This window comes from Panicum hallii, chromosome 3, assembly GCF_002211085.1.
Source record: "Panicum hallii strain FIL2 chromosome 3, PHallii_v3.1, whole genome shotgun sequence".
Lineage (NCBI taxonomy): Eukaryota > Viridiplantae > Streptophyta > Magnoliopsida > Poales > Poaceae > Panicum > Panicum hallii.
The window spans coordinates 57,236,318-57,306,895 of record NC_038044.1 but is presented as its reverse complement, the minus strand read 5'-3'; the positions used below and the strand labels follow the sequence as shown (position 1 = coordinate 57,306,895).

Genomic DNA, 70,578 nt, shown 5'->3' with positions numbered 1-70,578 from the left:
ACTCCTAAGCATGTTTTTGTGCGAAAGAACATGTACCAATAATGGTCACAACAATATTTTTTTCATGAACGTGTACTTCTGTTCAATAGATCAAACAAGGTCAGAATAGTATGGAGCACCAAAAAAACTTTGGGAGATCAAATTAAAGTTTCCCACCCTCAAGAGCAAAATCATTTTATAGATATTAAAGAGTGTATTTACAATAAAAGGTAAAACAAAAGCAGCAGAAGGAAGAGGATACAATTAGGTGTAACATTCGAAAACTAGGATTATTCTCGCTTTTTATTTGCTCAAATCAAAGTGATTCTGCAGAACATCAGTTCTAAATTTCTAATTCACCTCCTCCTGATGAGGCTCTAAAGTCTAAATACTGTCATTCCTGGGTGCCCTATTTTGTAGCAAGTTGCAACTCTGGCCAAGCAGCAAAACACACAGGACCAGGCTCAAACAGGCCCATTTACACTTCATGGCAGGCCATATTGAGCTGCTAACTGGCGGTTGCAGTCGAGCCCATAAACTGTATATCGTGAGCCGTGACGCGGTAGAAGCTCGGGTTTAGATTTAAATCCATAGAGGAGGAGAGTGGAAAACAAGATGCAAAAAAACAGAGCATGCAATTTACAAGTGTCCCCTTTTTTCTTGTCTTTTCATTCACTCAACTGTTTAGAATCAGTGCGTACAAAATATTTCAAACTTTGAAACATAACATATTAACATGTTTGAAAATTGAAATATAAAAGTTGGATTTTGAATTAGAAGAGTACATTTTTCAGTTTAAAAAAAAAAGAAAGAGAAGAGTCCATCACTTGCACCGGCCCATATATCTCTCGCGGCCTCGTCTCGGCTCCTCCCCTTCTTCCTCTCCACGACAGCGCGCGGTCGGCTCGGCCATCCCCCCCTCGCCTCGCCTCGACAAGCTCGAGATCCCCTCGCGCCAGCCATGACGGTCGGCCTCGCGCTCCTCCTCGACCTCACCTCCCGCCTGCCCCGCGCCAGTGCCTCCTCCTCCTCCGCCCACTCCCACGCCGGCCTCTCCGCCGCCGCCTTCGCCGCGACCGCCGCCGCCGCCTTCTCCTCGACCGGGGTGCCCCTCTCCGCGCGCCACCTCTTCGAGTTCGCCTCCCCCACCCCCACTCCCGCCCCCTCCTCGGTCTACTCGTGCTAGGGCTTATCGCGCGGCTACGCCCGGCGCGTGCTTGGTTGCCCGCGCCTGGCCGCCCGTGTCGGCGTACCGCGGTCGAGGTGTTCAACGCGTTGTGTAGCAAGCTGTATCTAGGGATTTGGTCGACTCTTCGAGATGCAGGCAGCGAGCTAGGCTCCGGTGGTGCGGGGTTTGGTCGGCGCAGGTTGATTGGCGTCTCTTGCCTGATCGAGGAGGAGCAGGAAGTAGAAAGATTAGATTTTTATTAGATTATTGCGGGCAGGAAGATTGATTATAGTTTAGTAAGGTTGAATTTTGATTATATGCGAAAGTTACTCAGTAAAAAATTGCTACACAGTCTTGATGATATCGATACATTTAGTTTTGCTTATAGTTTTCTTAGTCTTCTTTTGCTTACCTGCATTCGATTTTATTGTCCTGACACTGGTTAATTTGCATTCTTGCTTCAGCTTTCCTGGGTTTACTGTTGCTCATTGCGATGCTGGCACAACTGCTGGATGGAACGGTACTCCTGAACTTATTAATGACCTGAATACCAAGATCCTCAACTCCATCCAACAAGCAAGAACAGACTACATCCAATACCCAACAAAGGAATACCCTTCAGAGCTGAAGCCACTCTTTTCGGCGTTTGGGTTGAAGAATTTTACCATCACAACCCTGAGGTCCTTCCTGTTGTATTACTTGCCACTCATACAACCTAAACCTCACACTGATACTGATGATGAGGACGAAGATCTGCTTCAAGATGCTCCTCCTGAAGAGAAGCATGTGGATCTGGTTACTCCCTTCCACAATTCAGTGAAGCAAATCATGCGTGAGGTAAGTTCTTTTATTTTTCTTATTTACTTATACACGCTTTCTATGAAGTTGCCCGCAATCAGCTCTCTAGCTTCAACAGACTGCCTAGTATGCACCTCCAGTAGCAAGCACTTAATTTTACATGTTTTGTGCAAACACTCTATCGTCAAACTGTTGATCAGATACCCACACAGTTGACCGATTGATTAGTTAGTATGTTCTAATTTTTAACACTTCACTACCTTGATATTGAATGTTTCTAATGTGTAATTTAACACTACACCTGAATAAAAGGTTGCTTTATTTCTTTTTTCTTGCTGCGCTTTTTAAGAATATTACCGTGATGTTAGCATTCCATCTTGACTACCTTCAAAATAAGTAATAATACTTTCCTCTGTATATATGAACTATAACTTCGTTCCTAGTAATCTCATGTGGCTTGGAATCTGAATCGAGGCCAGGTAGGTTGGGCTTCCTGGGATTATCATGAAAAAATTCGTTTGGATTGTACTAAAAGACCAAATAATCTAACCCGTGAGGAGGGAGGTTTATGGCATGTATAGCATGAAGCCTAAGTTGTATTGAAGAAGCTTAAGATTGGCCAAAAGGCCATTTTATTTTTCCTATTCAAAGTATAAAGTTATTTATATATATACTCTTGTCCTTTTACATTTCAGACTTCTATTGTCACAACCAGACGAGTATTGGAAAGGATTGTAATTCGTCATGTTTCACAAAGAACAGCATGGAAACTTCTCAAAGGTAATAAGGCTTCTTTAATCTTTCTCAGTTGTTCCAACTTGTGGCATCTGATGAGTTTTCTTGATATTTCAAAGTACTTTGCTATGCATCGGGTTATTGTGTTTCAATGGATCCTCTGTTTGATGACACCAGCATTGGCATTGTATTAATATCATGTAGGGAACTTTAACATATGTTACTCCAGAAATTCATAACTATGAATCTGTAGAACAACAACCCAACAGGCTTGAAGAAAAACTTGTGGATCACATGCACACTTACTTTTTAGTACCTTTTGTCCAGGTTTTTAGTTAAGTTTCTTAACCATCAGTCACTCATAACCAATTTCCAATTGGCATGATTTATTATCTTTGTTCTGGTGATAATGTGCTATAGAGGTGCCTGCTGTCTCAATTGTTTAACTTAGTGAACTTAACTCACAGCCATGTGAACATTCCAGCTGAATCGATTCTTACAAAGCTGTTAATGGTGTGATACGGACATTTATAATTTGGATGACAAAAAAGACTGCTCCCCTATATCACATTATTTGTGAATCATCATGTTCACAGAACAAAGGTGCACAAAGTTTAAGAAAATAGTATTTTAAAAACCACACATGCCTCTGTAAATTTTATTAACCAGATCTTAACCACATTATATCATTGAAGTAGGTGCAAGGAGTGGCTTTTATTCTCAATGGTGAGATACTTTGACAGCAAAAATATTGCGAAACAGACTGTTATTGTTACAAATTTGAAAATTCCTTCAGTTCCCAGCTAATGTATATTGGTGGAATCTGATGACTTAGCCATGTACAAGAAGAAATATCATAATCCAGATTAAAATGAGATGCACATGTATCCAGTAGAAAATGAAATGCAACCCTCATTAGCAGCCGATCTTAGCTGGAGTGTAAATCCAACCCTACCACATTTCAATTAAGACTCACCCGAGCTTGTGTTTTTGCAAGCTTACATATCTCCACATGTAGGATAGATATGCTAGCTACATTTTCTTTTCATGATCATATGACAATCTTACAGATATAATATATGATGATGCTAAAATGTATTTTGCTATGACTCAACAATATCTTGCAGTTCATTTGTTTCAGTTTATAAGACTATTATTGTTATCACTTTATTATCTACCACTCCTTTTTTATGCATTATCATGTAATTTTCTTTCAATAGACGCTTCGAAATCAGCAAAGAGGAAAGCTGCAAGGGGAATGTCAACTCCACAGTACACATTCTGTGTTGCCAGAACAACATTCCGAGGTCAGATTTGTTAGCGGTGTCATTTTTCTTTTGTAGGGATCATTCTCACAATTTTCTTGTTCTCACAAATTTCTTCTTTGAACAGCACATGCACTGGGAGTAGCTGCTGCTTGGGTCGTGCAATCCATAATTGAGGTATACAGATGTTTCATCCGTAAGCCTAGCGACGAAACACTACCAAGTGACGACGATGAACAGTTTGACGATATGGATAAATTCAGATTGTTTGGGAGGAAGGTTTATGGCATTACCGTCAAAAGTTGTTTCTCTTTGGTTTTGGCCTCAGTTGGAGCAGGCATTGGTGCCCTCCTGCATCCAGTGCATGGACAATGGTTTGGTGAGTAATAATTTCCTAGCTCTCTTGAGTGCAAGTAATTTTTTCTATTTTGACTTACTCCCCCACCGCGATCGAACGGGAATGGATAATCCTAAGGTTTTGGGCGGAATGGGAATTGCTATTCTTTCTACCTCTCGAGGTATAATGACAGATCGAGAGGCTCGACTGCATGCACTTGTTTTCTCAAAAAAAAAAATTCTGTTCATAGTTCATGTAGAACTAGCAGAATAAGGTCAGTGCATTAGCATAAGTATGAAGCGACATCAGCTAACGGTATCCTTGTATGTCTTGCAGGTTGTGCATTGGGAGATGTGGCAGGTCCCGTTATTGCTATAATTGTTTTCGAGAAGATGCAACTACCGCTGTAACACTCTGGATCTTCGAGCACATTAGTGTTCACTCCATGCACAAGTCTTTGCCATGAGTCTGCTCTGTTTGAACATCTCTGATCTAACCTGAAAGCTCACAGTTGATGAATAATATCTATCACCTCTATGCTCATAGTTTAGTAACTTCTTCCAGAGATTGCCTCCGGGCCTTGTGAGATCTGAACATGTACTACCTAAATTTTGTACTGTATCAGATTTTGGAACGAATATTAAACTTCGTTCAACATTTTTGTTGATTAACTTGGCATAAGCTCATCGCTGTTATTGCTATGTGCTGAATGTCCTTGTAAACATTGCCTTGGTTTTTCATGCTAGATTGCTGGTACATTCAAGTTATACACTACATTTCGCAAATTCCCATCCTGTGAATCAGCTTACAGATCAGTAAAAGGTAGCTAAAGCCGAACATATATAGTTGTCAATCCCTAGACCAAAACCTTCACAAAAGGGTAGCCAAACTTGAATAAGGTTAGTTTGCACCTCAAGCCAATGAAGCAGCCACATCAAGAATTACAAAAACCTGTTCCAACAAGTAGAACGAATAATACATTGGCTGATATATTGTATATATAAAGAAAATGTCAGCCAAGCAAGTTCCATACAAGTGAGTCAACATATATATCTGCTGAACCTGGAGAGTGCCTACCTATGGAAACCTTAAGCTCCAACTAGTTGAGTTAATCCACCCGAGGCCACTGTTGCGCAGTTCACTGTTGGATATTGCAACGCCACGGTTCTTATGTGAAGGGGTAGAAGTTGGAGAACAGTAGACTACCTAGAAGAATGTACGCAATGAAATAAACACATATCAAGTAGCCCCATCTTTTGGAGCAGCAGTTTGGGGAAGCCAAAATGTGAGCAGCAGCCCAGTAAATCGGGGGACTAGCAGACAAAAACCGTGTTGATACCTTCATCAAAGGAACAGAAGTTGGTATGTAAGCAATGGAATCAGTAGGGCCTCCATACAAGCTTTTATTAATGCGGAAAAGCATGTACTGACCTGGACGTGCATTACAAAGAAAGCTGTGAATGTCATGAATGCCAGATGCAAAACAAATGGAACAAGTAATATGGAGCCCTCATCTTGATTCTCTTTGATATTTTGGTTAGTGTACAGTGTGTCATGGAACGGGGCAGAAGCTGTCTCGGTGGCAACTGACTTTCTCTGTTTAACCTTAGAGTTTCCTGTCATGGAAATTTGTAAGGTTGGGTATGAAAGCTTTATGCCTATCTATTGTTCCAAATATATATATAGATCCACAGGTCACTCCAACATTGTGTGGTTATCCTCATTAACAAAATTCTTTTCATATGTAATTTCAAGAAAAATATTTGTTAGGTCAGTTCAAAGAGACTTGACATCAAGATAACCCAAGAAAAAATTGTTAATGAGCAATAATTTTTCAAAACAAAGTAAAACGTAAATCATTGAGATTGTAATAGTACCATGAGCTTTATTAGTGAGTCCAGCAGGAAGTTCACTCCTCAACACTGGCATATCATCTGTTCTTTTATATAACTCAAGTGACCTTCCCTCAAGAGCAGTGATAATCTGCCTGTGAATGCTAGTTGTTTGCAAAAGTTGGTGAAGAATTTTTGTGTAATGAATGATTGAATAAATTGCAAGCGACAATACTGGTGAGGCCAAAAGAAAGTTTGGCAGCTGCTTCACTTGGAAGTATCTCAAGAAACCAACTCCCCTAAAAAGAAACCAAAAGTAACTTATAAGGAGCAGTTAAGTATGCTAGAGAGGTAAAATATGCTGACTTAAGAAAATGCACACTGCAGCTGCATCCTAGAAAAATGGTGAAAAGCACAATATTCCAATAAAATTCAAAGGAACACAAATGAGGTCGTCTTATAACCATGTTCATCTTAGCACGTTTCCTATCATGTGGTTCAGCAGAAGCAAGGGACTGACAACCAAGAGATCACAGGATGAACAGCAAAGGAACAAGCAAGTCAAATCCATGAAAGACGGGCATGTAGTTCTTATGGTTGTAAAAAACAAATCATCAATCAAAATATGCATGGAGCCCTGTATAGGCATATAATCATACATACAGTGATGCAATACTCCCCTAGTAGAATTCCAGAGGAAAGCAAGAAGGACAAAGAGGATGCTAGCTTTGACTAATACTAGTACGCTACTTTAAGATAGAAATAATTACCAGTAGTGGCTTTGAATGTAGCCATACAAAAGCGGAACTTTTGCTTTGCACCATGGCCTCAATTCCTCAGAGCTCCCATGAACGCATATGCTCAAATATCCATATGCTTGGAAAGCAAAGAATGGTAGAAATATGAAAATGGAGCGCAAAGCTGCAGCTACAAGAGCCAGCACCACCAACTGGCCAATAAAAGAAAGAAGACTTATCAGATAAGCATGTCTTTGCTCATTGCATCTTATGGAAACAAAAGATAAATCAATGCAATATAATATGTCATACATTCTTTTCATGCCAAGTATTTCTGTTTACAATAACAACTGAAGCTGAACGTACCAAGGGCCTTTTCTTTCGGACAGCAGCATCATATGCTTGTAGCAAGGCCTGAAAACAGAAATAACCAGCATTAAGTGCTCCATTTGACCTAGCTGAACCAGAGAGGGCGAGCATTATCACTGCAACAGTATTAGCACCCGAAAACAGGTAGAACAGTCCTCCAAGAGAAAACAGTGCATAAAGACTTTCCGAATACCTGCCAAAACAACAATTTATGTTGCTGTTACGATATGCTGAGCACGAGTTTCTTTGCTAGTAATGGTGCAAAGGGAAAGAATATTACAATGATGAGTAAAACACAGAAGCGGGGTTGAAACAGAACAGAACAGATGCTCGATAAGCTGCTCTCCGGTCCTTCAAGATCAACACAGACAATCTGCAATAAGAATTGGTAGTCGCCTTAATAATGCAGCAATATGCACAGAAAAAGTTGGTTTAACTTCCGACCTTTCATGACCGTATGATCAGACATGATTGAGTAGAGGAAAACTGCAAACTCTAGCAACTAGATATGGATTGTCCTACACTAGAAACGACTGCACTTAAATAAAACTTGGGCACAGAGTTTGCATTGGAACTACCAAAACATATTGTAAAACAAGACGAACCCAGTGACCACCACAGAAGCGAAATTAGTTCACAAGCATCTCGATCCACAAAACACATCAAAGATTAGAAGACTATCTCATGAAGCAACCAAACAACATGTTCGCTCACAAACTTTGAATTGGCATAATCCCAAAAATGCACAGAAACGCACCTATTGTGTTTGAATGTGCGACGCTATCAAGCATAGTCAAATCAAGAACCTAATAGAACCGATGAATCACTTAAGATGTCCCAATTTAGGTGCGCAAGTGACAATACACTACATGAAGCGCATCGAAACACCCAAGAACCAATGAGAACATATGTTCAGATAAATAGTAAAGTTCATCGACCGTCGGTCACCTGTAGAAGTAGGCCGCGGCGGCGACGAACGCCACGTTGTTGAGGACATACCCGGAGAGCACGAGCACGGCCCTGTACCCCAGCACCGGCACCAGCGGCGCGAACACTGCACGGGAGAAGGATCAATCATCACAACCGGATCAGATCATCCGAACAACTGCAGAGGAGGCATCGTCCCCGAACAATGGGGTGTGCGGTGGTGGAGCGGGGGGGGGGGGGGGGGTGCAGGGAAGCGCGGCGCGGCTTACGGGATCGGGCGAGAAGCGCGAGGGAGGCCGGGAGGAGCGGAAGGAAGGCGAAGGACTGCTCGTACTCGTACCCGCACTCGGCGGGGCGGGCGAAGTGGACGCCGTCCCACACGGCCAGCGACGAGACGGCGGCGGAGACGGACGCGTTGGGATCCGAGGAGGACGCGGGGGACGAGAGGCAGGGCGGGCTGAGCGATGCGGAGGTGTCGTAGGGGCGGAAGAGGAGGCGGGCGAGGATGGAGAGGGCCAGGACCAGCACGCGGGAGGCCGCGGCGAGGCGGACGACGCCGGCGAGCGGCGGCGCCATCGGGTGGGGCGGCGGAGAGGAAGCTCTGAGCTGCGGCCAGACGCGGCCTGGTGCTTCTTCACATCACAGATCTTGGTCGCAGCCCACCAAATGCAACGGATTTTCAGATTTCCGGCCCGGCCCACGCTCGTCCGGCGAAGCCACGTAGTGCACGGCCCTCACCCATTAAAACTTGTGCGCATATCCAAAATGCTTTGTCGTGCCATTTAATGCCACATAAATTTATAGGTTAATTGGATATATACTATTACAATCATCGTAATTTTGAGATATACTATTACTATTTACTATTACAATTTTTATATTTTAAAAATATACCATTACTTACCCTTTTCGATGTGTTTATAAGGATATTTGGATCAAAATGCCCTCTTCTTCTCAGGTTGCTCTGCTCCTCCCCAAAACTGCTGAGCCCCACCGCACAAAATCCGTGTGCTCCACTCCACCGCTCCTTGATTCCACCCGCCAGTAGCTGCGCCACACACTCCTGACCCTCTACAAGCAAATCTGAGCCCCCTCCGTCCAGCTCTCCATTGGGAATTGAATGATTTCCGGCCGCCATTGCCGCAGCCCATGCTTTGCCGCCAGCCTCAATCACACCGGCCAACCTCCAAGGATTTCAAATCGCCTCCACCCATACACATCCTACCTTCCCAGCTCCACCATCACCCTCCACACCGAGCCACAAGCACCACATCGCCGGGAATTGCTGGTTTTCCACCAGCCATGCTTGCTACCGCCGCCATCGACGCACCCACGCCGGCGAGCACCCTCCGGTCCTCCCCTTCGCTTGAAGACCCTTCAAACCAGGTGTGCGAGAGGCTCCTTGGCCCTCAACGCTCTGCACCGTTCCCTTCGCGCCGCGCCGCGCGCGACGCACCTGCGGTGGCGGCGCTAGCCGCCCGGCTCGTGGCTGACAATGCCACGGCAGCCAGGGACAGCATTGAGGCGATCCTCTCCTCCCGTCGCCGTCCTCCGCGGGAATGGTAGCGTGGGCCACGGCTGCGGGCCATAGCAGCGCGCCGGCGTTGAGGGCGGTCCCCGGCGTGGCGGCAGCGATGATGGCCGCCGGGTCCTCGGCCCTGGTGGCGCCGAGCTTGCCCTTCCCTCTGCTGTTGGTGGAGCCCTGGAGGAGGAGTGCCTTAGCCCCGGCAGGGAGAGGGAGGGGCAGGCGCGGTGGCACGAGAGGGGAGTGGGAGACGCCGCTGAGAACGCGAAGAGGAGGCGGCAGCACGTGCGGCCGCGGGGCGGGGAGCGGGGATGCGCGCGGGGCACGGAGGAGCGTGGCCGCGGGAAGGTGGCAGCGGCCAGGCAGCGGGGGTGCGCGACCAGCGCGGCGGCCTGCGAGAGCAGGACCTCTTCTCCGCGAGAGCTAGTAATCGGGCGGCCATCGGAGAGCCGGACGCCATGGAGCGAGAGATGAAGGTGACAGGGGATGAGAGGAAGAAGCCTACGTATTTTGGGCATAAATTTTAAGAAACGCATCGAATGGGCAAGCATTGTTACATTTCAAAAAGCTGTTGAACTGTAATAGTATGTTTTCAATATGATAATGGACAATTGTAATGGTACGTATCCAATTAACCTTAAATTTATTCATATCACGCGCCATAACAGCAAAATCGCTATACAAAACCATCTAGAAATTATTTAAATGGTTTTGAATAGTTTTTAATGTTCACTATCCGATTTTATAGTTTAAATGATTAAGTAGATGGATCTCAATAATATTTGGGGTTATATAGACTTACTCCAAACTTCTCTTTTCTGAAGGGACATTCTAAACTTTTCCAAACCAAAACGATGCAATGCATGCCGCAACCTCCCTCTCCTCGATCCATTCGCACCTCCGATCTCAAGCTCTGGTAGTGGTAAGGAAGCATTTGTTGCGAACATATGTGATTCGAAATATTGAGAACTATATAGTTTGATGAATGCTGCATGATGTACTAGCTTCTGAATGTTGCAGAGGCACAATGTCAGTACCAAGATTTGCTTCACTCAAACTCAAGTTCATTTAGTGGCAATCTTGAATATTAGATGATGGAGATGTGGAATACCAATGTTTCATCAGACTAATATTTTTCTTCTAGACACAGGGTCAACAGAATATATAGAGTCATGTTCATCGATTTAATTGTTCTTTGTGTTAACGTTTGTGTTAATGAGAGTAGATCCAGAACATGAGCATGGTTTTCAAGTTTTGGATGTACCAATGTTATAATTTTGCATGGTACAATACGCGTAAAGTAGCCTTTGAGCATCATGGGTCCTTCCAATCAGTTTAGTTTGGCGGACTATAATTATAGACCACACACTTCCCCTCCGTAGCCACAAATGTTTCATCAATAGCCTTAACCAAATACAGGATGGAATGGCTCCATCCCAGCTCGTTCCTAAACTGGAAAAAGTTTACATAACCTCCATAAGTTTACACAACCTCCATAAGTATCGAGGTTCATTTACTTAACCTCCTAAACTATAAAGGATGTGGCTAACATACTACTGGCCGTAATTTAGATTTGTCGTACAGCCGCTCCGTTTTTGGAAAAGAAACAAAATACGCAGGGCTACCTTTCTTTTTTGGCAAAAGCTGGCAGATCAAGAGAAAAAAGCTAGCACCGGTTAGGACTAATTTTCCCACCAAAAAACCAGACCCACACCACTGCACCTCCTAATTTACTTGCTTCTGGATGTTTAAACAAGTGCAATAAAAATTTTTGAAAAACAATTAACAAACTATAACATATTCAAAGGCATTTTCACTCATCTAAATTCTAAATATTAACAAAGTTTCAAAACTACAAGCATACATGCCGTGGTTGCCTCTTGTGTTGTACTGACCAAACAAAACATTGGAGCTACTACAACCACCACCAAGTTGTGCATGAATCAAATCAAGATCTGCAACTAAACTGCTGCCGATGACGATCTTATGAACTCTCAGGCCACCAAACACCAAGCTGTGAGGAAAAACTCTCTAGGTTTCATCATGGATAAAAGGTTTAAAACTCAAACTCTAAAAGGGATATACCCAAAAATACAATCGTAGGAGCCTTACGGCTGAAGAGCATGTTATAGTGCCGATTCGTTATGGAAACTTGCACGCAGAAAAGAAGGCATATCAGGTTTCAGGTCCTAAACACCATTTGTGTGACTGAAACCAGGAAAGGAAATATGGACTAGTGAAAGAATAGCGATTGCAGTTAGTATACCTCTGGTAACAAACATTTGTAGTTCTATATGACCTAATTCATTATCATATATTTTGCTAATTCAGAAACACATTAGTGGCTAAATGTCTGGCCATATCATTACCTAATTCAGAACCATATTATTGCCTAAAACAATTGCATAATTTGCCTAATCTAGAATAATATTATTGCCTAATGAAGAATATATTTAGTCAAAAAAGCCAAGAAATGTACATGCTCTCACCACATATGTACTTATTTACTTGATCTGGTCCATACTGCACATTATATCTACTTCAATGCTTTGTGCTTGATCTCCCCCTGCTGGATAACTTTTTTTAGAGCCCCTACTGGATAACTTGGGAACCTGCAATGTAAGAACAAAAAAATTAAAGATGAATTAGAGAAGAAAGAACTCTGTAAAAATTGCCCAATGATTTGCACTGTTTTGCCTTGACCTTGCCACAATATTGCTTGATTATAGTACATTTATTTTTCTATTCTCGTAGCTATTGTTACTTTCTAACTGCCTAATGATGTTTGGTAACTAATCAGAAGCACCTGCAGGCACGCCATGCAGGTGGCATCTCAACTATAAACCCTGATATCCCAACTAATCTAGCTGCCGCTGGTCGTGCAACTACATCGCCAAACATAAACTACCCACCAAGATCAAAAGTTAAATGGCACAAAAAAAATAAAAAAATGCTATAGCTAAGGGGATGAATGCGCAGACAAAGAGGAAGAAGTGCAGGATTGATGGGAGGTTGTGTGATGCACAGGGAGACATTAATGATGAAAGAGAGCTTCAGAAGGTTCCATACTTGATGTTAGGCCACAAAAATACCGCTGTAACAAGACTGCCCAAAGGCGGCTAGCTGACCGCATTAGATCTGATGGCATGGAGGGTAACAAATGGTGTATCTGACAAGGGATTCAACAAGTTGCTACATCTCATAAAGAGGTCCCTGCAGGAACCTACAAGGCCAAGAAGCTTCTATGCTATTTGGGTTTGGAAGTACAAAAGATATATGCATGTTGTCGATGTCTCGTACCACTGACTAGTGAATTTCGTGATTGCGCATCTGGTCCAGATGGTGTGCAAGAAAGACGCGAGGGTTTATAATGGTTCGGGCAGAATGTCCTTACATCCAGTTCGAGCCGCTTGTGCTCTTGCACTAAGTTTGCAGTAGGGGTTACAAACGGGCGAGAGAGGGAAAGGGCTCCCAAGTCTCTGGTGAAGTGTGCGTGTGTGAACGTGAGTGTGGGAGCTTCGCCCCCCGGGCGGGGGGTCTCCCTTCCTCCTTTATAAGTTAAAGGGAAGGGAGTGGATACAGAGAGAGAGCGAGAGGGGGAGAGAGAGAGAGATCCCTGGGATCGTGCCGCCTCTCCTCTCCTTCGCGTGGGCCCCACTGGCACCTTGGGGTGTAGGCGGCGACCCGGTGTCCCTACTTGCAGATCCGGCGACCCGGTGTCCCTACATGCAGATCCGGCAACCCAGGGACGAGGTAGAGCAAAGAGCGCCAGCGGCGGCGGCGTTGGAGGAGGAGGAAGAAGGGACGGGCCCCGGCCGAGGTACGGACGGGTGGCGGCGGAGGAGGAGATAGGGGCGGGTGCGCGGCGGAGGAGGATGCAGAGGCAGGCACGGAGGAGGAGGAAGGGCGGCAGCAGAGGCGCGGAGGAGGCAGGGGCGGCGGTGTCGGGAACGAGAGGAGGAGAGGGGAGGAGATAAGGTGGGAGTGGGCTGTTGGGCTGCTTTGATGGGCTTATTTTTCGACTCAAGGCCTAGTGATCCTCTGTTTTTCTTTTCTTTTAGAGATATATGATGTGTATGGCAAGGTATATGTATCTATACATCGCCTAGAAAAACACCTTGAAACGCATAGTCCCGCCTAGGCGCGCCTAGGCTCTAGGCGGTGGGTCACCGCCTAGATAGCGCCTAACGCCTTTTTCAACATTGGGGATCCGTGATATTTGCCCCTGACACATGTCCTAACGATTGAATCCTCAATTGCTATGATTTATGTATCTGGATGTATTGAGCATGATCAAAATACCCTAGATGTATTGAGCATGATCGCAATTTAAGACCAAGGGCGTAATGACCCTGGATGTATTGAGCATGATCAAAATACCTATTAAATGCATTCTTATAGAATTCAACATTTACATAGACTTCCAATGCATAAAAGGTTGTTTATGTAGTTGAGTTTTTTTTTTTTTCATTTTATGCGCTGGTTGCTGCTGACTTTTAGCTACCTCAAATGAGTAAGATTCAACAGAAGTTGCCTGTCTCTAGTGAGTTCTTATAAAATTTTAAGTCAAGCTGGTTATGTAACTAAGGAGCATGTTATTAGCAAGTTAAAGAGTAAATTGGCTATCCGATTCTCACATAAGTTCATAGGTCCAATCATTGAGCTGCTACTTAAGGAGCTGAGTTACTACATAGTTTCCACAAAAGTAGCTATATATCTCTTAAGAGCAAGTTGGTAAACCTTTTCAATAGGAGTTCTTTATTGACCAAGAACATAAGAGATAGCAAATCTAATTGCTTTGTCCGAGGTAGCAACCCAATCGAGGAAGAACTTCACAACTTTATATGTAACTTGGTAGGAGATGTATAAGTCTGCAAATCATATACCTACAGATCTTTTATTTGTTAAACTCATGATATAGAACAAGTTGTAGGGGGTAGACCGACAAAGGTAAGTTATTGATCATTTGACAGACCTTCGAAATTGCAGATGGGTCTTTGCAATTTTTTGCAACTAATAAAAAGGATAGCAGCATGCTAACATCATAGAAAAGAAATATCATTAGCTTTACCTGACTTTTGGATAATGGATGCAAATCCAGCCACAACTATGATGTTCTGGAAAGGATGATTGATGATGTGCCCCTTTGTGGACGAGATCGTGTCTTAGCATGGTTCTAATACTAAGATGGAAGCATGAGACATTTTTTAGTTTATACATGCTAAACTTCAAAGTACTCTGTGCCATTCTGATTTATTAGTCACTTATAAATCATCAACCTTAACTTAAACAGGTGTGCAAAAAGGGAAGGTGAACAAATAAATGAATGGCTAAACCATTAGGAAGCACAACAGTGGATTATATAGATACTAATAAGACAGTATAAATTACCAGTGAGATGATTCTCGAGGCTCCCTTTGCTCATATAATCAAAACAGAGCAATCTTTCCCGTATCTGCGCCATAATAATTTTTCCTTCCATTTTCATTGCCTTTTCTTCTGTATGCAAACAGTAGCCAAGAAAGCGTACCATATTTTGGTGCTTAACCATAATCAAGCTTTGAACCTCCTGATGGAACATCTTGTCTTCAATCGTATGGCTGCTGTGAAGCTTCTTCACAGCAATAACCTTGTTTTGCAAGACGCCCTGTTTAGACTTTGTGAGAATGGCTATTAGCTCCACAAAAGTTCAAACCTTCTGTGAGGAAAGGGATCCCATAAGAAATTGATTTACCTTATACACCTCTCCGCACCCACCATTACCGATTCTCAGCTCATTAGCGAATTTCTTTGTGATGAGCTCTAAAAGTGGCAATTTTAGATTACTTGGGTCCTCCCTTCCATCAACTATGCACTCCAGGACCTTGAGTTCTATATTTATGTCATCAATTCTAAGTAAAGAAGACATTTTGAAAATTAGTGGAATGGAAACATATTCTTTTAGAATCTAAAACAACTGCAGCCGTACACGTAAAAACACATTTCCTATATAGAATTGCAAACTAATGGCATGGATGTAGCCTAAAAAACGCACGGGTTTGTACTGTCAATTCTTATAAATCATCTCTAATTAAGTACATGACTCATGTACATGGCCTTGCGTAGCCTATACGCTACCTGCACAGAACCAATCCAAAGACAGTAATTCAATCCAGAAGATTCATATCTTATTGTGCTAGTTCCACCTGTCACAGAGAAGTGAATATTAATCAACAATCCCTATTAAGTCAGGAGCTATGGTACTCATGTTACTCCCTCCCACAAGAATTTCCAGGGCTCGATTCCAGCTATAATTTAAGCTTGGCTTCATCTCCAAATCCAAAGGTCACCAGCGAGGTTAGGGTTTGGGTTGAGGGTTCACCCAACTCCGATAGGCTTAGAGGGAAGGCCATGACTGAAGGGTGGCATGGTGGTAGTGGTGATTAGTGGGTATGATAGGCAGGTAGAGGGGTCCGCTCCATCGGACTAGCAAAGGATGGCCGTGGGTAGTTTTAGGGTGGAGGTGGCTAGAACAACAGTTGATTGAGCACCAGGAGCAGGGTATGGTCTCATCGGAGGCTGCATTGGAGGCTGAGTAGTGGCACATGGCATAGTTGTGGGGCCAAAGAGCTCAAGAAAGAAGAAAGTTGATTCAGCACCAGGAGCAGGGTATGGTCTCATCGGGGGGCTGTGTTAGAGGCTGAGTAGTGGCACATGGCATAGTGGTGGGGCCAACGAGCACAAGCAAGAAGAAATGAGACTGATGGCTAGAGGGTTGAAGAAGATAGATGGCCCATTGGATCTCCTTTTGATGGGAAGAAGAATGGACTATTGGTCAACTGAAGAACCCTTCATAATTAGAGAATTTGTCTATGGGACACTAAAAGAGTTTGAGTTCATACCCATCACTCTCTTGTTCAAATTTGCTTGATGACAACAAAGAGGAGAGAGAATAGTAACAAGACGACAATGAATGCTTTTGGTCCTACATGTTAATCTCATTCTCTCATATCTTTCACTACCACTAACATCTCTCTTCCTAACTCTCGTGGTCTTGCCTCCTCGCTACTGGTGATGGCGATGGGGCCAATGATGCTGGCTTGTTCAAATGGTGCCACCATGGCAAGGAAGTGCACCAAGATATAATTGGTGACCAAATTCCATTAACATACATATCACCTATGGATATATTTCTTTTGGCAGTGGATCTCATTCGAGTTGGATGCCACGTCGAACACGCTGCAACGAACGTCATCTGGACAAGATGCTCCCCGAGTCAGTTGATGGCGGTGGCTCCAATGCTTGCACTATTAGGGATCTTGACAAGAAACTACATGTCTACATCTTCTCGGGCATGCATGTATGCTGAGCTGATGAACTTGCTACGACTTCCGAGCCTTGCTGGGGCGTTCCTTTGCTCAATGGATCTAATGGGATCCAAGCCTATGTTCTTTTGTGCCTCTTGGGTGACCGCATTTAGTGTGATTTGAACCCTCACCACCCGCCTTTATGGCTTGTGTTGTGCTTCAATGAATGGAGGGTACGTGGATATGGGACAACTCTTGTTGGGGTAGGATGGAGAAAGGAGGGAGAGATAAAGGAAAGGAGTGGTAAGGGAGAGGAAGGGAATGATAAGCAAGCCGGAAATAGGGAAAGAAACATGTACTATCACACTTAGCCAGAAACGATTAATTTATTGTATGGTATCTTGGAGACACATCTACGTATTGTCATCCAGCAGCCAAAATCATTGAACATAAGAGTGTACTCCAAGCCAAGCCACAATTTTTTGTTGCGTCCTTTGACAAATTTCCTTTATGGTTATGCAATGCATGGTGAAAATTGCCTTTCATATCACTTTTCTCTTTCTAAATCCACGCCATAAAGTTTGTGAATTCATTTTAGTTTATCTTTACAAAATGAATTACATAATCCAAAATTTTAGTTTTTTCCATATTTATATGCATAATTAGGCAAATATAGTATATTTCATTTTTAATGCCATGTGCTGATCTTTTTTTAGATAATGGGGAAAAAGTTCGATCTTCAGGCCGCTTCATAGAAGGGACATCTGTCCACACTTATTACAAACAAACTCTAAATTTATGCCAAATAATGGTCAATATTATTGGTCCTCCCAAGGGCTAATTGATAACCATGTAGAATCTGAGATAGCAAATCGTGATTGAATAATATCAAAAATGAGAATGCCTCATATCATTTTTTTTAACAATATGTTCGATATTACTAAAAGCATCGTATAGTTGAAACATTCCTTACGAGTAGTATTTGCCTACCTGTGAGTGGAATCTTCACCCACAGACAGTTCCACAACTCTTTGCTCAACCTGCAATTCATAATATGGATATAAGATAAATCGCATCTATTTTGCATATAAAGTTGAAAAATAAGAAAAGACAACCAAATAAGCAAAGTTTCACAAGTATTGCCGAGAGTCTTGAGTATTTTAATCCAGTATCTTCAGCGATTGGTGTTTATTTGGCTTGGTGATTGTTTGTTGCTGGCTCATCCATTACTCGTGGGAAAGGATCAGTACTCTTTGCACTGCCGGGCGCTAGTTATTGGTTAAAGAAATAGTAAATATTGTAGATGAAGGAAATACTGGACAATATCTAAGGATCTTGTAGTACAGCCAGTGTCGTCTCTCAGTGCGATGCTCTCCCTCCAGTATCAAAAAATTGTTAGACCACTAGGGTGATCATGAGATTCGGACGCTTAGCTTTGTCATCTGGAACCCAAAGCCCTAGCACCCGGCAACACACATCCTAATGAACTGGACGGTGAAGGCATGAAGCTTCAAGAGCTCTTTTAGCTGCCAGTTTCCATTAAATGTTGTGTTGTACCGGCTATTGCCCATCTTTTCCTATCAACTTAAGCTTTTAGGTTGAATTGGTTGGTGTATGCAACTCAATATGGTATCAGAGGTCTCGAGTTCGAATCCTGGTGGGCGCGATTAAATAAAATAATTGCAGCCAACTCCTAATTTCCACATTTGAGGCCTGAGGGAGCCTGCACGTGAGGGGGAGTGTTGAAGTATAAGTAAATTGCCCACCTTTCCCTATCAGCTTAAGCTTTTAGGTTGAATTGGTTGGTGCATGCAACTCAATACTATTTTAACCTCTTCTTCTATCTTAATGCAATGATATGTAGCTCTCCTGCATATTCGAGAAAAAAAAAAGCTGCCAGTTTCCACAATGCCATTAAATCCTTAGCTTGTGCTTTCACCTAGTAGAAGATTGACTCATCCCAATGTTTTTACTCCATCTTTAACATAGGTTTACTTCTACTAAAGTTAGAATTAAATGAAGGCATCAAACTGAGCAACTGACACTAGGTATACCTAGTTGACTCTGGTGACACTGTGACTAACTGTTTACAAAATATCATGTGCTGGTTGGTGATTGGCGCTATGCTGAATTCTCTCCGGATATAAGATGTGATGATTTTCATCATGATTATATATCATTCCTGCTAACCATAACAATTTCTACATGGACACTCATGACCTTGTGCATGCCGAAGTATCACCAAAAGACGAAAAAAAGTTTATTTGAAGAAAGGCCCAGAAGATCAGAAACCTACCACCATCGTAGGCCCCAAAACCAACTAGTTCCTGACCATGGCATGCCACGACTGCCTTCCGTTTTGCCGCCCTCGACGTCCTGCTGCCGCAGTGTGAGCCAAGGAGGAAGGGTAGCAGTAACAAGAGATAGAGCAGAGCAAAGAATAGCAACATGGGATGGTAAATTATACTATTACAATATTGCCAACGCATGGGACTATACATTTTTGGGCTACATGCTAAAGTTCACAGTTGAAGGAGAGGTCTTTTGTATATCTATTTTTGATTTGGATATGGCATATGGCTAGCTAGTAGGTAGCTATAACTGCTACAGTAGGTGGTTATATTCCCCATACCGCAACACAAATAGGAAAATAGGAAAATACGTCATATGCTACTAATGATCATTATTACCTTGTCCCAAAGGCCATCTTCCATCCAATCAATAGTATCATCAATCTCATTCAGAGCATAGATTACATCGACTATACCAGGCCTTTCATGTCTGTCCTCCTCCACGCATCTGAATGCTACCTCCATGCATTTCTTTAATTGATGGCAGCATAGTTCTAGTGGAGAACCACTAAATGTTTGTTGCAGCCTTTTGCTCCAGTTTTTTACAGTCTGTGGAATCCAAACATTAAGGAATGGCTGATGTTATAGAAATATGAGACGTAGCATTGAATTTATCAAACAATGACCATTTATCCAGTTAGAAATGGAGAGCATTTCTTACCAAATCGATAAATTCTTGGGAAGATCTGTTAGAAATTCTGATGTAGTCGGCCCGTCCTGTCAATATTATTATGATTACAGCACCCAAGCTGAACATATCAAACTCTTTTGACAGTCCCACGGTGTATGTATTCTGGTGGACAGTATTTACTGCATGCCATTAAACACAAATAATTGGAATAATAGCAAGCTCTTTGGTTGTTTATAAAATGGTATGATTCGCGCGCACCAAGAAACTGACAGTGTTTCAGGGTCTCTGTCCCAGATGTCTGTTAAATAATCTTTACCAAAAATCTTAGAGAAACCGAAATATGTAAGTTTTGGCGTCATGTTCTCATCCAGAAGTATATTACGTGGATTTAGGTCCAAATGATAAATAGGTTCTTTCTGTCTCTCATAAAGATAATATGAACCCTCACAAATCCCCTGAATAATTTTGTAGCGTGTGTGCCAGTCAAGTCCTTGACATTTATCTGCAAAAGGTAAAGGAAGAGAGAATGGATGAAATGCAAATACACAGATTTTTTCTTTCTTCACACAAATAATAACATTCTTGAATTTGAGCACCACGGTACCAGAAATATACGTTTGGAGGCTGTCACTATACAAGTACTCGAAGCAAAGCGCTCTATTTTTCTGTTGGCTATGAACTGCATCTCCATTATCTTCATAGCAATAGCTAAGGAATCGAACAAGGTTTGGATGCTTGAGCAGGCTAAGTTTATGAAACTCCTTCTTGATATGCTCATCGTCAAGTCCTAGTAGCTCGAAAAGCCTCTTCACAGAAATCAATTCTCCATTTGTAGTCACTCCCTATTCAATATCTATTATAAGTACTGGCTACAGATTGATTTTTTAAAAAAAATTGTTACTACCGATAATAGTACCTTGTAAACAACTCCAAGCTCGCCCCTACTTATTTCTTGGCTCTGCGAGAAATCATTCGTCATTTGCTGTAATTCTTCAAACGAAAGATCTTTTGGTTCCAAAGTTGTATTTTTGTATCGTTTTACTGCTGCTTTCGTTTCTGCTGCAGGTATAAAAACCATCTGCATAAGAAAATTACCATACCACTGGTAAATTCATAGGAGCGAGTAGCAGACAACATTACCAACTGCCATCTCTAGTGATCGTCCTTTGCCATTAGCTGAGGTTAGTGACCATCCAAATATCTAGCTCCTGGATGCACGTTTCAAAGAATAACAACAGTAAATAGTTACTATGTGTTAGGGTCCCGGATGCAGATGACTGAGCAGATGTCTAATCCGTAGTAGCAGCACGGTTCAAACTGAAAGGTATGCTGAAATTGGTGCGTGGAAAAAGGGTACACGGGATATAACCTGAATGTTAGCCAGATGTGTCATTGCACAACAAGACAGCCGGAAGAAGCAATGCCCTGCATCTGCAATAATGCTGGATCCTTGACGGGAGAGGGGAGATATCGAGAACTCAGTTAGAGAAAAATTAGGAACCAGCACTCGTAATATAACCATCCAGTGAGCAGGCATGCTTTTTCCACCGGTTGATCAAATTGAAACAGCTTTGTGCAGTCCCAACTGCAATACCGCAGCCATGGAGTCGGTCATAACTAGGGGGAGAAATGTCCGTATGGTATGCAAGTCAAATAAAATGTTGAATAAAAAGAACAAAGTGCAAATTTTCCACAAGAAGGATGTCCCAGCTGATAGATAGAAATTACAAAAATATTTTAAGGAAATGATATACTAGCCTTAATTTTGCATTCCTTCATGGTCTGGAAGCGCTTTGCTTGAGTGTCACTATTTTAACTCAATTGCTCAGAAAAAAATCACGGTCAATAAATGTGAACAAGCAATCGTAAGTACTGGTTCCCCTCTTATTTCTCAACTTAGATAATACATCGAGGAAATACACTCTCAACACTGCAGTTGCTACAGGAAGAATTGGCACAAAATCATGTCTGTGGTTATTCGTTTCAAGAAACTTTATGGAAAGTTCAGCAAGACTTCTCTTTTCTAAACCTTTGGTCCCTATATATATTATCACTATCACTGAACTTGATAAGGATGAGGACGCATTTCAGTGCGCGAGAAATCGCTGGGGCAAAATTCTGCTTCCTCATTTATTCAAAGATCTATGATCGGCACTAAGCCACCAATTGTACAACGTGGAAATCAGACATTGGAATTTGGGGAGTCCCCTCACCTGCACAGAGTTGCTCGCCTGCGCCGATTGCCGGCCTGGCCGCTCCCAGCCCAGAGCTCGCGTGCCGTACCCTTGCGGCTCACCGGGCACCGGCTGGGAGCTCGACTGCCGTGCGCTCCTAGCCGGCTCCTGCCGCCTGGGGAGTGAGGGACAGGGAGTCAATTTGGGGAGACGCCCTGTGGAAGTGGAACTGAAAGAGACGGGCCACCGAGCGACAGCGAGAGGTAGGAAGCGGCAACTTGCTTTTCTTATCCGAATGAGGCTGACTCCAACCAGCGCGAGGCATATCAGCCATGCATTTCGCCGTTTGCATGGCTGGGCCATTTTGCCGGGCCGCTTTGCAGTGCCGGTCCTCCAATCGTGAGAGGTAAAAAAGCATTATCTGACCCACCTCCAAGCTGTTGGCGGCAAAGCAGGGACATTTCGCGCGCAGGTAGGCAACGGAGGTGGCAGAGCGCAGCGCCGCACGCGCTCTCCGCAGCGCGGCGCCCCCCGCGCCGGCCTCCGGCCCCCGCCCCCGGCGCCGGCCCCTGCCTCCGGCCCCCGCGACCTCCGCCCGCGCCGGCCCCCGCCCCCCGCCCCCTGCCTCCGGCCTCCGCCCGCGCCGGCCCCTGCCTCCGCCCCCGCCCCCTGCCCCCCGCGACCTCCGCCCGCGCCGGCCCCCGCCCCCCGCCCTCCTCCGCCCCCCGCCCCCTGCCTCCGCCCCCCGCCCCCTGCCTCCGTCCGCCCGCGCCGGCCTCCGCCCCCGGCGCCGGCCCCCGCCCCCCGCCCCCTCCGCCCCCCGCCCCCTGCCTCCGCCCCCTGCCTCCGGCCCCCGCCCCCGGCGCCGGCCCCTGCCTCCGGCCCCTACGACCTCCGCCTGCGCCGGCCCCTGCCTCCGGCCCCAGCCCCCCGCCTCCTGCCTCCGGCCTCCGCCCGTGCCGGCCCCTGCCTCCGCCCCCCGCCCCCTGCCTCCGGCCCCCCGCGACCTCCGCCCGCGCCGGCCTCCGCCCCCGGCGCCGGCCCCCGCCCCCTGCCTCCGCCCCCCGCCCCCTGCCTCCGTCCGCCCGCGCCGGCCTCCGCCCCCGGCGCCGGCCCCCGCCCCCCGCCCTCCTCCGCCCCCCGCCCCCTGCCTTCGGCCCCCCGCGCCCTCCGCCACGCGCTTCGTCGTCGCCCGCCTGGAGTCCCGCCGCGCGTGGAGGCTGAAGTCCCGAACGGACCCGCCTGGAGCTCCTCCACGCACCCGCCTGGAGCTCCGCCTGTTCTTCTCTCTCCTGGTCGACGGTTGGAGGCTTGTCCTTTGCCTCGCGGCCGAGCGAGTGCTATTTTGCACTTTCTCTCACCTCGGATTCATTTTGCACGCCCGGTATGCATGGTCGATTGGAGATGATGCCTCGCGCTACAGTGCACCCGACCCAGGCATTTTGCCTTTGCATAGCCCGTTGCATACTCGGTTGGAGTCAGCCTGAGGAGGGCATGTGGTCCGTGCAAGTACCCCGATAAACATTACCAGTTTTGCGCGCGCGCGTATGGGCACTGAATGTTGTCTTAGATACTTCATCCATCATCCATCATAACCTTTCACAAAAAATCATCCATCATGAAACGAGGTTTTTTTTAAACAAATCTGACAAATTGGTATAAGTGTGCTTACTTGTTCCTATTTGTTAGTCATATTTGACACTATGAATTGTTGCATACCCATGCACAGATTAAATGGAATAATAGTAATGGCTGCTTCTTTTTCCGGACAGAGAGAGTAGTATTTGAGACATGCGCTTGTAGGAAAAGGACCGTATTAGTTAAGTGCATGAGCTTTTTGCAGGTGTTTGATTTGAATATGAGGTGATTCCCTAAATCGCTCAAGATTCAAATATCTATGTTCAGTGTTAATCCCACTACATATAACCTTATTTATGTCACCTAATTTCCTAACTCATCTTGGAACCTACATGATGACTCATGAAAATTCCATTACAACTCGTCAACTCACATGTCATCCGTTAACAACATCTCCCTTTCTCTCTGCTCTCTCGCTGGTAGCTATAGGAGCCTCATGTTAATCACGAATGCTAATGGACACGTTGGCACGCCATACGGACAAGCATAAGTACACTTACGCGACCTATATGAATTTCGATAGGTTAAGAGTTGTAGTGTGAGATCTACTAAATTCATCTAAGATCATCACTACCGGATTCAGGGGCTTTGCCGAGTGTCTGGGACACTCGGCAAAGCCCCGATTACACTCGGCAAAGGCTTTGCCGAGTGTAACACTCGGCAAAGGGTACTCGGCAAAGATTTCGTTGGCAAAGACGTCTTTGCCGAATGCCTTTTGTCGGGCACTCGGCAAAGTCTTTGCCGAGTGCCAAAAAGCACTCGGTAAAATGTAAATCGGACAAAAATCCAACAGATGAAACTGGAAAATAAAAATTTATTAGGGGAGGCATGCACAGCTAGCTAGTGACCCATCTAATGGGTTGCACATTTTTTTTAGCAATTTTCCATAAGTTGTCAATGATAGGATTCGAACTCACGACCTTCTGCACACAAACAACTCCCTCTACCACTGCACCATTGAACCACATGTGTTAATGTTACGTTTTTATTCTCCACATATTATAATTAACCGAGTGTAAATTATTTATTTGAGATAGTAATTAAATTCAAATAAAAAAGTTGTTAACTATAAAGTGGCATAACTTTTCGAGATCTACAACTTTTATTTTGGTAGTTTCTTCATCTGAGATCGTTTACAAAATTTGAATTTTAAATTTGAAAACTCCAAACGTATTTTAATATGACACAATGATTTCAAATCAAAAAGTTGTCAACTATAAACTTTCATAACTTTTTGAGATCTACAACTTTAATTTTGATGGTTTTTCCATTCAAGATCATTTGCAAAATTCAAATTTTAAATTTTCTATATTTAGATGTAGTTTTTGTTGATAAGATGACTTCAAATTAAAATGTTGCCAACTGTAAAATCTTATAACTTCTTAAGATCTACAAAGTTTATTTTGGTTGTTTTGTCATTTCTTCATCTGACATGATAATTCTAATATTGTTCACAAATCTTATATATCTCTCTTATAGTTTCATAAACTACGAGAGAGAGATATATGTTTTGTGAACAAATTTACATTTATTTTGCCAAATGAAGAAATATCCAAAACAAGAATTGTGCATCTTGACGAGTTATACAACTTTATAGTTGAAAATATTTTTATTTGAATTAATTTACTACTTCAAAATATGATTTGAAAATTATCTTTGCCGAGTGTCTGAAAAAGGCACTCGGCAAAGACGTCTTTGCCGAGTGTCGTTTTCGGCGCTCGGCAAAGACGCTCTTTGCCGAGTGCCCGAAAAAAAACATTCGGCAAAATAGTTAACACTCGGCAAAGAACTTTTTTCCGGTAGTGCATGTTTTTGATCCTTTAGCTAATGTTAATGGTTAGCTAGCTAAATTTAGCTATTGTGGATCTAAACAGATCAGTTAATGATATTCCAACTAATTGAAATAGTATTATCTCAATAGCCAAACTAATCCTAGTTAAAAAATTCAAAATACCGTATTACCCACAAGTGTTAAATTTCTCAACACACGGGTAGCATGATCTATTAATGTTAATAATTATTAGTGGATCCAAACACATTACACATCCAACTAATAGAACTAATAGCTAGTTAGCTAATCTTTAACTACCCAAACATAACCTAACTCATTCTTATAATATAGTACCAGATTTTATGAATCAAAGGTCTATTAATATCTCTTTTAGAATAGTATAATAGTTGGGGATAAACTGACGGACAAAAACATGAGATTTTTTATCGTGAAAAACAAAAATGTCACTACTACCGGTTGGAAGAATCTTGTATTAAAGTTTGCAGAAAAATCTACTGATAAACGTACCAAAAAATAATTAAAGAACAAGATAGATGCTTTGAAAAAGAATTATATATTTTTTTTATGGAGTTCAAGAATCTTGCAATTGGGCTCGGATAGGATGAGGGTAAACAAACTGTGGACTGCTCGGATGAATGGTGGAATGAACACCTTGCTGTAAATGGAATAATCTGACTTTAGTATTTTTCTACTAATATTTGATATATACTGTGCCTTACTGATTTTATTTTTTATTTAATTTCAGAAGTGTAACGATAAAGAGAAATCAATCAAATGCTGGAACTGGTTCTCATGGATGTTGCTGGATAATAGCGCAGTACATTTTGCCTGTTGAAAAAGCTGTTCGGTACTGAAGCATATCTTTTCCATTCTTGCAGCTATTACAGATGCTGATCACTATAGGAGGCTGGAGTCACAAGACTAGCTTCTACTGATGAGGTAAATTTTAGTTTCCCACAATAGCATGGGCCCATTAATGAATATTTCCAATGGACCCAAAACATTAATAATCAGACAAACACCTCTTCAAACACCTCTTCTAAGAGTAAGCGTCGTAAGGTATTCAAGCTAACATGTGGCTTAACTAAATTTGTATGGCTGTCAAGTGCGTCGTGTTTCATTCAATTAGCTCCATCAGAGAGACCATAAAAATCCAGAGTCTAATTGTGGAGATTAGATATAAAGGCAGTCTCGTACCTTTTATCCTTGCATGAACTCCTCGAGTTTACTTCCACTGTGTGCTTTACTCTCAACTTCACTTTACTGTTTTAATGGCTTCCTTTATTTGTCAGTATTTGGTAGCTACTTTCAGCTGAGCACTATGATCTTTCAATAACTGAGTTCAATATCAAAATCAGGCAAGCGCCGCCTATGAGAAAAGGTGTGAAGAACTAAATAGCAAAAAACTGGAAGAAGAGGAGCTCAACAAGGAACTTGACCTCCTAAAGGTTCTGATCCTAAACTGGGAGCCAGAAGGGCTCACTTCACCCATTCCATTTTCCAGTACTTCAATCATATCTGCACATCTGTAGGAATCATTTACCATACTATAAACTGAGGAAGAGCGAAGATTGTATGATTGGAGCATGTCCAGAAGTGGGCAACCTGAGCGAAGATCCCTTAGAGTACAAACCAATCACAACTCTCACTGCAGATTGAGTGGTTACTTTCATCTGCGATATCTTACACCGCTTTAGCTTTTCCAACACCATCATTACAGATTTGAGATCCAATTTTCACTCGCATCAATTCTGGGATTTTTGTGAACGCAGTTCCATTGAAGTCAAATATATTTCAGTAGCTCACCCGCGGGCCATATCCAGGTTGAGCGCGCCAATGGCTTGATTCTTGATGGATTGAAGAAAAAAGACTCTATGACGAGAACAACACAAACGACGGCAAGTGGATCAATGAGATCTCATCAGTAGTCTGGGGGCTTCGCACACAACCAAGCAAAGCCACAGGCCAGTCACCTTTCTTTCTCGTATACGGTTCTGAAACTATATTACCAGCCGATGTGATGTGGAAGTGTCCATGGCTGGAGATGTTTGAAGAAGGCGAGGCTGACACTGTACGACATCTTGAGCTTAACTCAGCTGAGAAAATCCGATGCAATGCATTGCTCCAGTCAGCCCGCTACTTGCAAGGAATTCGATGTTACCACGACTGGAACGTTCAACGACACTCTTTCAACGTTGGAGATATGGTTCTTCCAGTAGCTAATTACTAGTCTCCGACTAGTAATGTGGGTTATTGAAGGGGCCTTACACTCATACTTCCAGTACAACACCGTTCTACTAGTTTCCGACTAGTACTGTGCGAATCTTTGCAGAAGGGGCCTCGCTCCCTTATTTTCCAGTAACATATTACTTGTTTTCAACTTATACACTATGTTATTGAAGGGGCCTTGCTCCCATGACAGGAAGTTTAATAGTTTACGACTAGTACTACATATGTTTGATTACTTCGAATATTTGCTTGGACTACAATCCTAGTCGGGACCAGCTTTGACTAGATGTCTTCATTGACTGCTCAAGTATCAGCGGCTACTTGCCCAATACCTGGACTCGCGGGCTAGCGCCACTGTTCTGCTACGACTACTTTATAATTATCATCTGGCTCCTAGCTTGGAGGCTTGATGGGACAAGGCACTCAGCGTGCCTCAAAGGACAGCTCTCATCCTTACATGCTGGACGCTGTAAAATTTCTCGACAATACCCGATCCAAGAGGCTTTTTAAGATTTATCTTGGGGAGATGTTTGTTAACCATTATTTCAGGGATGTTATTCCGAAATAAGGGGTTTGTTCAAATTATTATCTAGAGATCTTATTTAGTTATTGGCTCAGGGCACAAAGGTTGATTTGAGAGATAATTTTGGGTGTTTGTTGGGGATGTTATTTGGTTCACCATTTTTTCAGGGAACTCATCCCGAAAAGAGAGGTTTTCAAATTTACTACACCAATTTGCCCATGTTCACCTTCAAATTTACTACACCAATTTGCCCATGTTCACCTTCAAGCCATGAGATTTGAAGAACCGTACTGTTGAGTATTTTGGACGGAGAACCGCGTTGGGAGCGGCGGGGGCGGGGGCGGCGGGGGCGTGGCGGGGCGCGTCGGGAGGCGGGCGGCGGGGGCTGCGGGCGGCGCGTTGGGGGGCGCGGCGGGCGCACGTCGGGGGGGGGGGGGGGCGGGCGGGCGTCGGGAGGACCTGCAGTGGTGGGCGGCGCGTTGGGGGCAGCGGGGGCGGGGGCGGCGGGGGCGTGTCAGGGTGGGGGGGGGGCGCCGGGAGGACCTGCTGCGGCGGGTGGCCCGTTGGGGGCGGCGGGGGGCGCGTCGGGGGGGGGGGGGGGGGCGGCGGGAGGACCTGCAGCGGCTGATGGAGCTTGTGGATAAGGAAAGAGAAGGTCACAGGGGAAAATAGAGAAAATGATTCGATCGCATAACAGATGGCAGTGCGGGTAAATACCGCTGAGAAGCGGTGAAATCTGAGGTGTGCCCCGAGTTCACTTTATACTAGCCGGAATCGGTCGATTTACGAGAATTGATTGTTCAAGGGAACCCTTTGGTTGGGAATATAATTTTTGGAACGTGAATCTAAGGTTCACAGCTGATCCAAAGGGACCCAAAATACATAAAGCAAAGTTGCCTAATGATGATGAGGGGCTGTGATAGTGTGCCTAGCTTGTCCACCAAAATGAGCCCAATATGGCGATTTGCTTTCCTATCGACCAGTGATGTGGAGTCCGATCCATAACATCAACAAAGCGACATCAAAAGAGATTAGGGCAGGTTAGTATATTGCTGATGTCTAATAGATGACCTCATTCGTTGTCATGTAATCTTGAGATGATTTAATTAACAAACAACCATGCAATTAATGGATCTCGTCGTTTAAGTAGTCTAGTATATATACTAATTGTACAATCCTTTAATTTGTGCATAGAAAAAGAAAAGATTGTACATAGGTAGGTGCTATGCTGTACCGTTGAACACAATGTTCTTTGTCACTTTTAGTATAGCTTTGATTTTCAGCATACAATTCCTTGCGTGTGATGACAGGTAAACATAAATCAGCTCTGACATTGGCTGGAGAAGATCCTGGGATAAGCACACTATACTGTTAAATAGTACAATATTATTCTTCATCACTTTGTAGCTTCAGTGTCAGCATCTAGTTCCTTGCGTTATAAGAGGTAAAGTTAAATCAGCTCTTGCAACGCGTGGTTTACATTATGTGGCTAAGCGCTCCCCATAAATGAAAATGCATATATAAAGCAAAGTTGCCTGTGTCAGCGTGCCTAGCTAGCTTGTCCAACAAAAGAAGCCCATCAGGACGATTTGCTTTCCCTTCGACCAGTGATTGGTAGAGTCGATTATAGCATCAACAAAAAGGGTCATCAAAAGGGCATACAGGACTACAGGAGGAGCCTAGAGAGCAAGGCAGAATCAGTTCCTCTTTGTTGGTAACAAAAAGGGTTATCAAAAGGGCATTATCCAACTTTTCTTCACGACCTATGATTCGATCTATAATTAATTTTACTATAAAAAATGATTTGCAGAGCGCTCCATTTTTTTAGGGCGGTCCAAAAGACCCACTCCTACAAACAGATTAGGGTTTTTAGGTGACGCGCACCCGTCCCTAGAAATGACCACCATTTTTAGGGGTGGGTGATGCCATCACCGGTCCCTAAAAATAACCACTATTTACAGGGCAGGTGATGGCGTCACGCTAAAAATGCATTTCTAGGGGCGGGTGATGGCATGACCCGCCTCTACGAATAGTCTCGCGCAAAAAATTTATAACTTTTTCATATGATCTTGGATGAAGTCAAAATTTATACCAAAATTGTAGCGGTTGACGAGACCTAAAATTTTGTAGTTGATAACTTTTTCATTTGAGATCATTTAATGGCCAAAAAATTATTACAAGTTCTCTAATAACTATATAACTATATAGCATCTCATACTACTTAAGTTATAATTTAAGATTTCCACAATCTTAACCTTTATATACACTGAAATATACTTAGTATATTTTTTAGTATCTATAGTTCAATGAACAATAGCGTAGAAGTTTCACTTTTTTAATTTATTTTATTATATTTAAAGATTTAAATAAATTTTTAGAATAAAATAGAAAAAATATTTTTAAGTACGGGTAATGACGTCACGCCACTAGTACAATATGGCTCTACACAAGCGGTAGCCTTTTTCCATCACAAGTGGCTAGGTTGGAAAACCGCTTGAGATGTTCCAGGCCATTCAAACCGTTTGTGATGTTTAAGTATCACAAGCGGTCCGAAATTAAAAAGCGCATGTGATACCCGCGTCAACATCACAGGCGGTTTATAAGACAACCCGCTTGTAGTTTATTACCATCACAGACTGTTTTTAACCTAACCGGCTGTGATATAATTTTGAAATCACAAACGGTCAGTAATACGAAACGCTTGTAATGCGGGACATGTGTCACAAGCGGTTTTAGAATCTTAACCGCTTGTGATGGATTCATATCTCAAGCGGTCTGTAACAGGGAAAGCTTGTGATGCTGGATACGTATGACAAGCGGTCAAGCTAAATAGAACCGCTTGTATGTGAATACCAAACCGAGTAAAATTGCATAGATAGAGGCCCTTCGTCCAGAATCACAGAATGAAATATACTCAAGTCCAATATAGATCAATACAGAATCACAGAATCGATATTCTTTCAAGTCCAATATAGATAAATATAGAATCACAGAAGGGAAATTTCTATAATCTACAAGTAACAAATTAATATGTAACACTATAATGAGCTCCAACAAATGAAGTTTCTAGCTGAGACCTCTCCTGGGCATTGCTGCACATATAGGCAAAACAAATCAGTTAACCGTGACCTTTAGCATCAACATGAGCATTTATATTGTTATTAGAAAACCACCATATATATATGTGAATGAATTTAAATAGCACACATAGAGAACTTGAGAGATTTTAAATTCATTGGTAACCACAATACATAGTCGAACGGACACATGACAAATACAATTTGATTCATACAATTTTTCATGAACTACCATTTTTCCGCATGTATGGCTTCAAGTTCTTATCAATTTTCTTTTCCACACGCTTGATTCTCTCAGGACCATTAAAGACGGACATCTCTTCATACTTATTGTATTCCTCATCTCCGTCTCCCACATTCTCAACTCCAACAATTTTTTGCTTTCTAGAAATAACTACATGGCACTTCTCATTTGATGGATCGAGTACATAGAACACTTGTGCAACACATTCGGCTAGAACCCACGGGTCATCTTTATATCCTACTTTCTTTAAGTCTACCAGTGTGAGTCCGTAGTTGTCCACTGTCACCCCCCGGGATGTTGTACCCATTGGCACCTAAATAAGGGTATTTTCAAGCTCGGACCATAATCAAGTTCCCATATTTCCTCTATGAATCCAAAATATGTGGTCTTCTGTCCCTGTAGGTCAAAAGCATCAATACGAACACCGCTATTTTGCATAACACTTTTCATGTCTTTTGATTTAGTGTGGAATGTGTACCCATTGATGTCATATGCTTGCCATGATGTCACTAAACACGATGGTCCAGAAGCCAAATTCCTCATTGTTTTCTCTTCCAAAGAGTCTCCGGATGGGATGTTTTTGTCCATTAACCATTCGCTAAAATGATGTTTGTGCTCCCTCATGATCCAGTCCTCTGTGCGGTTCTGATTTTCTTTACGAAGCTCATCTAGGTGTTCCTCAATGTAAGGCTCGGCTATCGCGAGATGTTGTAGTACACTACCATGAGCACAATGTACTATCTTGTAATCCTCGACGCGGAAAGTTTTCCTGCCCATTCTCCCTCTCCCACATAGTTTACCCTCATGTTTAGGTACAGGCACACCTATCATTGTTCCATCTCTGATGTAATCTATACAGCTCTCAATCACTTCTTCTGTAGTGTATCCCTCCATGATTGAACCCTCTGTGTGAGCGCGATTTCGCACATAACCTTTTAACACTGCCAAGTACCGCTCCAACTGAAACATATGATGTAAATATAGTGGCCCTAATATTTTTATCTGATCCACGAGATGTATGATAAGGTGTACTTGCATATCAAAAAATGATGGAGGAAAACACATTTCAAGCTTGCACATAGTCTCGATGATGTATGCCTTCAGATAGTCCAAGTCTTCTAAAGCTATTACTTTTTGTGACACTGCATTGAAAAAGTAACACAAACATGTGATGACAACTTTGACATGCTCTGTTTCGAGGGCTCTTACCGCAATTGGGAGGAACACCGTCATCATCATATGGCAGTCATGAGAGTTGTAACCAAATAGAGACAAGTCCTTCATCCTAACTAGTTTGCTGATATTGGATGAGAAACCTGTGGGCACTTTGATCCCACGCAAACATTTGCAAATTTTTGTTTTCTCCTCAACTGTCAAGTTGTAGCTAGCTGGGGGAAGGTAAGGCTTCCCTTTGCCACTATCCACTGGATGAAGTTCCGATCTGATTTGAAGATCTACTAGGTCCTGGCGTGACTTAAGTCCATCCTTTGTCTTACTCGGCATGCCCAGTAAGGTTCCAATGATGCTATCAAAAACATTCTTTGTTACATGCATCAAATCAATGCTGTGGCAAATTTCCATATCCTTCCAGTATGGGAGGTACTTGAAAAAAATCGATTGCTTCTTGAAAGTTGTGTCAGTTGAAGGGTCAGTTCTCTTTCTCTTTTCTCCTTTGTTTCTTTCCCCTTTCCGAATACAACCTGAATGTTTTTTACAATTTCAAAAATGAGTTTCCCGCTATAAGGCTTTGGTGCACCTTCACTTTCCAGTTCATTGTTAAATTCCTCTTTCATCTTTCGGTACTTATGCTGCTTCATCAAGAACCGTCTGTGTCACATGAACACCAACTTCTTGGATGATTTAAGGTATAAGGAAGCAGTTCCATCCACGCACACTACACAACCATTCTTTCCTTTGGTCTTTTGCCCTGAAAGTGTGGCGCCCCCGGGAGAATCATGGATGGTAACAAATATAATTGCTCTTAGGTTGAAATACTCCTGGCGATACTCATCCCATATTCGAACTCCTTCATTCCAGAGCTTCGCCATATCTTCCATAAGAGGTTCCAGGAACACATCAATATCAACACCAGCTGCTTTCGGACCTTGAATAAGAATAGTCAACATAATGTACTTCCTTTTGTGACACAACCATGACGGAAGGTTGTACATCGTCAGAGTCACGGGCCAGGTGCTATGTATACTTCTTTTTTCACCAAATGGATTCATTCCATCTGTACCCAAAGCAAATCTTACATTTCTGATTTCTTTAGCAAACTCAGGATACATATGATCAAAAGTTTTCCACTGTGATGCATCAGCAGGGTGTCGAATCTGTTTGTTATTCTGCTTGCGACTTTCAGCATGCCAGCGCATAAGCTCAGCCTCCCTAGGGTTTGAGAACAAACGCTTCAAGCGATCAATTACTGGAAGATACCACATCACCAAAGCTGGGATCTTTGACCTCCTTTTGCCATCCATGTCATCAAAAGTGTCATCATCAATTTCAGGTCCGATAGCGGCTTTCTTGTTTCTATTTATCTTCGCGATTTTGTTCACACACTCTTGATTGTAGCTCTTCTTGTATCGACTGACATTGCAAACTGGGCATCTTGTTGCATTCTCAAACTCGCCACGATATAGAATACAATGGTTCGGACATGCACGAATTTTTTGCACACCCAGAGCTACGGGAGATATAAGCTTCTTCGCTTTATAAGTGCTGGTTGGTACTTTGTTGGGTTTTGGCAGGAGTTGGGACAGAAAATTTAAAAGATCTGTGAAGCTAGTATCAGACCATCCGGCGCTAGCCTTCAACTTAAGAAGTTCAAGAACTGTACGCAGTGTAGTAAACTCTTTGTCACAGCCCTTTGATTCATCATATAAAGGTTCTTTTGAGGCACTTTCCAGACCCTCCAATTTAGGTAGATCTTTCTTCTGTGATCCCATAGAACTCAACATTTCTGGATCCATATGGCGCAACATGTCTTCGCAATCAAATTCTACAAAATCTTGATTGGCATCCACGGAATCCACTTTACCATCCTTTTTAGCTAACATTCCCACAGCACTTTCGTCATTACCAAGCACTTCACACGGATCCAGCTCACCATGTTCTGTCCATATCGTGTAATTGTTTTTGAACCCTCTTTTGAGCAGATGTGATTGGATTGCTCCTGTATCTCTCCAAGCTACCTTATTATCACAATCGATGCATGGGCACAATATCTCCTTACTTTTTCGCATATTCGCGTGCTTGTTGGCCGCTTCAATAAAGCTTCTGACATTTCGAATGTACGAGGATGTGGTCTTGGCACATTGTACATCCAACCTCGGTCCATTGCCTATCCCTATATTGATTAACGTAAATTGAATTCAAGACCATATGACGATAGGTACATGACAGTGAAACAAGATCATATCGATAGGTACATGACAAAAGTCTGAATCTTCAAAATTCTATGCCATGAACTACAAAAACCCCTAATTAATTGAATTCGATCACTAAATCATGAACGAATGTGCATAAACAAAAGCAACAGACAAATTTGATGAGGATACCTTGCGGCTTGGGGTCGATTCATCAGCTCGTGGACGCGCGGCGCTCTGCTCGGGGACAGCAGCTCGTACACGGCGCGACGCTCGGGGACGGCGGCAGCTCCTGGACGGCGCGACGCTTTGGGACGGTGGCAGCTCATGGACGTACGGCGTGGCGCTCTGGGCTGGCGGCGGCAGCTCGTGGACGCAAATCGGCGCTCGGGGCCCGCGGCGCCAGCCCGTGGACGGCGCGGCGCTCGGGGCCCGCGGCGCTCGTGGATAGCGGCGGCAGCTCGTCCCACGTCGCGGCGCACGGGGCAGGGACGGCGGCAGCTCGCCAACGGCAGCCTTGGCGGCGCTGTTAGGCAACGGTAGAAACTCGAAAGGGTTCCTCTGCAACTCGATTCCAACCAGTTTATAATGTACACACACCACAAGCAGATATAAACCAAAATCCGCTTGAGATACACGGAAACCGCTTGTGATGTAGAACTTCACAAGCGCTTTCTCCTTGACGACCGCCTGTGATGTAGAACATCACAACCGCTTTTTCCTTCACGACCGCTTGTGACGTGGAACATCACAAGCGCTTTTTCCTTCCCGACCGCTTGTGAAACCGCTTGCGATACGATTTTCCTTCCCAACCGCTTTTTCGTTCCAGTCCGCTTGGGATAACTTTTTTCAATTTTTGGTCTTATGAAATTTCGTTTTAGAATAATCTGTGTGTAAATGTTGGATAAATCTTTTGGTACAATTTCTACATATCATATAGTGCATGAGTGTCGCTGCATAGAATTTTCATGAATTTTCGAGTTCGGTAACTATTTAATTGTATTTAAATGAATTTCTACATGCTTCTTGAGAGTAATTCGAACTTGAACTAAGACTACAAACAATATGTCTCAAAAAATTCCTAAAAAATATATATTGTTTGATGTGTTATATTATTGACTAATTTCTAGAAAATGATCCAAAATTTAATTGTTTATTTACTAAAAAAGGTACCTTTGCTCTGTGTGATGGCAACAAATAAATCTAATAATATGGATTTTTTGTCCAAAAAATCTATAACTTGACATGGCATCATACTTTAGGTTACTGAACTCCTAGAAAAAAATCACTTGATTTCGACAACTTTGGAAACACACTTGTTCATAGGATCATTGATTTAGTTGACTTTATACTAACCATGTGACTCTTACTTGTGATCTTATGAACAACTGTATTTTCAAGTTTGTCTAAATAAAGTGATTTTGTTTTCTAGGAGTTCAGTAACCTAAAGTATGATGCCATGTCAAGTTATAGATTTTTTGGACAAAAAATCCATATTATTAGATTTATTTGTTGCCATCACACAGAGCAAAGGTACCTTTTTTAGTAAATAAACAATTAAATTTTGGATCATTTTCTATCAATAATATAACACATTAAACAATATATATTTTTCAGGAATTTTTTGAGATATATTGTTTGTAGTCTTAGTTCAAGTTCGAATTACTCTCAAGAAGCATGTAGAAATTCATTTAAATACAATTAAATAGTTACCGAACTCGAAAATTCATGAAAATTCTATGCAGCGACACTCATGCACTATATGATATGTAGAAATTGTACCAAAAGATTTATCCAACATTCACACACAGATTATTCTGAAATAAAATTTCATAAGACCAAAAATTGAAAAAAGTTATCCCAAGCGGACTGGAAGGAAAAAGTGGTTGGGAAGGAAAAGCGTATCGCAAGCGGTTTCACAAGCGGTCGGGAAGGAAAAAGCGCTTGTGATGTTCCACGTCACAAGCGGTCGTGAAGGAAGAAGCGCTTGTGATGTTCTACATCATAGTCGGTCGTCAAGGAAAAAGCGCTTGTGAACAGATGGATGCCTATGTGTCCCACGCAGGCGCGCCCCAAACAAAATTTTCATCTCCCTCCCGGAGGCGCGCCGCCAGACAAAATTTTCATCGACCGCCTACCGCGCCAGCCGTGTCCATCCCCGCCGCCATCCCCTTGCCAGCCAGAGGGCCGCGCCATCCTCGAGCCGAGCGGAGCGCCGCCGTCCCCGAGTGGAGCGCCGCCGTCCCCGAGCGGAGCGGCGCCGTCCCCGAGCGGAGCGCCGCCGTGCCCGAGCGGAGTGCCGCCGTGCCCTAGCGGAGGGCCGCCGTCCCCGAGCGGATGGGCGCCGTCCCCGAGCGGAGTGCCGCCGTGCCCGAGCGGAGGGCCGCCGTCCCCGAGCGGAGCGGCGCCGTCCCCGAGCGGAGTGCCGCCTTGCCCTAGCGGAGGGGCGCCGTCCCCGAGCGGAGTGCCGCCATCCCCGAGAGGAGGGCCGCCGTCCCCGAGCGGAGTGCCGCCGTCCCCGAGCGGAGGGCCGCCGTCCGCGAGCGGAGCACCGCCGTCCCCGAGCCCAGTGCAGCCACGGTTGTACCTGTTCCTGTTGGCCTTCTCGTAGTTGATTCTCTGCCTCACAGTTTACATATACGTACATCAATTGTTCTTCCTAGATGCTGCTCTAGTGCACTGCCCTTTACATAATACAGTTGTTCTTCCTAGATGATAACAATACATGAACTGCCTCTTATGTTAACCTCTATTTGTTAGCATGAACTGCCTCTTATGTTCTAAGATAGCATGTATTCTTGATCTGAATTGCATTGATTCATCGTTTTCAGTTACATAGAATTAGCTTATATTTTTCTACTGATGTGCAGTGCTTATATTTGTTACTAGGAAGGATGATATGGACTTGACCGGTGTCTGTAACAAATCTAATGAAGACGCGACCAGACTCCATTGGCAGACATCAAGCAGTTCCAGTGAAGGCAGCGGGGAGGAGGATAGTTCTAGTGATGACAATCCTTCAACACCCATACCTCCGAGACAGAGAAAAACTTCAGATGAGCTTGATGCTGACTATATTCCCAACGAAGAGGAGGTAAATAGAAATCAGCCTGATAACTTAAATTATGTAGCATTTAAAATATGTCCATATATTAAAGGCCATCAATTGTTTGAATATATAGGTCTCAAATGAAGAGAAGAAAGAGGAGGCATGCTCTACAGGAAACACAGAGGAAGCTCCGGTGGCTGAATCATCTGTTTCACAGAAGCGGAAACGAGGGCCACGAGGTCCCAATCAGCTGAAGGCCGGTGCAGTCATGTACATAACAAAGCTCAATGCAGAGGGGTTTCCTGAAGAACCACTTGATGTGGTTACAAAGTTCCGAAATGCCTGTGGGGCTATTGTCAGAGATATAGTGCCAATCACACTTCAGAAGTGGAAGGATTTGGATGAGGACACCCGCAATAGGCTATGGACTAAGTTGTCAGAGTCATTCAGGGTCCCGAAAGGCACGGAGGATGCAGTAAGGAAGTCGATGCTCTCTGCTATGGCCAGGAGGTTTCGTGGGTGGAAGGTTGAGATGAATAGGGATTTTGTTAAGAAGAACAGGGTTCCTCCGCCGAAGAAAATGGGAAAAATCACACAAGCTCAGTGGGAGGAATTTGTTCGTCAGAAGACCGAACCGAAGGCCAAAGAGCTGAGCGAAACTAATTCTCAGAGAGCAAAGAAGAACAAACACCCCCATCGCCTCGGGTCAACCGGATATCTCCCTAAAGCAATGGAGTGGAACAGGATAATTGAGGAAGCTATGGCCAATGGCACTTTGGACCCATTATTAAAAGATATCGATGAGCGAGCTCTTTGTTGGATCTTAGCTCGTGCAGGTTTGACTAATGAGGGCAAACTGTTGCATCCACAATTGGTTGGTGAAGTTGCAGAAAAAGTTCAAGAATATGCAGAAAAGAGAAAGAAGGGCGAGTTTAAGCCTCGGAGGGAGAATGACATACTAACTGCAGCACTTGGCACTCCTGAACACACTGGACGGGCTCGGGGAATCTCTTCTAAGATTTCCTGGAGAGAGGCATTTCCAGAGTATGCAGCGTCATACAGGAAACATGAGAAGGCGAAAAGGACCCTTGAAGAGGCTATTGATGAAAGGGTACAGAAGGCTATTAATGAAGCAATGAAGAGAATGAAGGAAACAGGATGTGTACCGAGTGAACAGCATCCAGGCCCCATGAGTCCACCTCTAGTCCCTAGCAGTGTAGGATCTGTGCAAAGCTTGGGATCGGGCACCAAGTTCCCTGTAGACTTCATTGTTGAGGACACGCCTTGCCGTCTTCATATTCCAATCAATCGATCTGGGACAAAAACAAAACAGGCTGCTATTGGTGTGGTAAAACCAGGACTGCTTTGCTGCAATGATAGTCCTGTTCCGCCATTCTATGCTGTGGTCCAAGTTCTAGAGATCATAGATAGTGGTTGTGAAGATTGGGAGATAGACTATCCAGTTGAGGGGATCATGACTTTGCAGCAAGCAGTGAATAAGTTGGTCCTTTGGCATCGACGCGACATTAAGTTGGGTGATGAGCTGATCTCAAGCCCCCTATCGCGTCATAAGTCACCAACACCAACTTCAACACCCATGCAATAGAAAGATAGTTCAATCCCCATGGTGCAGGAAAGTATAGCACCGGCCTCCCACAAAACTAGTGAAACAGTCATATCACCTCTGAAGAAGGCAGTTGAGGAGGGGGATGTGGACAGAATTGTTCCTCAGAATGTTGATGCTGACATTAGAAAGGAAGCAAAGGTTGACACCAATGTTGCAAGGCCAAGTACTTCAAAGAAAATTCATCAACAAATAGCCACTGACAATGTCAAGAAACCGACAGAAGTTGTGACACGCTACTTGGAAAGGTTGAAGAGAGTTATGACAGATCAGTCAAAAGCAGAATCAGCATCTTGTGGAGTACGCACACGGTCCCAATTAAAAGACAAGCTCGAGGTATGGGAAGAAGATGGAATGATTCATACTCGAGATTCATTACGTCTTCAAGTCGATATCCCGATATACAAGAAGGAGGATGTTCCTCCTAAATTTGTGAATGGGAGGCCGTTCTTGACAACGGTGCAACTTTCTAAGTTGTCGGCTGCAGAGATTACAATGCATGAGTGGTACATGGTGGCTAGCAACAAACACAAACTCGAGGGCTTCTCATATGTTGTGCCAGATGATGCATTTTGGAGCAAAGATAATGTAGATACTGTGCGGCATTTATTCTTTGATGATCTGTGGTCGTTGTACCATCGAAAAATGATGGAAACCAACTACTTAACCCTCTTTTGCTTGTAAGTACCTCTAAACTTTAATGTCTGTTAGTTTTGTACAGCACAGATTCTAACAATTATGGCTTCTTACATGTAGGATGCAGTACATAGATGGTAAGAAGAAACAACTTCAGACAGGGTTTCTTGATCCATTGATGATATCCCAAGCTCGCTACAAAGAAGTTGTTCGGAGACATGGAGAAGAATACAAGGACCTTGATGATGATGAATTTGAGAGAGCAGTAAAAAAGAATCAAAGAAAAAAAATGAGGCTAATGGCAGCATACATCGGGCGAGCCATGTACAATCATGTACAACATGGCAAGGAGTTAATAATAGCTCCGCACCACTTTAAGTAAGTTCTCCACATGGTTTTGAACTACAAATTATGGCAATCGTGATCTTAACATGTGTTTTCGTAGATGTATATGTAGTGACCACTACATTTGTATCAAGATCTTTCCAAAGAGTGGTACAGCCATGGTCTTCGACTCGCTGAGAATGGAAAAGGATGCATATAATGACTTCTTGAGGATTTTAGAGAAGTATGACTATTTTACACTTGTAATTACAACTTAGCAAATGTATTCTCTTAATCTCACAATGCTATTCTTATATGCAGCGCATACCGTTTTTATTGCAAAGATCTTGGCGGCGAGCATCCAGAGGACAAGCCTCATTTGTCAATATCATTATGTTCAACCAGTCAGAAACAACCTCCTGGTACTGTCCTGTGCGGTTATTATGTATGTGAATGGAGTCGTGTCAACCGTGAGGATGTAAGTTCCCTATCATTGTCTATGTTTCAATTTTTTTTATTGCAGCCCATGACATTACTATTACAAAGCACCTTTTGCTTTCATTCCAGGTTTCTAAATCCAACATCAAGGATGAATCGCAAGGAAGAGATATGGCTACTGTCGGCGTGGCTAAGGTTGTAAGAGACTTGCTTTCCTTTTTGCACCGTGAAGTTCTTCCCCCAAATGGACTACTCTTCAATGAAAAGGGAAAGTTGTCTGATCTCCCAGAATTGTACAATCTAGTTCACAGTGTTTAGACCTTGAATTTGTTTAGCTTATGTCATGTGTGGGCTGTTCTTCAATGTTGATGTATGGACTTGAACTTGAGCTGCTGTAAATTATGGTTTGGTGCTAATACTATTGTTGTCGTTATGTGAATGTGATCTGTGATTTGTATAAATCTGTATATCTATTTGCTGTATGAATCTGGATATGATTTATGAATGCAAATTGAATTTGGATATGAATCTGGACATATTAAACCGCTTGTGATGTGTTAGATCACAAGCGTCTGGGCTTGCAACCCGCTTGTGATATGTATTTATCACAAGCGGCTGGGCTTAAAACCGCTTGTGATATGTTCCTATCACAAGCGGATTGGCTTACAAACAGCCTGTGATATGAATTTATCACAAGCGGCTCGGCTTAAAACCGCTTGTGATATGTTCCTATCACAAGCGGATTGGCTTATAAACAGCCTGTGATATATTCGTACCACAAGCGGCTTTTCTTTCAACCCGCCTGTGATGTCTCTGAAACACAAGCGCAGTGTTTATTTCTCACAAGCGGTCCGTTTAGACCAAACCGCCTGTGATGTTTGTCTATCACAAGCAGTGCGTTTGGACCAAACCGCCTGTGATGTTGGTCTATCACAAGCGGTTTGTTTGGACAAAACCGCCTGTGATGTGTGTCTATCTCAAGCGGTTTTTGATCGACCGCCTGAGATGTTGGTTTACATCACAAGCGGAGCGTCTCAAGCGGTTCCTGAAAGCGCTTGTGTAGAGGCTAACCGGACCGCTTGCGTAGAGCTTTATTGTAGTAGTGCGCGCCCCTGGAAATGGATTCTAGGGGCGAGTAATGGCGTCACCCACTCCTACAAATTGATTTCAGAGTTAATACAAAAGAATAATATACCTCATAGAGTCACAAGTGATTGTGTAGCGTGGTGGAGAGGAGGGTACGAGTGAGGCAGGCAAGTGGTTCGAATCCCAGTTTACGCAAGTGTGCAAATTTTATTAAAAAAATTTATACTTCGATAGTAGAGAGGCTTGTGCTGGTGGCCGGTTAGCTCGGATATTTTTTCTTTTTTCTTTTGCTGTTTTCAATTTTTTTAATTTTTTTCATTTTTTGGAAATTAATTTGTAAGAGCAGGTCATGCCAATGATCCGTCCCTGAAAATCGAATTTTAGGGACGGACGCGTTACCTGCTCCTGCAAATAGCTATTTCTAGCTGCGAGAAGCAGGGACGGGTACTGTACCCGCCCCTAGAAATACGTTTTTACCTACCCCTAAAAATTACTTTTGTAGTAGTAGTGTTTCTTTTGTGTATTTTGTAACAGAAACATTTAAACCAACACAGTTACCAAAATACAACTACAATTCATGTCATCACTTGTATATTCAACCCATTACAATTTGTAATTGAATAGTTATCATTCAACCATAATACATCCGAACATCTTACATATCAATTCGACTTAGCATGTAATTTGCATAAAATAACCACATGTTTGGCACCTAGTTATCTTTGGCACATATGTATTAGTCTGTCGTCATTGTCCCTGCGTTTGGCCTAGGATTTCTCTTGTTGGGCCAAGGTTTTGCTGTCTGAACCACGTTCGCTGGGATTTTTATGGCTGAATCTGCCAAATAGACGACATGTCGTCTTTTAATGTTGTTTCAGCTTATCCTGCAGAGCACCAACACTATTAGAAAGAGTTTCTTTAAGAAACACGTCAGGACAGACGCAAATGCTCCTATATATACCCTACGCATACTCATCCCAGGGGCGACGCCACATTCATGTTGCCTGGTGCCCATGCACCAGGGTAAAAAATTTTATTACCACTAGCTAGGCTTAAATTTACTATTTATTGCTGAAAATTTTTGTATGCTTCTTACGGTATGCACCATGGTAAAACTAGAGCTAGCTTCGCCCATACTCATCCCTATGAATACACACACAACCCTATCTTTATGAGCACCTCCGAGAAACTTAGCTGACAGATCTTACAGTCAAAACAGATGCCTCGCTGTCGACGGGCACATCACCACATAGCGCTAGTTAAATCTTAAACTAAATTTAGAAATATTCGAGCACTCGTGAACCCAGGTGCGTAGATTCTGCTACAAAGAACTTTACCAAGTGAGTTCCGCTCAGTTCGCTATGAAGGGCAGGCGCTGTTACTGTAACAATGCATATAACATGGTTTTACCACATCTATTCACTTGGGTTCAGGTGTTAAAAATTTGTGTTTAATGTGCATCAACAACAAGCTAATTAAGCAAGTCATCTGCATGTTTATATTTATTTGAGCCAAAGTAGATAATTAATCAAGAACCCTGGAGACCAGCAAAGGAGGACTCGGTTATCCCTTACTTGGACGTGGTGTAAAGCAAAAGACGCTTCCATCTGTGCCGTGCGTACCCTTGCAACATTGAGGTTCCTCTCTTTTGACGATGGAGGGTCGATGTCTTCGGGTTTTTTCTTTTCTTTTCTTTTTTTCCGAAACGATGTCTTTGGTACTTATTCGTTTTCTTTTCTTTCTGTCACCACTTTTGTCACAATTGAGATTACAGAGAGGAGCTATTATGCGATCAATTTAAACAGCATTACTTTTCTCATCTGTGATGTCAAAATTAAGCCACGTAGTAAGCATCGAGGACAATTGGGCCTCACAAATAAGTATTATATACATGGCACCAAAAGAGAAGAAGCTACCTTATTATCCTCCTAATTAAATAGTTCTTGTTGATTTGTTCCTTTAGTTATTTTCAGCATCCAACTGAGTATGTAAACTAACTACCTAATGATTCATCAGTAGTGCCTGGAATCTGATTCACACATTGTCAGTGTAAACATATAAAATAAATTATATGTAGCAATGTTGCCAGTGAAATGATTAGGGGCTGCCTTCTTAAACCCAGATGGGTCCTAAGGCATTATTGGAACGAGGTTGGCAGCAGATCGATGCACCGATAGGATTTGATTGGTGGTGGCGTCATGATTTGCTCTTCTGAACTGATCACCTAAATAGAACGGTAACCAAAAGCACCACTTTATATTTATCACAACATTTTGCCCAGTTTTTCAGACCCATTCACATATATATCTTTCACTAGTAAGTAGAAGTTTGAATTTTTTTAAACTACAGATGCTCACACATACGTACACACACTCACCCATATGAATATAAGGACAAATTCCATGAAAAATCCGACCTTAGTATTGTTGAATTTCATAAACGAAATGAGGCCACAAGTCTTCTTTGTTGACTCTCGGATCGGAAACATCTGAGTGGAAAAGCTATTTCAACCATGTACATATACATACTCGCATAGTCCATCACTCTCAGCATGTCCAAAACAAATACATAAAATCCTTGAAATGCTCATCACATTTCTCAAACCGGTAACTCATCAACAACCAGAATACACACGAAATGAATTACAGATGGACAGGAAATTAACTATGGCAATTGACGGTAGCATCTGAGCTGTCTTGATCATCGGTGAAGTGGACGCCGCCGCAGAACATCTTGATGCAGTAGAGCCTCGTGGGAACCACGCCCACCCTGAAGTGCACCTGCGCCATCACAACCACGGTGAGCCCCCTGATGATGTTCCATAGGTTGCCGGCGAAGCCCTCAATCGTGGAGTTGTCGATGAGGAGAGCCGACGCGTCGATGCTGATCAGGCTAGGGGACGGCAGGTAGCCACGCTGATTTGGCTCCTGCTGCTTCGCATTACTCATGACACGCAGGTCATGAAAATTACGTACATGCATCACATACACATAACGATCACACATGATCCTGCAAAACCAAGTTAGGCGCAACGTCGTCTAAACTTCGAATGCCCAAAACTCCATCTTCCAGGCTGATTTTGGGAAATCTAATTTCAGCAAAAACACCAAAAGGCTTGAATTTCATGTGTAAAATTTTCTGTAGATGAATTTTTATATAAAATTTGCCTCAATCCGAGTTCGTATGCAAAAGTTATGGCTGTTTTACCGAACAACATGTTTCTGCAACTCCCTCAACCTGATAGCAGATCCAATCTGCCACCCCACGCATCATATGCATCTGGTAATTCATCCTCGGTTTTGATTCGACCAATCTCCTTGATGTCTGCCTGCTTTGACTGGGTTTACGTGTATCACTTAACTCCGATGGCACATACTCGACCGGTAGGAGTATGTCGTTACATGACCATCGCAGCGAGGACACGAAACAGGAGTAGGGTTTTCATCTACATCCACGCATATCTCCATATGCACACATCCAAACCTATAACAAAGAAGCTACGGCTTTGATACCACTGAAGGGAGATAAATCCATAGAGCAGTAATTATTGTGTGTAGGCAAATGCACAATTTTTCTAAGAAACAAAGGTAGGATTAATCCGTCGCTATGTTAGTTGCGTATATGTGTCATGGTCTGCGGCCCATTGCTGCACCTGGTAGATATTTTAGGTACCCTATTGTCGTGTCGCTACTATTTAAGTAATATATTATGCTGTGTATCTAAATGGAGCTATGATATTTTATGGCTGTATTTATTGTGGTAGAAGGAGGGGCAAAGTTATTTATTAGGGAGGGTGGAGCGTAATTAGTCGGTAGCTTAATGTAGTTACGAAATGAGGAGACTTCGACTTTGAATCGTGAAATTTGGCAATTAATAGTCGTGATGGTATTTTTTTCTTAAGGAAGGAGTTATATTAAAATATGACGAGTTATTGTGGAGGTACCATGAGAAGCGCATTATTATGTTTTTAGGAAAATAGGATCCTGTATTGTGAAGGGATAGGAGGTGGGCTACGCTAGCGATAAATAAAAATTTCCACCGCATAAACTAGGAAAACTGTTGTTATAGATCACGAAATTACCACTGGACGCGCGGGTGCGGATCTTCTGTAGCGCGTCGGGGTAGTGCAGTAGGTCGCCAGCAGTGCAATTGCGAGACCTCCTCACGTGCGGCTCATCCTCGTGCAGCAGATGCAGCACCTCCAAGATATCCACACGTACAGGGAAGAAGTGTCGCACTCCAGACTGCTAGGTCCGCGAGGGCAACCATGGGCACGGGGGTGGGAACAGGCGGTTGCCAGCACGCATGGAGTTAGGGTGCCCCCTCCATGCACCCCCACCCCTTCTTTTATAGGCGCCCACTAATGGGCTTCCTAACCGAGGCACATTAGTGCGTCTAAGCCCAGTCTAATTTAGATCATATCCTTATTAGGCTTCCAGCTCGTTAAGTGTGTGACCCTTTGGACTCACGCATGAACAGACATGGCCCAAGTACTCCAACTCGACCAATAGTTTGCAGCGACCTCTACCAAAGATCATATCAGATGAGCCGTCACAATCTCATATACATGTTATTCCCTTTGCCTCACGATATTTGGTCTAGCTCCAAGCTGACCTCTCTTTCTCAATGTTGTGATCTGGAATCCTTGGTTAACACTTAACCCTAGCACGACCATGCATTTCTTTGATCCGATCACTCGAGGGGTCCAGATATATCTCTCTCAAGCAGAGAGGGGCAAATTCCATCTTGATTGACAATGTCACACAACATGCTTCTTGACAAACCCGAGAACCACCTTTATGACTACCCAGTTACAGAGTAGCGTTTGATGGCTCCTAAGTAGGTCGGTTCACATCTCGTGTACATGCGACAATCTTAGGTCTAAGGACACAGCGGACACATTGTGTAATGAGAAATCACTATTTCTTGAGTTGGGTCGGTCCAGCCTCATGTCATACATGCGCCCACATTATTAGTTTGACATCTCCATATTATATGACTTATGAAATATAGTCATCAACTAATACATGCGCTAGTCTAATATTCATATGTGTTCATACATAAACTCCGACTAGGAATAACTTCAGAATAACCATACAAGTAAAGAGTCTCACAAACAATTTACATAAGTGCGAATCAATAAAAGTTGCCTTTCATGGATATTCAATGAACACATAATCCATCATGAATACAACTAAATATGATCATCTCTATGATTACCTGTAGGGCATATTTCTAACATGTTGCTGTGCTACTTTAATTATACGAGTAGAGTCAGTATTAGAAATGACCTATTGCCATAGGCCTCGTACGTTTGTGGTCTCAGATTGTGATGTGCTAGTTGTATAAAATGTGCAGGTTACCTTTTCAAGAGTAACATGTCTTGAGGTGGAGCATGGATTGATTGTATGAGAAAATGAGGTTCGTTTTGCGAAACGGTGAACAAAAACGGGCTGCGGATTAGTTTCGTGAGCAAAAGAGGTTTATTTTGTAAACTGACGAAGAGAAGGGTCGGTCTGTGGGTTTATTTCATAAAAGAATTGAGGTTTCTTTCGTAAAATAACCGAAGGCGGACTACGGGTTAATTTGAGTAGAATCTAAGGAGGGTTTGGAAAAAGAACTGAGAGGGTCTCAGACTGTGGGTTGATTGATTTGAGCGAAGCGTGAGGGATATTGTGAAAAATTTACAAACTTTCATAGACTGCGGGTTGATTTCGAATAAATACAAGGGCCCTTTTACAAAAAACCTAGGATTCGCGCACCATCCGGCCTGCCGATCCGACGGTTAGAAAAGGTCTGCGACGTGGCCACGTTCCCCGGCTACTTTTGGTGTGTGAATGGTATTAAGAGATGTGCACTAGCTAGTTCATATATTCTGATTTGTTCCCCAGTGATTAATTCCTTACCACGCTGTGCACGAGAAGACTTCATATATAGGTGGTGCGTTGCACTTTTAAATACAATATTTCTTCATCATTTTTTGTACCTTTTAGTTAAATCACATAATTCCTTGTGCCATCCGAGAACTAAAGATAAAGCAGCTCTCGCACTGACTGGAAAAGAGTTTGGATAAGTTAGGGTTGCACACTATAGTGTTTAACAATATTCTTCAACACTTTTATAGCTTTAATTTAGTTCCTTTGCGTGTAGGAGGTAAAGATAAATCAGCTCTCGCAACGTGTTTCACGTGATCTGCCTAGCTAAAGCATCCCAACACATAAAATACATAAAGCAAAGTTGCCTAATGATGATGAGGGGCTGTGATAGTGTGCCTAGCTTGTCCACCAAAATGAGCCCAATATGGCGATTTGCTTTCCTTTCGACCAGTGATGTGGAGTCCGATCCATAACATCAACAAAGCGACATCAAAAGAGATTAGGGCAGGTTAGTATATTGCTGATGTCTAATAGATGACCTCATTCGTTGTCATGTAATCTTGAGATGATTTAATTAACAAACAACCATGCAATTAATGGATCTCGTCGTTTAAGTAGTCTAGTATATATACTAATTGTACAATCCTTTAATTTGTGCATAGAAAAAGAAAAGATTGTACATAGGTAGGTGCTATGCTGTGCCGTTGAACACAATGTTCTTTGTCACTTTTAGTATAGCTTTGATTTTCAGCATATAATTCCTTGCGTGTGATGACAGGTAAACATAAATCAGCTCTGACATTGGCTGGAGAAGATCCTGGGATAAGCACACTATACTGTTAAATAGTACAATATTATTCTTCATCACTTTGTAGCTTCAGTGTCAGCATCTAGTTCCTTGCGTTATAAGAGGTAAAGTTAAATCAGCTCTTGCAACGCGTGGTTTACATTATGTGGCTAAGCGCTCCCCATAAATGAAAATGCATATATAAAGCAAAGTTGCCTGTGTCAGTGTGCCTAGCTAGCTTGTCCAACAAAAATAAGCCCATCAGGACGATTTGCTTTCCCTTCGACCAGTGATTGGTAGAGTCGATTATAGCATCAACAAAAAGGGTCATCAAAAGGGCATACAGGACTACAGGAGGAGCCTAGAGAGCAAGGCAGAATCAGTTCCTCTTTGTACTTCGATGTTATCCGCTCCTACAAATACATATTTCTAGCTGCAAGAAACAGGGACGGGTACTGCATCCGCCCCTAGAAATACGTTTTTACCTACCTCTAAAAGTTACTTTTGCAGTAGTAGTGTTTGTTTTGTGTATTTTGTAACAGAAACATTTCAACCAACACAGTTACCAAAATACAACTACAATTCATGTCGTCACTTGTATATTCAACCGATTACAATTTGTAATTGAATAGTTATCATTCAACCATAATACATCCGAACGTCTTACATATCAATTCGACTTAGCATGTAATTTGCATAAAATAACCACATGTTTGGCACCCTAGTTATCTTTGGCACATGTGTTAGTCTATCGTCATTGTCCCTGCGTTTGGCCTAGGATTTCGCTTGTTGGGCCAAGGTTTTGCTGTCTGAACCACGTTCGCTGGGATTTTTAAGGCTGAATCTGCCAAGTAGACGACATGTCGTCTTTTAATGTTGTTTCAGCTTATCCTGCAGAGCACCAAAACTATTATAAAGAGTTTCTTTAAGAAACACAGGACAGATGCAAATGCTTCTATATACCCTACGCATGCCCATCCCAGGGGCGACGCCACATTCATGTTGCCTGGTGCCCATGCACGAGGGTAACAAAATTTATTAGCACTAGCTAGGCTTAAATTCACTATTTATTGCTGAAAATTTTTGTATGCTTCTTATGGTGTGCTCCATGGTAAAACTAGAGCTAGCTTCGCCCCTACTCATCCCTATGAATACACGCACAACCCTACCTTTATGAGCACCTCCGAGAGACTTAACTGACAGATCTTACAGTCATAACAGATGCCTCGCTGTCGACGGGCACATCACCACATAGCGCCAGTTAAATCTTAAACTAAATTTTGAAATATTCGAGCACTCGTGAACCCGGTGCGCAGATTCCGCTACAAGGAACTTTATCAAGTGAGTTCCGCTCAGTTCGCTACGAAGGGCAGGCGCTATTACTGCAACAATGCATATAACATGGTTTTACCACATCTATTCACTTGGGTTCAGGCGTTAAAAATTTGTGTTTAATGTGCATCAACAACAAGCTAATTAAGCAAGTCATCTGCATGTTTATTATATTTATTTGAGCCAAAGTGAAAATTAGCAGATAAGAACCCTGGAGACCAGCAAAGGAGGACTCGGTTATCCCTTACTTGGACCTGGTGTAAAGCAAAAGACACTTCCATCTTTTTAGGTGCAGCGCGTACCCTTGCAACATTGAGGTTCCTCTCTTTTGATGGAGGGTCGATGTCTTTGGGTTTTTTCTTTTCTTTTCTTTTTTCTGAAACGATGTCTTTGGTACTTATTCGTTTTCTTTTCTTTCTGCCACCACTCTTGTCACAGTTGAGATTAGAGAGAGGAGCTATTATGCGATCAATTTGCACCGCATTACTTTTCTCATCTGTGATGTCAAAATTAAGCCACGTAGTAAGCATCGAGGACAATTGGGCCTCACAAATAAGTATTATATACATGGCACCAAAAGAGAAGAAGTTACCTTATTATCCTCCTAATTAAATAGTTCTTGTTGATTTGTTCCTTTAGTTATTTTCAGCATCCAACTGAGTATGTAGAACTAACTACCTAATGATTCATCAGAAGTGCCTGGAATCTGGTTCACACATTGTCTGTGTAAACATATAAAATAAATTATATGTAGCAATGTTGCCAGTGAAATGATTAGGGGCTGCCTTCTTAAACCCAGATGGGTCCTAAGGCATTATTGGAACGAGGTTGGCAGCAGATCGATGCACCGATAGGATTTGATTGGTGGTGGCGTCATGATTTGCTCTTCTGAACTGATCACCTAAATAGAACGGTAACCAAAAGCACCACTTTATATTTATCACAACATTTTGCCCAGTTTTTCAGACCCATTCACATATATATCTTTCACTAGTAAGTAGAAGTTTGAATTTTTTTTAAACTACAGATGCTCACACATACGTACACGTACACACACTCACCCATATGAATATAAGGACAAATTCCATAAAAAATCCGACCCCTATGGGAAGGGCTCCGCCTCGTCTGACCCCGAGGGCACGAGCTCGACCTTGCTCGACCCTGAGTGTACGAACGCGGCCGCACCTGTCAGAGTCACGGGACCCTCAGGGTCCCGTAGGAGTGAAAGCTCACATCAAAGGTCAAGCCTTGGACACGAGAATAGTCGAGGGTATGCCTCGACGTGACCTCCGGAGGTGACAGGCCATCATGGCAAGTCCCCGTCGACCACCGCGCTAGGGGTTAAGCCGCAAAACGCGCCGGGGGCTCACGCCGCCCATCTTGTCGGAGCACACGTCACCCACCAGACACACCGGGGCCCCCCGCCGCCCATCCTGTTGAGGCCACGTCACATGTCGCTCCAGGGAGCGGTGCAGGGACACTCCCATCGGCATCTACAGGGCCAATGGAGCCCACGTAAAGGGAAGGAGACCAGCGGGACCCCCGGGACCCTCCTCTTTCTATTCCTTATCTCTCTCTTTCTCTCTCATGTATCCGACCCCTGCCCCTTGGCTTATAAAAGGGAACGGGAGGACCCCCGTAGGGGGGACTGAATCCTCAGACACTCACGCACTCACATAACACTTTTTCACCAGAGACTTGGGAGCTCGTTCCCTCTCTCGACCGTTTGTAACCCCTACTGCAAACCAGTGCAAGAACACGAGCTGCTCGAACTGGACGTAGGGACGTTCTGCCTGAACCAGTATAAACCCTTGTGCCTTCCTTGCACACCATCTGATCCAGACACGCAAGCACAAATTTACTAGTCAGCGGTCCGAAACACCGACAGTTAGCGCGCCAGGTAGGGGCCTTTTACGCGCCTCGTTGATTCCACCAGGCTGCGGATGGCCAACCACGCTGGAGGATGGGCCCTGGGCGCGCTCGTACGTTTCGGAGCCTGGACTTCATCGTCACTATGGAGGGAGAGATGGAGCAAGTTCATGCTTCCGTCCCACCCCTTCACACCATCGACCTCGACTCCATCATCGAGGCCCTTGAGGAGTTGAAGCTGTGGACACTGGAGGTCCGCGCCTCTGGAAGCAGCTGGCCCCTCAGTTCCGACCACAAAGGGTTGCAGTGCCAGCTCAGTACCTTTCTGGGTCCCCGATCGACCCAGGAGGACTTGCGCTGCGTCCTCTTCTCACTTGCCAACATCATGGCATAGCTCTCTAGAGGAGAACCGCTCTCCCCAGAAATCTCTATTGGGAACGTCCCAAAAAACATTTTCGTTTGGCTTCCGCAACGCTGCGGAGGCCATGCGCTACCTTGCAGGACTGCACATTTGTCTGTAACCTAGCAACAAGAGTTCGTGGGGATGATGGACCACACCTCCGACCGATTTGTGTGGACATCCGAGGCTCAGGAGGCGCTCGATAAACTTAAGGAGCTTCTGACGAAGGTGTCAGACCCGGGGCTACGGGACTGTGTATATAACGTAGTTTAAATAGGATTAGGAGATAAGACTTGCTTTATCTCTTATTTATGTTGTTCTCTACTCGTATGAGAGTAGGTCTAGTCGGTATAGAAGGAAACTACTCGAGTTGTACTCAGGTACGATTTCTTGGCTAGTATTAGACTAGGATTCATGTAATCCTATCCTCCCAGATATATAAGGGGAGGGCAGGGACCTCCTCAAAACATAATATCTACACCCAAGGCAATACAAACCACCATACAGAACGTAGGGTATTACGCACATCGCGGCCCGAACCTGTCTAAATCTTGTGTTCCTTGCACCTTCGAGTTCCTGATCTCGGCATCTCCTTACCTAAACTTACCACCTTGGGTATACCCCTCGGTGGGCAGCTGGTAAAACACCGACAGCTTGCGCGCCAGGTAGGGGAGCGCATCGAAGATCCACCGGCGAACTCGATGGCATCTTTCCAGTTCACCAGGTCGGTACCCTCTCAGGGCACGATGTTTGTTTTTGGCTCGTGGGTCTGCGTCGCAGATGGTGTGGGCAGTTTCCGTCAATTCCTCGTCGACATGAAGCTGAAAACTCCCATGGCGGGTTCGCATTCATCAAAGGAAAAGTCTCGACAAGTTCGTCGATAATCTCGGCGACTTGTCAATCCATGGATCCACTACGAGGACCGAGGAGGAGTCTGCTTTCGGTGCGACTTCATCCAGTGCTGCAACAACCTTGCTTGGGTTGGACTCGTTCCAATCTGAGGACCCGCGTAGCCGATCATGACTCGGTCTACGCAATTTGGCCACTGATCTCCAGGAGGCCAACATCTCCGAGTCCCTCTCCACATTGGAGAAGGACTTGGACTCTTTACTCCAACTCAGAAAGCCCGAAGCCACCGCACGTCGGGGGGCTTCGGGTTGTTATGGTGCCAACGGTCTGGTGATCAACTCCACTCCGGAGGGGCATTTCGTGCATTGGAAGGGCATGAAACTTTCTGATCTACTCGAGGCCGAAGACCGACTTGTGGCACACTTCGAGCCCTTGCCTTTTTAGGAGGGTAGGCCATTAGCCACTGTCGCAGAGGAGTCGACGCGAGCTCTGATGAGCTCATCTCACGCCAGGTACTGATGGTGGAAGAAGGCGAGGATGATGGCGACTTGCCCATTGTCGAATTTGATGCGGTAGCTGAAGATGAGGCCACAGCCAACACTAGCGACAAAAACGACACCGATCGTGAGGCACGGAGGACCAGGAACAAAGCTCGCGCAGCCCGCCGAAGGAGGGTCAATGAGCGCATGCGATCTATGCATCGTGAGCTTGACGCCGAATTCGCTGCCATAACCAAGCGGGGTTTCAGGACTCCAGTGGCCAACATCGCCAAGGTAACGGCTATACTCGAGCGCAGTAAAGATCCGAACGTGCGTCAAGCACTTCGTTACGCACAGAGGGCTTGGCTTCAGCTTGATCAACAAAACCTGGCGTCTACCCTTAGGGAGGAGGGCGTGGGTGTAAGTCGAAGCCAGGCTCACAGTCGAATGGCTGGCGGCCGTCCCCGACCTCAGCGCAGCAACAACAATGACAACGCCCGCGGGAGTCAGGCCCCTGGCCGAAGGCAGCAGCCACCTCCAGGGGGTAACATGCGATAGGCCAATCATCGGCCTCCTCCAGAAGACCTGCGCCAGAGAATCAATGAAGGACACGATGCGCGGTCCGCAATTGATTCCAGGCGCAGAGAGCACGAAGTAGCCGACACTGAGGGTACTGACTGCAGCGACCGTTTTCCAGCTTTCTCCGCACGGTTTAGCAGTTACAAGTACCCTGAGGGCTTCAAGCCGATTGGCATCACCAAGTATGATGGCAAGCAAGCTCCTCAGCAATGGCTACGTTGCTACTCCTCCGCCATTGAAGTCACAAGAGGCTCCAACATCACCAAGGTCGTCTACTTCCCGATGGCTTTGGACCCTGCGCCGCTCACGTGGTTGGAGAGCCTTAGCAAAAACTCGATCGACTCCTAGGAGCAGCTCAAGAAGGTCTTCATCGACAACTTCTAGAGGGCGATCACTCGCGCAGGTACTCATCATGATCTTGCTCAATGTAAACAGGAATGTAACAAGCTCCTACGGTCCTATACACGCCGTTTCTTCGACGTCCGCGCTACTATTGCGAATATCTCAGAGGAAGACATCATCGACTGCTTTTACAACGGCATCACCAACCCAGGCATCTACATAGACTTTGGGCGGAATAGATCGAAAACTGTTACAGGGCTCTGTGATATGATGCACGACTGGTCCGAGCAGGAGGAAAAGATGCGGGAGCGGTTCCGAAGGTGCAATGATAGCAACCTGAGGCGTCCAAATGACAATCGCAACGACAAGAGCCAGCGGGACTACTCGGGTCCATCCCGAAAGCGCAAGCTAGATGATCTCATCGCGGCTGTGGATCATCTCTCGCGAGGCAAGAAGACAACGACGCAGGAAGAGTTTGAGAAGCTCCTGCAAAAGAAATGCCCATGGCATCCAGGTGCCAATCATGCGGCAATTGATTGCTACCACCTCCGGAGGACATTTAGCAATCTTGATGGCGGTAAGAAGAACAAGAAGTCAGTAGACAAAGAACCCGAAGACGACAACCAAGGGGACCAAACGCACAACGCAAAGTTCCAGGATGCCTCAAAGACCATCAACGTCATCTTTCGGGGAGATGGACACTTCGGTTCCAGGCGGGAACAAAAACTGCTTCTTCGGGAGATCATGTCCGTTGAGCTGGCGGCATCGCGACCACTCAAAGGTCCCTATCTCGTTCTCTCGCGATCATTAGTGGATAAGCTTCTCGGAGCCTGGTAAGTTCCCCCTGGTCCTGGATCCGGTGGTGGCAGAAGTCAGGCTCACCAAGGTGCTCATCAACGGCGGGAGTGGTCTCAACCTCATCTTCGCCAGCACTTTGAGAAAGATGGGTCTGAACTTCATGGACATGCTGGTTCCAAGCAAGTCTACTTTCTACGGTATTGTCCCAGGTAATGCGGCGTACCCACTTGGCACGGTGGTTCTTCCAGTCACCTTCGGCACGAGGGAGAACTATCGCACTGAGTTCATTAAATTCGAAGTTGCTAACTTCAAATCTTCTTATCATGCCATACTGGGCCGACCGGCACTCGCCAAATTCATGGTAGTGCCGCATTATGTTTATCTACTTCTCAAGATGCCAGGACAAAGTGGAGTACTCACTCTCCGAGGCGACTTGAAGAAGTCATATGATTGCAACCAGGAGGCAATCCAGTATGTTTCAACTACACGTGTGCCAGATGCTTCAGGGGAAGTACTCGCGGCCGCGCAGTAGCTCTCCCAAGCCACGCTGGAGATCCCTTTGAGAAAGGCCAGCAAGTCGAGCATCCAGTCGACTGATGACGTGGCACTCAAGTCAATCCAGCTCCAGGAGGGTGACTCATCCAAGACCACCGTCATCAGCGCAGGCTTAGATGAGAAATAGGAATTCGCGCTCGTCAGTTTCCTTCAGGCTAACTGAGATATATTCACGTGGAAACCAGCGGACATGCTAGGAGTGCCCAGGGAACTGATCGAGCATAGTCTGAATGTACACCCACAGGCTGTGCCCAAAAAGCAACGCCTTCGAAGGTTTGCTCACGACAAGCGTGAGGCATTAAACGGAAATAGCTTCATTAAAGAAGTAATCCATCCAGATGGGTAGCTAATCCCGTCCTTGTAAGGAAAACGAATAATGAATGGAGAATGTGCTTTGATTACACCGATCTCAACAAGCATTGCCCAAAGGATCACTTCGGGCTATCGCGCATTGATCAAGTCGTCGACTCAACGGCGGGCTGTGTACTCCTCTGCTTCCTTGATTGTTATTCAGGATATCACCAGATTGCGCTCAAGGCGGAGGATCAAATCAAAACCACGTTCCCCGTTTGGGACGTACGTTTACAAAACTATATCTTTCGGGTTGAAAAATGCAGGAGCAACCTATCAGCGCGCGATTCAGATGTGTTTTGCTGATCAGCTGCATCGGAACGTTGAAGCCTACGTGGATGATGTGGTCATCAAGACCAGGCATCCCGACGACCTGATCGTAGACTTCAAAGAGACGTTCAGCAGCCTACGTAAGTTTCGGTGGAAGCTCAACCCAACTAAATGCGTTTTCGGAGTATCATCAGGGAAATTGCTCGGGTTCATCGTCAGTAATCGGGGAATTGAAGCCAATCCTGTGAAGATTATGGCCATCACTGATATGGGGGCTCCGACCACAATCAAAGATGTGTAGAACCTAACAGGCTGTATGGCAGCCCTGAACAGGTTCATCTCCCAGCTCGGGGAGAGAGGACTACCCTTCTTCAAGCTCCTGAAACGCCAAGACAAGTTCTAGTGGACGAAGGAGGCCGAGCGAGCCTTGCAAGACCTGAAACATCACCTTCAGTCTCCTTCGGTCCTTACAGCACCATTGCCGGGAGAAGATCTACCACTCTACTTTACGGCGACAACTCATGTTGTCAGCAGTGCGATTGTAGTCGAGCGCAGCGAGGAAGGCCATGCGTTTGGAGTGCAGAGGCCCGTGTACTTCGCCAGCGAGGTACTCTCTGAATCCAAGGTACGATACCCGGCAGTTCAAAAACTCTTATATGCAATTCTGATTACATCGAGAAAGTTGCGCCATTACTTTGACGAGTACAAGATCACTGTGATTACGGATTTTCCGTTGGCGGACATTGTCCATAATCAAGATGCCATGGGGCGTATATCAAAGTGGGTAGTGGAACTGGGGGCTTTATCTATCGATTTCAAGCCACGCACTGCAATCAAGTCTCAAGCTCTAGTCGATTTTATGGCTGAGTGGAGAGAGAATCAAATCCCAACTCCAGTCGACAAGCCAGAGCACTGGACCATGTACTTCGATGGGTCTCTTAAGCTCGATGGCAGCGGTGCTGGAGTCCTATTTATTTCTCCAAGAGGCGAACAATTGAAGTATGTCCTCTAGATCCTTTGGGAGGGATCCAATAATGAAGCCGAATATGAAGCACTGCTTCACGGGCTACGTTTGGCGATATCACTAGGCATCAAGCGACTTCTTGTATATGGTGATTCACTTCTAGTCATTCAGCAAGTCAACAAAGAGTGGGACTGCAACAAGGAGATGATGGACGCTTATGTACAAGAAGTGCGCAAGCTGGAAAACAAATTTTCCGGCCTGGAGGTTCATCATGTGGTACGGGAGCATAATGTTGGCGCAGATATACTGTCCAAGCTGGGGTCCACTCGTGCACAGGTTCCAGCAGGAGTTTTCATCCAGGAGTTAAAGCAACCATCCATCAAGCCCTCACCTCAGGTAACCACTGATGCTGACCTTCAACAGCCTGATCGGGAGGTTATGATGCTTGGAGAGGACTGGAGAGAGGCTTATATCGATTTCATCCGGGATCAAAGACTACCAGCGGGGATGGACGCAAGAAGCGCAGAGGCAGCTCATGTCATGCGCAGAAGTAAGGGTTTCATCCTGGTCGACAGTAAGCTCTACCGGCGTGGCGCATGATCAGGGGTGGTCATGTAGTGCGTCACGAGAGAATACGGCTACGACATACTGCGGGAAATACATAAGGGCGTTTGCGGCAACCATGCAGCTTCAAGAACGCTGGTGGGGAAAGCATACAGAGCTGATTTCTGGTGGCCCACCGCAGTGTCCGATGCTGAGGACCTCGTGCGGAGATGTCAAAACTGCCAATTTTTTGGCAAGCAATCTTATGTCCCAGCTCACAGTCTCATCACCATGCCGCCATCCTGGCCGTTCGCTTACTGGAGCTTTGATATGATTGGGCCCTTCACAACGGCGCCAGGCGGTTTCACCCATTTATTGGTGGCTATCGACAAGTTTACCAAGTGGATCGAGTACAAGCCGATATCCAAGCTCACACCAGATCGAGTCATTGATTTTATCTCCGATATCTTGCATCGCTTCAGCTTCCCGAATATCATCATCACAGACCTGGGATCAAACTTCACGGCCAACCAGTTCTGGGAGTTCTGTGAAAATGCGTGCATCGAGGTCAAATATGTCTCTGTTGCACACCCAAGAGCCAATGGTCAAGTCAAGAGGGAGAATGGCATGATAATTGATGGCCTCAAGAAAAGACTCTATGATGAAAACAGCAAGAAAGGAGGAATGTGGATACACGAGTTGCCACATGTCGTCTGGGGGCTCAGGACTCAGCCATCCAAAGCCACAGGACAAACATCGTTCTTCCTGGTCTACGGCTCTAAAGCTATCTTACTGGCTGACATCATGTGGAAATCCCCAAGGGCTGAAATATATAATGAAGGCGAGCTGGACGAAGCAAGGCAGTTAGAGCTTGACTCTGTCGAAGAGGCTCACTGCACCGCTCTTGTCCAGTCGGCACGATACCTGCAGGGGATCCAGTGATATCACGACCGCAACGTGAGAGAACGGTCGTTTAGTATAGGCGATTTGGTCCTACGCCGCATCCAAGACGAGTTCGGCCTACACAAGCTCAACTCGAGGTGGGAAGGGCCGTTCGTCATCAAGCAAGTTACAAGACTGGGTCGTATTGACTACAATACCCCGAGGGCCAAGATGTCCCAAATTCTTGGAATGTTCAGAACGTGTGCAAGTTCTACCTATGAGAAAACATGCGGGGATAGCTGTTCTCCAGGCGCCCAGGCGGCCTTTTTTCTTCCGAATCAATTTGGAGGCTACGTGTCACAAAATTCAGAATGTAAATTTTTTCTGTTAACATACGGAGGCTGTAGCCACGTTCATATTTTATATGAATTGACTTCTTGCCATGAGTTTTGACGGAGGCTACGGCCACGTTCATGTTTTGTGTGAATCGACTTCTTGCCATGACCTTTGATGGTCGTTCGCAATGACGATCGCATTTTTCCCATCAAGTTAGATCCGTTCGATCGGTTTATACCTAACTTGTTGGACGGGCTCGCATGAAGAGCTATTTTGACTACGCCCAGAGCCACTGCACTCGGCGTAGTTTTGAATTCTTGCCATAAGCACGGCAGTCTCGCGATGATGCTCGCGTTCTTTCCTAACTAGACCTGCTCGATCGGGTTATATCTAACTTGTTGGCTGGGTTCCTACTCGGAGCTACTTTGACTACTTCCAGGGTCGTTGCACCCGGGGTAGTGTCTACTACTTAGCCTTTGAACTTGGATGACAATTCAGTCATAAGGCACATACAAGTGGAGACATCAAAGAAAAATATATATAAGGAAACGAGTACTTGTTTTTACATCTCAATCCTGTAGTATACTTTTTACTATCTTTTCTACTACAGGTTGGGCTTCTTGGAGGTACTCGTTGAATTGTTCTTCAGAGCACTCTGCAGCCACACCCTGCGCAAACGCCTCTAGTCGAGCTTCTGGCCAAAAGGATTTCACAAAGCTAAGAGCGTGGCTGACACACGCGATCGGGGCTTCAGTGAGAAAATTGAGGACCTTCTGTGGCGCTCCGTGAAGTCGCTCCAGCAAGGACCGCTCATCTGCTTCGCGACCTTCTTGTGCATCCACCATGTCCACAAGCGTTTGGGTGGCTCCCTTGAGGTCCTCCAGCTCCTTCTGTCGCCGCTACTTCTCTTCGCCCAGCGTCTTGATTTGCTGAAGGCAGTCGGCGAACTATTGTTCGATGCCGGCGATCACCTTCTGCAGCCTCTCAACATCATCTGTGCGGCGATACATCATATTTTTCACATCAGTAAGCAGCTCTTCTTTATATGTTAAGACTTTCCTAAGCTCTGCGGTGAAGATATTTTCAGAATTCAAGATAAATTGTTAAGTAAAAGTACTTGAGGGAAGAAAAGGCTTGCCTTGGTGCGCCTTCTTCTGTTCTTTGAGTTGTTTCTGGAGCTCGGAGTTGGCCTTCTCAAGATTGCGGAGATCATTATTGAGGAGCCACGTCTCTCATGTCCGCTCCAGCTTTAGCTTGTTGAGCTCTCTCTGAAGATATATGTTCTTCGTCTGCTCTTCTGATATGCATTTCTTCTTGGCAACGAGCTCCTGGTGGCCACTCACGACTGCCTTCAGTTTTTCAGTTTTCTTTTGCGAGTGCTTGATCACATCCTGCATAATGGGGAAGATTAAGACAAGCAACTCGACAACGTATACTGGCAGAAGAGTAATCATGCCTTACCAGGGTAAAATTGTACATCTCTTTGGAGACCTTGTTAAAGTATCGTATGTTGTCATCCGTTAGAATCAGGTCATCCACTAGAGCTGTGGTGATGATGTTCTGGTATCCGCGTTCGGCCACCAGCAGATCTCCAGGGCTCCTTGAGGTCCCTGCAGCTTTTTCAGTAGATGGTTGTTGGGCACCTGCAAGTCAAGATGCATTCAGTACATGATGTCTGTGGTCTAAGCAGCTAGCCGTGGACAGTCAGACACTTACTTGTGCCATCTGCAGGAGCGGCATCAGTTGCCTCGACTTGTTCTTCACCACCAGCTCCGGCTTCGGGTTGCTGGGGTTCGGGGGGTGTTGGGTCGGGCAGTGTTGGGTCCTTCGGGGCTGGTTCCTCGGGGGCTGGCTCCTCAGGAGCCAGCGGCTGGGGGCTGGAGTAGCCGCGATGGGCTTTGGCTTATACCTCATGTCAGTTATTGACCTGATATAGCAGAATCAGTTATGTTACTACACAAGTCGAAAAGAATAGGATCTACATTATGCAAGAAAAGATCTATTCTTATAGTGAAGATTTCTTCATGATAGATTTCTTTATTCTTAGAGCCCGTGGTATTTTAACCACGGTACTCGTTGCTGGCAGTAGGGTCACACTAGCTGGTTGCGCGGTGCTCACCACAGCAATGGTTACTACTCCTGCGGAAGTAGTCGATGGGTCTGTCCCAGCAGTTTCTACGGCTTCATCTGCTAGAACATCGTTCCCGGCGAGTCCGGTCTCGGTCACCTCTTGGCGCTTGGGGTCGGGAGAAGAAGCAAAGGGACTGCAAAAAAGGCAGTGTTAGCATGCACCAATTCCGATATTTGACAATTCAACAAGGCAGCAACTTCATACCTGGAGGATTCGACTACATGTGCTTTCCATTTGCGCACAACCCGATGACCCTGCGGGACCGAAGGCAGAGTTTCGGCCAACTCCACGGATGGTCCGGGGGAGTTGTTCCTTCTCGCCTTCCCTTCAGTTTCCCTTTCCGCTAGGGGGCTCTCGCTTTTGTTTGTATCGTCGCTTGGTTGAGCTTTTGATGCTTGAGCCTTCTTTGCTTCTGCCGCGGCGCTGGGAAGAAGGTGGTCTGGTCGGGGGATGTCGGGTTGTGGTGGATAGCTCCGGTACAACCCTGTGTGTCCCTGTAGAAGATTTTCAGTTAGCAGTGGTAGATCAGCATAACTTGTTCTAAAAAAGTAGTCGAATACTTACCGGTTTCGGAGGATTTTGCGCAGAAAACAACTGCAGGACGTAGGGAACTGCGTCCACGTCCAGCAGCACTCGCTTGACTCGGATGAGTGCGGTGTCGTCAGTCAACTCCTCTGCGCACATCCGAGAGGGATCTTCAGCGCCGATGTACTCGAAGCCTAGAGTGTGGCGTTGTTGGATTGGCTGGATCCGGTGTTTGAAGAAAGAAAACATCACAGACGCTCCGGTCACTCCTATTTCTTTTTGAGCTGCTATGGTGGCAAACAACTCATCGACTTGGTCCAGGTCTCCTCTGGAGAGTTCGGTGTTCCACTCTGGCCTAATGATAGGGGGTTTTCCGGATTTTTCAGGTAGCTGGGGGGCATGGTTCTCGATGTAGAACCAATGGCTCTTCCATCCGGGAATATTAGAGGGGAATTTGTAGGAAATGTACTTATCGCCGGCTTGTTGTCTAAGCTGGATGCCAACGCCCCCTACGATGGATGGATTTTTGGAAGTGGGTTGTTGCTTTACTTGGAAAAGGAAGCGGAAAAGATCCCAGTGGGGTTCAATTCCAAGGAAAGCTTCGCAAAAATGGATGAAGATGGCAATGTGGCAAATGGAATTCGGGTCGAGGTGATGGAGCTCAAGTCCGTAGAAATAAAGAAGGCCTCGGAAGAAAGAGCAAGAGGGGAGGGCCAAACCCCGTTCGGCAAAATGGTAAAATGTGACGATTTCGTCTACATTTTCCATGGGAAGAGGTTCGCGAAAAGAGGGACGCCAGTTGACAAGACTTTTTTCTTGGAGCAAACCCTCGGAAAAAGGTTTTATGAGATCATTGTTCGAGCACTTACTGTGAGTCCATTCCTCAGACGGCGGTTGCGACTCTTTCGCTTTCCCTTCCTTCTCATTGGATCTCTTGGGCGCCATTTCTAGATCCACTCGCCACGAGTTGCTCGGGGGCTGCGGAGAAAGGGACGGAGAGATTTGGCTAGATTGGGGCTTTTTCAAGGGGGTGTGTGGCAGAACCAACCTGAATTATACCGGCTCAAGTACGCGAGTCCACTTTCGAGGGCTCCAACGTGCTTCGAACGGTATAATCCCTTGGCCTGTCGGGTAACGTCCCGATAAACCACCGATACACAGGATCAAATAAGGTTACCTCACACGAAGGTGAGTCCAGAGATACAGTCACCATCATATTTTACATCACAGGAAATTACATTACAAGAGTTTCTAAAAGTAGTACGAAGTTTCAAATCTAGAGAAATGATTACAAACTGTTAAAGCTATGGTTTTTGGCAGCGGAAAACATACGATGATTTAAAACACGTCGTCAAGACGGATGTCATGCTAAGCCCAGGCATGACATCACTCGGCATCATCAGCATTGGCCGGGGACGGATCCCATTCCACGGACCAATCATTTGGGAGAGCACAGGGCCAAGACAGGGGAAGAGTAGGGTCTTCAAAGGCTTTACCTGAAAAATATAAAACTAGCAAGGCTGAGTATAACTAATACTCAGCAAGGCTTACCCGGGATTGGGTATACTTTAGCCCATAACTAGACTCATGAAAGCTTTTCAAGGGTTCTGGGTTTATTTTCAGCTGAAAAGCAATAAAGGGTAGATCCTTAATGTCAACTTTTAGCTTTCAAATTCTATGTGATTATTCAATCTAGATGAGCACCTATAGCTATTCAAGCATGGTAAAATCTTTGGTCAAACATCATCTTTGATAACCATATAATTGCTCTTGTTACTCAATGTGACAAAGGGATCAAGCAGTCTCAATCTTCGTGAGAAGTGGACGATTCTGAATCGAATTTAACCTTGCAAGGTAAACCTAACTCACACGCTTGGAACACCACAGGGTCGTTCCGAAGCAACCGTTTGCCTTTCATTCTGACTCGTGGACAGGTCCACCACAAGCGACTGCAGGACCATACGCACTTCCAAAGTGCAGGACATACGTCTGTAGCGCGACTACAAAACCCGTATTCCTGGTTGCCCTTGCAACACGTATTCCCACACGTCGAACATAAGTAACCAGAAGAAGCAAGACGAGTGGTGGGAGGTATGTCCACTCCTCGGGCCGATTGGCTACTAGGCTTACCGCTTACCATATTTCGCGGCATGTGGTTAGTACTTTCAAACGCTTAACCCCGATCACCACACACTGCGACCTTATCCAAATTCAACAACACAGACGGGGTATCATTCATTTCTATGATACTGCACATAACCCGGTCCGTCATCCTTACAGTGATAACAGGAATGTAAACATTACAACTCCTATATCGCGCGAGTGACAGGAAATCACCCGACTTCTACCGGTCCTATTAGCAGAGCATCTATACGGTAAGGACTCATGTACAGTACATTGGTTCCTAGGATTTATGCATCTAGGGTTCCAAGCAATTCCTAAGAACTTAATGCATAGAAATATATATAATTAGATATAAATTGCAGTGTAAATAAAATAGTGGGTTATGTCCGGGGTTTGCCTTTACTGGTGGGGCTGAAGTCAGGGATGTTAATATTGTTATCTTCCGAACTTTGGTTCGGGACTTCCGATAATCCCTTGGTAACATTTGCTTGGTCTTCAGGAACCTTCTCTGCAGACTCCTGGGAGATCTTGTAGATACCGTTTGCGGAAGTAGTCGTATCTACATGCAATGCAAGATTACATTCAAGGTGTGCACATGAAACTATCTTACTTCACAATAAAGTTGCAATTCAACACTCATTTAACACACTACTCACACAACAACCAAAAAGATCTGAACTAAACTTAGATAGAGCTTTAGGTGGACAACTAATTAGAATCGGCTACTCGTTGAAGATTACAACAGAGCCGATTGGAAACAGCAGAGGTTTAGTCGATTGAAAAGTGCATCGGTTCCTTAATTGATCGATGAAAGCATCGATTACTTCAGCAGAGGGATGATTCCTAAAGCAGCTGTATCTGAACTGAGATGTGCTTAAGTGTTATCTCAGGTAACTAGGTGTGGTTGCATCGGCTCGATTACGTCAGCACAACAATTGAGTGACGTACAGCCGATTGGAGTATGGTTAAGGGTGTGTGATTGATAGATATATAGCCGATCTCTCAGTCGATAAATCGGCTGATAGAAGTGTGTGGATAAGGATGGGAAAACTAAGGATTGATCGGCCATAACTGATATGGAGAGCAACTAGAATCGGCTTGGATCGGCCGATAGCAAGAATCCTAAGATTGTGTGTGTATCTCCGATACATCGACTATGTGCAGCCGATGTAGGACAGAACAAAAGAAATGTATCGGCAGTAGCCGATACTAGAAAGGTAACAACCGTATCAGCTAACCAGCCGAGGGTAAATGCATATCAAAAGAAATGCATCGGCTGACAGCTGTTACACAGAAACATCATAGACTCAAAGGAAACGGATGCTAAGTGGCTGGGTTGATAATCTGACACTGAAGCATAGCTGTCGAGATGTATTAACTAAGCAGCAGATACACATGGACTAACAGGAATCCTTATACGAAAAGGACATAAGGAGACTGCAATCAAGACAAGGATAACGTCTTGATGGCAGGGATATGAGTACTCGGGCGAAAGGATTAACTAGATATCACATATCTCTACTTAAGGCATATATTCTATGACTTATTTTCAGTTATAACAATAAAGCATTCATTCCCTAATAGTTAACCTAGACCACAAATCAAGACTTTCAATTCAAGAGCACAACATAAAACTTGTAGATGTTCACTGATTTGAAATAAGAGAAGCTTTGAAAATTTTACAAAGAACACCCCAGAACTTTTTAAATCAAAGCAATTAAGTCCCTGGTCGGGGAAAACAGAGAATAGGAATATAACGATGATGTTCCGGCAAAAGGGGTCGCCGGCATTAGGAAGATTTAGTGGATCAGGGCAAACCTTGGGGTAGCCTTGGTTATGGAGGAGAACACGCGGAAAGTGAATTCCCGCGGTGAACAGGATTGGCGATGAGAACGATGAGAGGGTTCACGAGCTTTCTTGAGGTGCTGTGGTCTTGCTCGGCGATCGACGAGGGATAGGAGTTGCTGGGTGTCGTGGACTCCTGGGACGAGACGACAGAGCCGGATTGGTTCGCTATGCCAATTCCTCTGCGAACCTCAGGGTTTTCTTGTTCACGGGTTGAACATCCTCTGCCCACGCAAGAAGAAACCCTCCTTCACCTGACTGCTCCGGTGCGTGCACTGCCGGCATACTTGCGCAACCATTCGCAAGGCCGCCGCTCTCGTTCTGCTTCCACACCATCGGCCTCCATCTTGCTTGCGCGTGGTCCATTGCTTTGCATACGCACGCGCCTGCAGAAACGAGCCGAGTCGATCACCGGTAGAACACTCTCGCTCGTATCCGTGGACGTGCTAGTCCAAATCCGTTCGAACCTTCGCTTTTGCTTCGCCGCGCCACACTCGCCCTCTCTGCCTCCACGAGGGCCATAGTCTACTCGCACCTGGCCACCTCCAAATCCTCCACGAAGAGTTCCCAGTGCCGTCTGATCTCGTCCACTGCTTTCTCATCAACGGCCTTCGACGTCTTCCACGCGCGGTCCTGCTGCTCCCGTGCGAATTCGTTCGCAGCCGCCGTACTGCAGCTCCTCCCGCACCGCGTGTGTTCTCCCTGCACGCCGTTGCAACATCCGCCCGACGGCGTCCTGCACCCATGATGCCTCGCCAACAGCAGGACCCTCGCGTTCTTCAGCACCGTGCGTATCGGCATTTCGTCGAACACCTGAGCTGCATCTTCGATACGGCCACCGCGTTCCTGCATCTCGCGTAACAGCTTTCCACCGCAACTCCTCCTGCGCGTGCCGTTACTCGGCACGTCGCACTTCAGCACCGACTGCTCGTGGCCATGGGCCCGCTCTGCTCCGGCCGCTCAACACCTGCCCACACCGCCAACTCCCGCGCGTCACCGCGCGCACGCTCGCGCCACTCGCTCGGCGCCACCCACGTTCCTGCCGCTCCAGCACCTGCACCGGCTCTCCAGCGCGCGAGCTCCTGCACCGCCTAAACCATGCCGCTCCATCTCCCGTGCTCGCCTGACGCCAGCTCGCCTGCATCGCGCCGCATCAGCTCACGCCTGAGCCCTTCGCGCGCTCTGCTCCATGCCTCCCGAGCCGCGCGCCCATGCTCCCGCCGCCTAGGGCCGCGCTGCCAAGCCCTGCGCCGGCCGAGCCGCATCCGCTCTGCTCCGCCAGCCGCCCAACGCTCGCGCCACGCCGCAGCCACCCGCGCCGCTCCTGCGCTCCGCCCGCGCGCACGCCTGCTCGCGCCGCGCGCACTCCAGCGCTGCCGCCCACTGGCCCCCACGCCCGCTGCCTGCTGCAGCCGCTCAAGCCCGCTCCCTCCCAGCACCTGCGCCGGGCCCGCACACCGCCAGCCGAGCCGCCAGCGCCCGCTCCTCCCGCGGCCAGCCGCCCGAGCCGCGCGCGCTCGCGCGCGCGCCTGCGCTGAGCCGCGCCGTCGGCCGCGCGCCACCCTGCGCGCGCACCAGCCCCGAGCCGCGCCTGGAGCTGTGCCGCCGCCTGGAGAGAAAGAGAGAGAGAGAGAGAGAGAGGGAGAGGGAGTGGATAAGGTTGGAAGCCACAGAAGGAGAAACCAACGGTGGGAAAAAAGGAAAGAAGGCCCAGGGAGAAGAGAAACAGAGGAGAAAGGGAAGTGGAGTTCTCCCAAGGACTTATGCGTAAATTTAGAAAACTGCAGGGATGTTTCTGTAAAACATAAATTTCACATTAATCTAAAATCCAAATGAAGAAATGCCCAAAACGAAAGTTTGAGAGTTTTTCAAACTCTACAACATTGCTTTAGGGCCCAAGTTCAAAAACTCAAAATTTATATCTTTACACGTGAAGTTTTTGAACAAAAGTTGGATTTGAATTACTTTTGTCCTAAAGAGTGTAACTTTATAAAATTCAGGATCTAAACGCAAGCATTTATGACACGTCATGATGACGGGATAGACTCGTCATAATGATTGGATAGACATGTCATGATGACTTGCACCTTTTACAACTTTAGTCCTGAGTAACTCTGAGAGTTACTTTTGTAAATCAAAAACTTGCATAAAAGTACATAAATACCCTTATTTTTACCACTTTACCCAAAATTTTTACACACTTCAACACACATTTCAAATGAAACTTTTGGATAAATATATTTTTTTTACAAGGGACAAAATAAGAAAAACATGTTTGAAAAACTACCCTTCACTTGTTTTGAAAATACCTCCTATCCAATTACATTTTGCAAAAACAACCCTAGGTTTTTCTGTAATTACAAAAATACCCTTTTTACTTGCACTTTAAATTTTCAAAAGCTTCACATAAACATACACAAGCTTTACACTAACAAACACATACTTCACACTAACAAAATATATGCCTAGCATTACAAATACACGAACTGTCACAGGGTGAAGGCGGAGTGCGGCTCGGATTGGGGGGTTTGGAAATTTCTTGGCGGATTGACGATTGGAAGCGCAGATTTTACTTGGCGTTACCGCGGGGTTAAATAACCAGCGGCCGGATGCGGTTTTACTGTTTCGAAGTTCAAGAGTCGTTTTGGGGAATATTCAGAAGATGAGGAACCACCATACAGGACGTAGGGTATTACGCATATCGCGGCCCGAACCTGTCTAAATCTTGTGTTCCTTGCACCTTCAAGTTCCTGATCTCGGCGTCTCCTCACCTAAACTTACCACCTTGGGTATACCCCTCGGTGGGCAGCCGGTAAAACACCGACAGAAGGCCCCATTTCTCATTCCGCCAACCGACGGAGAGCCGCTCCTACTCTACATCGCGCCACCACACAGTTGGTCAGCGCCGCCCTAGTTGTGGAGCGGGAGGAAGAGGGACACGCCCTCAAGGTGCAACGCCCCGTGTACTTCATTAGAGAGGTCTTGGCGGATATCAAGGACAAAACCGAATGCATAACTATATGTATGCCAGGATCAAGTTCCATACATACATATAGTGACTTCATCAGTGAATAATCAGCAACAGTATGATGAAAAGAGACTCCAAACTTCATAGGCAATCGACCAGGGGTTGCGCAGGCCTAGAACTCAGCATCATCCTCAAAAGATTTCACATCACTTTCTCCTCTGAGCAGCAATTATAACAAGCGTGAGTACACTTATGGTTGGTACTCAGCAAGTGTTTGGAATTATATGACATGAAGGCCAAAATCAAGGAAGGGCTGACTAGCTTACTACGGTAAGCAATTTTAGTTGGTCAAGTTTTATTAGCACCTGATTACTATGGTATAAGTTCATACCAAAACCATAAGTATAACCACAACCATAAACATGGTCCACGATAACCATAACCATAAATATGGTCCACAATTTAATTCATCTTCAAGTTCAATTATCATGTGAGGGTCCAAGCCGCTCTTAATCGTGAGCACGGCTGATATATCAGTTTTCACTCTGCAGAGGTTGTACACTTTACCCACAACTCGTGTCTCCCGATTTGCCCGAGGTAGCTAGCCTCTTAAACACTTCCAAGGTGAGTGGCAAGAGATTCACTATGAGGCCTTTACAAAGATTCCCTAACTTATGATAATCCGCTAAGGTTTCAAGTCAAAGTGGTCATAACCCTCCCTAATGAGGTAATGCCTTAGCCAAGGACCACGTATATCAATATGATTCAAGAGGACCGAGCTATACCCCGACGATGCAACCCCTCTTGCCCTTTTGGTAAGATTATCATAAGCTAGAGTCTCCAATTAATTAGCCAAGACCAGAGCCATATAATATTGTGGTTGCACTATTTTCCTGGATGGTTCTCCATATTCTGATTAAACATATAAACTTGTGATTAACAGCACAGAGCGCATGAACATGGATAAAACAGATGTAGCATCATCATTGTTCTCATCATGGTTATAAATTATTCTCAAACCAGAACCAGCTATAGCAACTAAGCAATAGCTACCCAACATAAGGGTAAAATCCAGGTTGACAAGGAATGATCATAAAGACTAGGCATATCCTTAATTAGGATCCATCAAAATTAGGACACATGCATGCATATAAAGAAAAAGTTATATTTATTGTGATTATTAGGATAAAAGGATGATCAACGAATTACCTTTCTTTTGTAGAATAGCTGCTCAGAGTCATCAACTCTTATTCTTGAAACTCTAAATCTTCAAAGCTCTTGGATCACGCTTCTTTTAACATCACACAAGCATCGGGTCCAAGCATACAAGCAAGCAAACAAATAAGAACGAATAAGAACGGATACACCAAACAAAAGGAAAGCTTTAGAAGAGCATATAAAAGGATAGGGCTCGTTGCTACGGTCACGGGAATGAAAGAAATGTGGAAAACAGAGCTAGGGTTGAAAAGAAACAGCTATCAGAAGGTTTATATTATAAAAGAAATAAAAGAACTATAGGTTTTCATTTATTTTAATTTAGAAAACAAATGTAAAAGATATTCAAAAGAAAATATCCCTAATTATAATTAACTCATATTATATTTGCATTTATGAAGACGAGGTACAACTTA

The 70,578-nt window shown here is 44.8% G+C and overlaps 4 protein-coding genes and 2 long non-coding RNA genes across 20 annotated transcripts; 3 read left to right on the top strand and 3 right to left on the bottom strand.

The window, feature by feature from the left end:
- Positions 1 to 828: 828 nt before the first annotated feature.
- On the top strand, positions 829 to 4,983 carry LOC112886137. The gene is made up of 6 exons (XM_025951928.1): positions 829 to 1,113; positions 1,612 to 1,984; positions 2,641 to 2,725; positions 3,901 to 3,987; positions 4,073 to 4,324; positions 4,619 to 4,983. The coding sequence occupies exons 1-6, from the start codon at positions 941 to 943 to the stop codon at positions 4,690 to 4,692; spliced, it is 1,044 nt and encodes a 347-aa protein (XP_025807713.1). The 5' UTR covers positions 829 to 940; the 3' UTR covers positions 4,693 to 4,983.
- Positions 4,984 to 5,216: 233 nt separating this feature from the next.
- LOC112886136 (GPI mannosyltransferase 2) lies at positions 5,217 to 9,310 on the bottom strand. Its single transcript, XM_025951927.1, has 8 exons — positions 8,417 to 9,310; positions 8,169 to 8,274; positions 7,501 to 7,593; positions 7,218 to 7,413; positions 6,885 to 7,063; positions 6,160 to 6,413; positions 5,714 to 5,898; positions 5,217 to 5,621 (listed from the first exon to the last, which is right to left on the bottom strand). The coding sequence occupies exons 1-8, from the start codon at positions 8,721 to 8,723 to the stop codon at positions 5,451 to 5,453; spliced, it is 1,491 nt and encodes a 496-aa protein (XP_025807712.1). The 5' UTR covers positions 8,724 to 9,310; the 3' UTR covers positions 5,217 to 5,450.
- A 1,603-nt stretch (positions 9,311 to 10,913) lies between these two features.
- Positions 10,914 to 22,371, bottom strand: LOC112886138 (putative G-type lectin S-receptor-like serine/threonine-protein kinase At1g61610). 15 transcript variants are annotated; one of them, XR_003227341.1, is made up of 14 exons: positions 22,154 to 22,371; positions 21,310 to 21,525; positions 21,081 to 21,148; positions 20,857 to 20,999; positions 20,545 to 20,782; positions 19,971 to 20,442; positions 19,649 to 19,858; positions 19,255 to 19,337; positions 17,949 to 17,998; positions 15,407 to 15,543; positions 15,203 to 15,328; positions 15,064 to 15,127; positions 14,413 to 14,558; positions 11,435 to 12,284 (listed from the first exon to the last, which is right to left on the bottom strand). XR_003227341.1 is itself a non-coding variant. In XM_025951932.1 (13 exons), the coding sequence occupies exons 6-13, from the start codon at positions 20,064 to 20,066 to the stop codon at positions 12,265 to 12,267; spliced, it is 786 nt and encodes a 261-aa protein (XP_025807717.1). In that variant the 5' UTR covers positions 20,067 to 20,442; positions 20,545 to 20,782; positions 20,857 to 20,999; positions 21,081 to 21,148; positions 21,310 to 21,525; positions 22,154 to 22,371; the 3' UTR covers positions 11,435 to 12,264. The 15 variants fall into 15 exon arrangements, 3 of the variants coding, with proteins under 3 accessions (XP_025807717.1, XP_025807714.1, XP_025807715.1); XR_003227345.1 differs by lacking the exon at positions 14,413 to 14,558 and having other exon boundaries at positions 11,435 to 11,686; positions 11,785 to 11,880; positions 12,162 to 12,284; ... (2 more) ...; positions 19,255 to 19,334; positions 22,154 to 22,367; XR_003227347.1 differs by lacking the exon at positions 14,413 to 14,558 and having other exon boundaries at positions 11,435 to 11,686; positions 11,785 to 11,823; positions 12,162 to 12,284; ... (2 more) ...; positions 19,255 to 19,334; positions 22,154 to 22,366.
- A 4,063-nt stretch (positions 22,372 to 26,434) lies between these two features.
- Positions 26,435 to 27,162, top strand: LOC112883868. The gene is made up of 3 exons (XR_003226972.1): positions 26,435 to 26,483; positions 26,903 to 26,992; positions 27,077 to 27,162. It is a non-coding gene; the product is annotated as an uncharacterized LOC112883868 (long non-coding RNA).
- A 10,722-nt stretch (positions 27,163 to 37,884) lies between these two features.
- Positions 37,885 to 40,896, top strand: LOC112885528. The gene is made up of 5 exons (XM_025951130.1): positions 37,885 to 38,079; positions 38,168 to 39,526; positions 39,641 to 40,164; positions 40,415 to 40,559; positions 40,786 to 40,896. The coding sequence occupies exons 1-5, from the start codon at positions 37,885 to 37,887 to the stop codon at positions 40,894 to 40,896; spliced, it is 2,334 nt and encodes a 777-aa protein (XP_025806915.1).
- A 3,649-nt stretch (positions 40,897 to 44,545) lies between these two features.
- Positions 44,546 to 46,439, bottom strand: LOC112887522. Its single transcript, XR_003227573.1, has 2 exons — positions 46,224 to 46,439; positions 44,546 to 44,922 (listed from the first exon to the last, which is right to left on the bottom strand). It is a non-coding gene; the product is annotated as an uncharacterized LOC112887522 (long non-coding RNA).
- Between the last annotated feature and the right edge of the window lie 24,139 nt (positions 46,440 to 70,578).

Coding starts and splice junctions, on each gene's coding strand:
- LOC112886137 (XM_025951928.1), top strand. CDS start 941: ATGACGGTCGGCCTCGCGCTCCTCCTCGACCTCACCTCCCGCCTGCCC. Junction 3,988..4,072: donor TGCCAGAACAACATTCCGAG/GTCAGATTTGTT, acceptor TTCTTTGAACAG/CACATGCACTGGGAGTAGCT. Junction 4,325..4,618: donor AGTGCATGGACAATGGTTTG/GTGAGTAATAAT, acceptor TATGTCTTGCAG/GTTGTGCATTGGGAGATGTG.
- LOC112886136 (XM_025951927.1), bottom strand. CDS start 8,723: ATGGCGCCGCCGCTCGCCGGCGTCGTCCGCCTCGCCGCGGCCTCCCGC. Junction 6,414..6,884: donor TACATTCAAAGCCACTACTG/GTAATTATTTCT, acceptor GTTTCTTTTTAG/GGGAGTTGGTTTCTTGAGAT. Junction 5,899..6,159: donor ACTCACTAATAAAGCTCATG/GTACTATTACAA, acceptor TTTCCATGACAG/GAAACTCTAAGGTTAAACAG.
- LOC112886138 (XM_025951929.1), bottom strand. CDS start 20,066: ATGTTCAGCTTGGGTGCTGTAATCATAATAATATTGACAGGACGGGCC. Junction 19,859..19,970: donor CCCAAGAATTTATCGATTTG/GTAAGAAATGCT, acceptor TGGATTCCACAG/ACTGTAAAAAACTGGAGCAA. Junction 15,329..15,406: donor GGTGCGGAGAGGTGTATAAG/GTAAATCAATTT, acceptor ATTCTCACAAAG/TCTAAACAGGGCGTCTTGCA.
- LOC112885528 (XM_025951130.1), top strand. CDS start 37,885: ATGGACTTGACCGGTGTCTGTAACAAATCTAATGAAGACGCGACCAGA. Junction 38,080..38,167: donor ATATTCCCAACGAAGAGGAG/GTAAATAGAAAT, acceptor TTGAATATATAG/GTCTCAAATGAAGAGAAGAA. Junction 40,165..40,414: donor GAGATTACAATGCATGAGTG/GTACATGGTGGC, acceptor TCTTACATGTAG/GATGCAGTACATAGATGGTA.